We start from the raw sequence: 72089 nt of genomic DNA, 5'->3' as shown, positions 1-72089 counted from the left end.
AGTAAGAACATCTAGCTGCTGCATTTTTTGACTAGCCGGAGTTTGTTTATTAAGCGTGCAGAACAACCACCCAATAAAGAAATACAATAATCTAACCTTGAGGTCATAAAGGCATGGATTAACATCTCTGCATTTGACATTGAGAGCATAGGCTGTTATTTAGATATATTTTTGAGATGGAGATGAGTTTTACAAATGCTAGAAACGTGGCTTTCTAAGGAAAGATTGCTATCAAATAGCACACCTAGGTTCCTTACCGATGAAGAAGAATTGACAGAGCAGCCGTCATGTCTTAGACAGCATTCTAGGTTAATACATGCAGAGGTTTTAGGTCCTATAATTAACACTTCTGTTAATTTCAGAATTTAGCAGTAAGTAATTACTCGTCATCCAGTTTTTTATATCAACTATGCATTCCGATGTTTCACCAGGCCACAAATAAATATTGAGCTGAGTATCATCAGCATAACTAGTCTGTTTCTCTCTTAATCTGAGGTCACCGTAGCCACCAGATCCAGTCTGTATCCATATCAGATGGTTGATCAGCTAACCTCTACAGCCCTGAATGTCAGCGGAGACCAGGATAACTAGATGAGCCCCAGAAACAGATCCAAAGTCAAGACCTTGTCTCCTAGATGGCCACCAGGACAAGACCACAGGAAACAGATGATTCTTCTGCACAATCGGACTTTGCTGCATCCTGGAATTGAACTGCTGGTTTTGTCTGGTCAAAGGAGAACTGGCCCCGCGACTGAACCTGGTTTCTCCCAAGGTTTTTTCTCCATTCTGTCTCCGATAGAGTTTTGGTTCCTTGCCGCTGTCGCCTCTGGCTTGCGTAGTTGGGTACACTTAATTTCCAGTGATTTCATTGACTTAATTGCACAGATTAAATGATGATGACATCACTGAATTCAATGATAAACTGCCTTTTTGCATTATTAATAGACTATTTTACTATTTAATGCTGTTCAGTTGCTTTGTTACAATCTGTATAGTTACTTGACTTGACTATAGAATAACCATTTTTGTCTAAATGGTTCCACAAAGAACTTTTAACATCTGAAGAACTTCTCTGTTTCACAAATGTCCTTTGTGGTGAAATAAGGTTATTCAGATAATAAAAAGGTAAGTAAGAGATGGTTCTTTAAAGAATAACCTTTTAAGCACCTTTATTTTTTAAGAGTGAATGTGGCTACTTTGAAGGGGACTGAGGCGTCATTGTCCTATGTACAATGTTTCTTGTATCTTCTTCAATAAATGTTCAATTCAGTGATGTAAGTTAGCTTTTGAAAAGTCATAGTACACCTTTCCTCAACAAGCCACACAGTTTGATGTGTCATGCATTTTTGTAGCACACAGCTTACACATCAAAGTTTTTGTTACTCAGAGGTTTTTGTTTAGATCATTTACCCACTGTATTTAGAACAGTAATAGTGATGTTTGCCTTAGCAAACACCACTAATTGTGTATAATTTCTGCATGTATCCAGATGGTCACAGATACCAGGTAAACACAAAGCAGAAATAATATTGCTGAATAACAGAAAATAGGGACTTTAAACAACTGATGGAATAGCAACGGTGACTTGAAGTAAACTATTAACTGCCAAACATAAAAGAACAGTAAAATGGTGCATTCAATTATTTATTAAAGTTACAAAAAATAAAGCATACCCTAGTGAAAAATTTATATACTTAAATGTATTTTAAATACATTTATTTCATGCTATACTACAAATACATGTTCATATGTATGTACTTAATAAAATACACTGCAGTTGTACTTTTAGTATACTAAACTGGTATACTTAAAGTTTGCTAAATTGGAACAGCTAATTTTGTACTTGATGCATTTTAATTGTGCAAAAGTAGTGCTGAAGTCCAATTGAAGATATACTGGAGTATATCTAAATGTGCTAAAGTGCAACTATTGCAAGTATACTTCAAGTACTCTTTAAATATTTTGCATTTAAATACCGATATTATTCAAAGATTGGGAAAATCCTCATCAAAAGTGACATTAAAACACATTTAAGATTTAATAAGATTAAATGTGCATTGTGCACAAGTAAATGCCAAATAAAGTTTAATTCTAATTTTTTAAACTGTAGGTGCTGGGACTGAACCAGCTAATATTAATTTCCACTTTCAAGGGGAAGGATTGCTTTTTAATTACTGATAGATTTCTGCTGGTGTCTTAGCTTTCCATGCCTTTTTGCACCTCCCTTTCTTCATGTTTCCAATACTTTCCCCCCTGTGTCATTCCATTTTATTACACATAACTTATTTTTTGTTGTGGATTGTTTTTGGATGTATGGATTACTTGGGTTGTTACCGAAATCTGGTGAACATTTCAAGTAAGTAGTACCTTTAGAAATATATTTAGCAAGAAAAATGGTAATGTGTTTAATACTTATTTTAACCGATGTGTGTTGACCAGAGAAGGACAAGAGAAATGGACAAATGCAACATCTTCCAAAATGACAAGATTCCCTGGAACGGCTGTGACCTCACGGCCTACACATAAATCCTGTTGGCCAATCCAAGATCCATCGAGCTTTCTGAGAGCGACATGCTCCTTGATTAACAGTACGCTTTAGTGGGCACGTTTCAACAAATAATAACAAGCACTGAGCAATGCGGGGCTGATTAATTACATGTTTTTCAACATCATCAGTAAACAGCTCCAGAGCGTCATTGCTCTCTCTGACAATGTAAACACTGACGTTTTACAGCTCATCTGATGTTTGGTCTACACTTGTGTTTGTGGTCACATGTTTGTTCTTTTGGAGGGAAAGTTGCCACCCAGGGTCCGGAATGAGTGCTCACTGATGAGTAATCCATGTTTCCGGGACTGAGGAAACATGTCAGCGCAAGATTAATAAATTTGAGGAATATCAAATAATTGGTCCATTCCGATTTCATTCTGTGGGGATGCAGATGCTTGTTTTGGGAATAACAAACATGATACCTGACATATACTCATGATATACAAACATGTTTTTGAACAAAGCAGACAATCGAAAAAATTAAAGTGAAGAATTGTAAAAAAAAAAAAAAAAAAAAAATGTATATATATATATATATATATATATATATATATATATATATATATATATATATATATATATATATATATATATATATATATATATATATATATATATTAATGAGTTCATTATGAATAAGCCACTGGAAGGACGAGTCCACCGAAAACACTAAACAATGACTCTACTGGACTTTTTAAAAATATTGCTGTGTTTATTGGTGCACCCCAAGCTACAATGAATGACTCAGCTAATGTCATAAGTTTGGCGGGCGGGATTGTTCGACCAACCAATGGCAAACCTGTTTAAAACAATTACTCTTTTTTTTTTAATTCCACAGAATTTACTCACTCCACCTTTAAAGATACATATTCAGGACAGCGGTATCGACTTCACAGACAAGTTCTGTTATAAATGAATCACTTTTTTTTTATTTTGTTTTAACAAATTCTAATTATCAGTGAAAATAAAAAGCACTAGATACTGTCAAAAGAGTTATGATCTGTTCACACCAAGAATGATAACATTCTGTTAATTATAAGCACAAATCAAATTCCCACAATGTTCCCTGTTGTGCTTTCTACCTCTTTAAATGCTTAAATTAGGCTTTTACCTCAAGTTTATAAATTGTTGCATGGTGTCCCAAATATGACATGCAAAAAAAAAAAAAAAAAAACTAATTTTAATTAATTTAATTAACTTGGTTTGTGTAAGATTGAAGACTATTTAAAACCCTTTAAAGACCCTCAGAAACTCTGTAATGCATTATTAAAATCACAAGTTCTATATGTTAATATTAGTTCATGCAGCTGAACATATACTAATGTTAACAAAGAAGAATACATTTTGTAAGAAATGCATTGGTTATTGTTAGCTAATGCATTAACTAATGTGTCTTTTTTGTAAAATGGGTCACACTTTAGTCTGTTAATTCTCGCTATCAACTCAGTATTAACTATGACCTTAGCTTAAATTTCTTTCTAATTTGCTGCTAGTTAATAGCTAGAAAGATAGAAGTGAAGTTTAAATATAGGGTGGATTAAGGTATCTAAATTATGGTCATGCAGAATATGGCATTAATATGTGATTTATAAGTACTTATAAACAGCCAATATGCTAGTAATATGCATGCTAATAAAAAAACAATAATTAAAAGTGAGAACTGCTCCCTAAACTAAAGTTTTACCATAAAATGTTACCGTTCCATTGTTGCAATGTGTCACTATTGTCCATTCTTCCCAGTGCAAAAGGCTTCCTTCCACTATTTTTTTGCCTTCGAAAAACAAAAGTATTTGATGACAGGCTCTAAGCAACCTTGAGACTTTAAAACAACCAAATGAGCCAGAGCCACACATGTGAACAAAGGAAATAAACCTACAGAAAATCACACCAGCAAAATGACGAAGATTTGTCAGTCTACCAATGACACCAAAAACAAGAATCTAAAACGATTATTTCCACATGTACATCATGCCAGTTTACTCTGTATTCTTTCTTTCTGTCTCTCTCTGTCTCATAGTGACTAATAAACAGCCCTATAAATAACATCAGAGCTTTGTAAAAACAGTGGAAAATGTTTGTTGTGGTTTTTTGTTTTGTCGTCGGAAGATCCTGCAGACATACAAACATGTAGGGCAGTAATTAGTGTCTGTTCAGTGGGAGAGCAGTTGGGTGCAAAGGGACAGTCAACAGTGACGGCCCATCCATCGGAGAGGAAAAGTCAGCAAACCCAGAGAGAAAGGGTGAAAAATACATTATTTCAGCTGTGTGGCACATAAAGTGGGTTTAGTGGGTCATGCTTTCATTTGTTGGGGCTTGCCACAAATGTTCTTGAATAAAGAATGTGTCCCCTTAAACGATGCAGAAAATGGTTTGACACAAACATCTGTCCAGACTGTCTGCAATCATGAAACTCAGCACTTCATCCTACACGTTATATAATAGAAAGTCTTCAACTTGACTGTTACATCCAGACTTAAGTGTTCAGGTCAAGGTGCACCAATTTTGGATCCTTTTTTCCCCTTCATTTTAACATATGTGACAAACACAGAGACATTTCATTTTACTGTACATTGATGAAGGATCATTTGTGGTAAAAGGAGTTTGTTAACTGTTTATTAAAATGCATGTTCATATAAAAGCAAATTAACCACAAGCTTTACATAGTAGCAATAGTCGCCATGCAAATACTGTGGATATAGCAAGAGATTGTACGGATACACATATCAAATTTCTGCAAAGTTGCGAAGACTAAAGTCTCAAACCCAAAGAGATATTCTTTATAAAAGTTAAGACTCGTCCATGCCCTCCTAAAACGGCTCGTTTAAACATGCCCCACGTCTACGTCATGATGTGGGAAGATTTGCATAACACCGCCCAAATGTTCTCGCAAAGAGAGAAGACGTGACTTTGATTCTCGCTTTTGCCGCTGCCACAATCTTGTGGAGACGCTGTGTGTTTTATTGCGAAAACGAAAATACTTTGTTTGGCCTTTCAAAAGGACACAACTAGAAATCAGGGGTTAAGTTGTATTTAGAACACTGTTCCAGAACCGTTCAACCCAAATATTCAGAGGTGTGCTATGCATTTTGCGGAGAATGAAGACTGTTTCCCGTGAGAGTAGCCTACAATGCCGGTGTCTGTTTCTATAAAGTGGGGCAGTTATAACTTTGCAAGGACAGTCTGGCGCTTCAGTCTCATAGCCTGTAAGTATGTTTTCATATTTAAAGGATTTGTCAATGATGATTCAAACCTGAGTTTTAAGAAGTTTAGAGTAGCGCTTGTTGTTTGTTGTTTCTCCAATCACAAATGCAGACATGGTTTTATGTTTACGCGACACGATACGCAAGGCAACATGGAAAAAGACAGTATAAGTTATTATATCAGTATGCAACAAATGCCTTGTTTATAATGGGTTTTATTGGTTTTGTCTCGTCGTGCCGGGACAGGGCATCACAGTATGGTGAGGGGCGTAACATTTCTATCACACGCTCGAGGTATTCAGCCAATCACAACACACTGGATAGATGGCCTATCAGAGCACACCTCGCTTTTCAGAATGAAAGATCAATGTGTTTCAGAAAGGTGGGGCGTAGAGGAGAAACAATAATGTATAGTATGTGGAAAATAATGTGTTTTTTTAACCTTGAAATGCATAAACACATTGCATTACACCAAATACACAACATAATGTTCTTTTTAACAACGTCATATGACCCCATTAAATCAGTATAAGAAATATTATTTTGCTTTTGGAAAATGCAATAAGAATTTGCAGATGCAATATTAGTATACATATTCACAAATAAAAAGCATTTGTGATTAAATAGTAATTGTTATTGTTAATGAATATTCAAATTTAATATTAACAGATACACCTTTTGATTTTAACAATGTATTAGTAATATGTTGAAATAAGTATCACTTAACAAATGCTTTAACATTATTGCTTTGACGCAATGTATTTTGTTTAAAGCGCTATATAAATAAAGGTGACATTGACATTGACATTATTCTTCATTTCTAGTTCATGTAATGTAATTAATTTTAAGAAATAATACAGTATTGTTACTAAAGACTTTTTTTAAGATTCCAGTTCTTTCTTAAGTTCTCATCCAGACGTTTAATGTTTCCATTAGATTGAGTAGTGATACGGTGTAAAAACTGCAGATGACTAATGAACTACATGTTAGTTCAGACCGACTCTGATAAACAGGAAAGGAGATCGTATGGATCAAGAGTGAGAATCACAGGAAGACATCATTGTGTCACGTTATGGGAGAGTCCTCAGTGAAAAGACAGACAGACCAAAAAATTAATAAATAAATAAAAATGTTGCTTAGTTTATGGATCTTTCTCTCTCTTAAAAAACAACTTAAGAATAACGTACAGTTAGCCGGCTAAATAATACACTCCACTTATTACATCGCTTCTTACTAAATACATGACTACTATTAGAGTTGTTTCTATATATTTTATTTATCATTTCATTTCTGTTCCTCACTATTATTATTTTCTTTTCTTTTCTTTTTTTCATTACATCTAGCTAAACTTATACAAATGTCATAAAGATACGCTGTCATACTGAAACTTCTAGAATGAGAACCATTTTAAATAGTGAGTTGGCTGACCACCTACAACTTGTTTTCAAATCAATTCCCCAATTATTTGTTTCCATTTTAGCTTGACACAGTCATTCAAAATCTCTCTTCAGATGGCTCAATTCATTTTTTTATATCACTGCCTTTATAATCTCTGAGTCAGTATTCTTTCAAACACATGTGGATGTGTGTCTTGGCAGGACAACAACAGGCCTCAAAATAGCCCCAGTGAAAGAGGAAGTCTAAATACAACCAGAACAGGAAGAAAAGTGTGTGAGAAGTATAAACACATCCTCCTTCCCTCTCTCTCTCCCCTCTTCTCCCAGTAACAGCATCTGCTAATATCAGGATATAAAAGCTTATATCGTCTGCTCCTTTATTCTGCTGCGTCTGCACTGCATTGCATTGCATCATGGGAATGTATTTTGCCAATGAGAGCTAAATTATAATCAGAATGGAAGTGAATTACTAAACACATGGAAAGTTTCTTTCCCCGTTTTCCCAAAGGACTGAGAAACTGCTCCGTGAGTGTTTGTTCTCTACAGGTGTGTAACAGAGAAGGGGAAACAGATGACCTCTTCCTCTCCCTCTCTTTGTTTCTCTCTCCTTTTCCGTCTCATTCACTTGTTCCTTCCAGCTGGAGTTGTTGATACACGTCCAGCCTCCACATTCTCACACGTTTGGAGAGCGCTTATTGTTTCTCAAACAGCGGAACCGGAGAGTAACACTGTTTTATTCCCAGCTGTGGAGTGTGTGTTAATGCACACGTGTGCATAGTGACACTGAGAAAGCATCAGTCATGCCTGTGACTGCAAGACATCATGAGCTGCACAAGAACAAAAAGTCCTGATCTAAACGGCTGATGAACCTCTTCTTATGGCTGGCAGATTTGACAGATTTTCCTGTCGGTGCCAATAGTTGTCTCCACCTAATGGAGAGTTAAGAGAATCTCTCTGAATAACTCTGAATTCTCTCTTCTTTTAGTGTTTCTCAACTCTTTTGACCCCCATTGTCTAAAACAACCATACAATGATTTACTCACAATTAATACCCAGCCAAATAATTTAGTGCACGACCAAACGAGATATATATATATATATATATATATATATATATATATATATATATATATATATATATATATATATATATATATATATATATATATATATATATTCATTATAAAAAAATGGCCCATTTAAAAAAAAAAGAGAGAGATTTTCACTTTTCATGACTTTTGATAAGGTTTTATGACTTTTTCTTTAGATTACTTTTGATAAGGATCCCGGTTGTGAACCACTGTCTTTTTAAAAGTTTTTGTAAAACGTTGGACTGCATGTGCTTCAGCTGTGACGTCAATTCACCATGGGTTTTCTTAAGATTTTCTAAAGAGTTTTCATTCTGAGGGTTTTCAATTCATGAGTAAAATAACGTCAGGGGTGGTGTTGGTGGAGTGGATAAGACACATGCCTTTGGTGTGAGAGACCTGGGTTCGAATCCACTGTGAGACACCAATGTGTCCCTGAGCAAGACACTTAACCCCTAGCTGCTCCAGAGGCGTGCGACCTCTGATATATATAGCAATTGTAAGTCGCTTTGGATAAAAGCGTCAGCTAAATGTAAATGGTGAAAATCTTGAGAGCACCCATCTTGTCCATTAGTCTTCCAGGTTTTGACACTCAGGTGACCTGCATGGAATGGAAAAAAGCAAAAAACATTATATATTTTTCAGTTGAGTTCCACACACACACACACACACACACACACACAAAGACAGTCATGCAAGTAATGCAGATTTCTAATTTAAATTTATTTTAAATTTAATTAGCTAAACTTTAGAGTTTTTTTATCTTAATATATCTTTATACATTTTAATGTAAAAATGTTCTGCTGAATGCACTGACAAGCATTTATCAACTAAATATAGGCTACTTGTTTTTCTTTTCTATTAAAAACTGTAGCATGTATTCAAACTTATTTTAATTACACATTTGTTAAGGTGAAGTTGCAATGTAGGGCATTTAAAATATTCAAACATTTGTAATGATGAAGTTGCAATGTAGTGCATTTAAAATGTATTAACTTTAGTACTTTACATGTGCTTTAGTATGTTAGAGAACATACAAAATAAGTGTACTTCGTTAAGGCATGACACAAAATATTTTTAAATCATTAAATATAGTTATGAAAAAGCACCCTTTTTAAAATTATACATATGTCTTAAGAAACATATCATGAAAGGATCCTTTAGGGACGCTTAAGTGGCCTTTTTTAATAATATATATATATTGCAAGTGCTCATTTAAAATTTAAATATAATTCACATTTGTTTAAGATTCCAGGTGCAATACAACTGCACATTTAAAACAATTAAGCACGACTAAACGCAAACATATAAACATTTTTGTTCTGCCGAGTTTTATTGAAAATAAAAAAAGATAGTTATCAATATTATTAGGGCTTCTAGATACATGACACTTACAATACAATAATGAACATATCCTGTCATCACGATCTGATACCATCACAGCACCTTGTGTCACCACAGCACCTTTGGACATGTGTTTATGTGCTTCATCAGCCACTATCACTGATTAGAAGCAGAAGTACACAATGTTGTCATCTCTTTAAATCTGTACCTATCACTTCTGACAGGATTTAGTGCTGAAATCGTGACATAGTGGCTGTGCTGGTAAACACCACATATATCAAACTTTAATAGGAGGAAGTCATTACAATTGGCATGACCCTTCCTTGACCCTTGATCAGATTAAAGAAGAGCCAAAGGTCAGGGCGGGTAAGACTTCTTCTCTCTATCCTCCACTCATCCAGCCAATCAAATGTGGCCTTTGTCCTAAACACACAGATTTTGGTATTGACCCAGGAGTTATGTTACATATGCATTAGTATTTGTATTAAGATAAAAACATGAAATAGAAAAAAAATTCAAATAAATAAATACAAATTCATCAGCATTCTTGTGTTACATGTATGCCTTGTTTTCTGTTCTCTCCGTTGTGCCCTAGTTTTCCTGAGTTGCCTGATTATGTCATTCTGTTCACCTGTTGTCTGTTAATCATCTCATTAGTTCCCTTTGTTTGGTCCTCAGTTCTTTAAAAGTCTTTTCATTGATCTCCTTTGTTCTCGTGCAGTTTGTATCACCAACGCGTGACACCTTGTTACTGAGGTCAAACACTGTCCTGTTGAATAATATTTTGGCCCAGTCTTACCTCAGCATAATTTCCTTTCATTGAATAGTAAGTTCATTCAGTAACTCATTAATGGCAACTGTTTGATGTTATGTTTTTAGAAAGGAGATATTTCAGAATATGTATGTATTTGCTTTTCATAAAAACATGTTCATAGTGGCTGAACACTGTAAAAAAGAATAGATTAATTATTTAAAATAAAATTTAATTTAACATTTTTTAATTGCTATGGTAAAACTTTAATGTTAACTTTTTTTTTTACTTTAAAAAAATGGACACACAAAACTGTTCATGTCATTTTATTGTAAAAACTAAATAATATTAAATGGTCAGTATTTGGAAGTAAAAAATAAATGAGTAATCTTTAATTTGCAGTTAAAACCGTGAACTTAGATTGCTCTGAATGATTTAAGTATTTGTATTTGAGTTTTTCTTTTTATTAATATAAATAGAGATTTTACATAATTTTATATCATTAAATTAATGTTCAGTGCATTATTTTAGTGTTGTGTGTTATCATGATGGTGTCAATATACTGGTGTTTTTTTATATTTAATCTGGAAATAGTTGTTTTGCAAAGTTGTTTATATTTTTACTGTATGTTTTAAATGATGCAATTATTCTGGTTAAAACTACGGCCAGGTATCCCCACCATACCACCCCCAACCCTCCATTAAAACCACTATCTTTTATTAAAGAGGGGGAAAGACATCATTAAATCAAAATAAAACTATAATAAAATACTTCTTAATCTATTGATCCATTTATTGGTAACATTATAGATTAGAGAACACTTGAAGAGTTTGGTTCCAAATGCTATGAATCCATTTTGATTCGAGTAAAAATGTGTCTTCTTCACCAAGAAAGTGGCAAGATGGAAACCACTATTTTCTGTTTTAAACTTTCACAAGGCATCTTAATTGAATCGATATGAAGGTTATGACTCATGGAGCCTAAACCATAGTTATTTTTCATATTGAAACTGCTGAAAATGCACAATATAGTAAGTTGATCCACATATGACAGCCTCTGAACTTGGTCAATACTAATCATATATGAGTCCTTCCACGAAACCGGTACGATATGAGTCCCTCTGACCTTTTTAAGTGTATTTTATCTATTGGGTCACCAAAATCTATTTTTAAACCACTCTTTTTTGTTTCAAAATTTCACATAGCATCTTTAGGTTATAATAACATTAAAAATGTAAATACAGGTTTTGATTTTCAAAGATTTATTATAACATTTTGTTATTTTAATAAATACAGTACAGACCAAAAGTTTGGAAACATTACTATTTTTAATGTTTTTGAAAGAAGTTTCTTCTGCTCATCAAGCCTGCATTTATTTGATAAAAAATACAGAAAAAACTGTAATATTGTGAAATATTATTACAACTTAAAATAATAGTTTAGTATTTGAATATACTTAAAAAAAATGTATTCCTGTGATGCAAAGCTGAATTTTCAGCATTATTACTCCAGCCTTCAGTGTCACATGTAACATCCAGTCTATCACATGATCATTTAGAAATGATTCTAATATTCTGATTTATTATGACTGTTGGAAACAGTTCTGCTGTCTAATATATTTGATGAATAAAAGGTTAAAAAGAACTGCATTTATTAAAAAAAAAAAATTCTAATAATATATATTCTAATAATATCACTTATAATAATTATCACTTTTTATCAATTTAACACATCCTTGCTAAATAAAAGTATTGATTTTATTTAAAAAGAAGAAAAAAAATTACTGACCCCAAATTACTGACCAGTAGTGTATATTGTTATTACAAAATATTTATATTTTAAAAACATAGCTTCTTTTTTTTTTTTTTACTTTTTATTCATCAAAGTATCCTAAAAAAGCATCACATGTTCTGAAAAAGCAGCAGAGCTGTTTCCAACTTGAATCATCATATTAGAATTATGTGATAATGATCCTAAAAATTCAGCTTTGCATCACAGAAATAAACGATAATTTAAAGTATAATAAATTTAAAAACAATTATTTTAAATTGTAATAATATATCTCAATATTACATTTTTTTTTCAGTATTTTTGATCAAATAAATGCAGGCTTGATGAGCAGAAGAAACTTCTTTCAAAAACATAAAAAATAGTAATGTTTCCAAACTTTTGGTCTGTACTGTACATTAATCTGTCATCACTCCAAAAAATAATTTAGCGGGTCATCTTGTTAATGCTATAAATTAATTACTGCAATAAAATAAAACTTCATCATGAACAAGAACATGAATATCACATTAGTCCACAGAAATTCCAAAATGATATTTCCCTTACATTCAACAAAAGTGCATTCATCTTTGCCATGTTACATTCATTTAGTTGACTAGTGCTATGTGCCGTATTAACAAAAACATAAATGGCATTAATAAAAACACTAACACTGACAAACTACGTGATATCGCGTTCATAATCGAATGTGATTCTTCTAATGAATGCAATATAGCTTGTCAGTGATCTATGGCTCTGTGTATTAAATGCATCTGAATAATTTCCATCTGAAAGCACATGATGGAGATTTACCGGTACTATTAATTACAGAATCAGCTTTACTGACGAGATGCGTGTGACAATAACATGCGATTTATTGTGCAGCACTTGTTGGTTGATCACAAAGTGCAAAGTAGATGAGGAAAACTAGGATGCCGTGGAATGATGTGCTGTGATTGTTTGAGCAGATATATCACATTCTGCAGAAAAAAAAGACTGATGCTTGTTACGGTTTGGAAAAAAAGGGACAAAACATAACCTACTGTAATAACTCGGTGGGTATCACATTTTGCATAAAATTAAAAATTTACTTTCCAACACCGACCAGATATACTGATTTTGGAAGAAACTCATTTTATTAATTTTTTTAATCCAAAAAACAAACCCTTTAAATTCACTATTAACTAAGAAAAAGAATTTCCGCTTACTGATAGCAAGGTAATTGTTGTAGTAGTTATATTAAGGTATGGGATAGGGTGTACAGAATAAGGTATTACTGCATGGTTTTTAAGTATTAATAAACAGCTAATATGCTAGTAACATACATACTAATAAGCTACTGGTTAATAGAGTTAGCTGATCTAAAGTCTTATTGCTTTACATGCAAGCAGGCTGAAATTTTTAATTCTGATCCCTATTCAATAATAAAGTTCCTCTCCGCTAAAACTCATTTTATATACAGGTGCTGGTCATATTATTAGAATATCATCTAAAAGTTGATTTCACTATTTCACTAATTCCATTCAAAAAGTGAAACTTGTATATTATATTCATTCATTACACACAGACTGATATATTTCAAATGTTTATTTATTTTAATTTTGATGATTATAACTGACAACTAAGGAAAATCCCAAATTCAGTATCTCAAAAAAATTGAATATTACTTAAGACCAATACAAAGAAAGGATTTTTAGAAATCTTGGCCAACTGAAAAGTATAAACATGAAAAGTATGAGCATGTACAGCACTTAAAACTTAGTTGGGGCTCCTTTTGCCTGAATCACTGCAGCAATGCGGCGTGGCATGTAGTCTTCTGCATTCTTGGGTCTGGCATATCGCATCTTCCTCTTCACAATACCCCATAGATTTTCTATGGGGTTAAGGTCAGGCGAGTTTGCTGGCCAATTAAGAACAGGGATACCATGGTCCTTAAACCAGGTACTGGTAGCTTTGGCACTGTGTGCAGGTGCCAAGTCCTGTTGGAAAATAAAATACCATAAAGTTGGTCAGCAGCAGGAAGCATGAAGTGTTCTAAAACTTCCTGGTATACGGCTGCGTTGACCTTGGACCTCAGAAAACACAGTGGACCAACACCAACAGATGATATGGCACTGCAAACCATCACTGACTGTGGAAACTTAAAACTAGACCTCAAGCAACGTGGATTGTGTGCCTCTCCTCTCTCCCTCCAGACTCTGGGACTGTTTTCCAAAGGAAATGCAAAATTTACTTTCATCAGAGAATATAACTTTGGACTACTCCTTTTTGTCTTTAGACACTTCTGACACTGTCTGTTGTTCAAGAGTGGCTTGACGCAAGGAATGCAACAGCTGAAACCCATGTCTTGCATACGTCTGTGCGTAGTGATTCTTGAAGCACTGACTCCAGCTGCAGTCCACTCTTTGTGAATCTCCCCCACATTTTTTAATGGGTTTTTTTCACAGTCCTTTCCAGGGTGCGGTTATCCCTATTGCTTGCACACTTTTTTTCTACCACATCTTTTCCTTCCCTTCGCCTCTCTATTAATGTGCTTGGACACAGAGCTCTGTGAACAGACATCCTCTTTTGCAATGACCTTTTGTGTCAATGGTCGTCTTTTATATATATGGGTAATAATAATAATAATAATAATAATAATGCATTTTATTTCATGGCGCCTTTCAGAACACCCAAGGTCACCTTACAAGCAATATACAGGTCACTGCATAAGACAAAACAAACAACAAACAAACAGCATATACATATAAAGTGGATTTAAGTCTCAATAAAAAATATTATAAAAAAGCCTGTATAAAAAGGTATGTCTTAAAAGTCAACAAGCAATTGCTATTGCAAACATCGAGGGGAAGAGAGTTCCATAGGCGGGGGGCAACATAACTAAAAGATCTGGCACCCATAGTAGTAAGTCGAATCCGAGGTACCGCAAGAGAAATTAAAGATGAAGATCTAAGTGCACGTGAAGGGGTATAAACCTGGAGAAGTTGAGTAAGGTATTGTGGTGCGAGATTATGAAGTGCCTTATAAGTGGGTAGCGAGATTATGAATTCAACTCTATATTTTACTGGAAGCCAGTGCAATTGCTGGAGAACCGGAGAAATGTGATCAGTATAAGGTTTTCTAGAGAGAACACGAGCTGCAGAATTCTGAACCATTTGAAGCGTATGCAGCAAGAACCTGTAAGAAGAGCATTGCAGTAGTCTATACGTGAGGTGACTAGTGCATGAATGAGAACTGCAGTATTATTATTTGAAAGAAATGGACGTAGACGATTAATATTGCGCAAATGGAAGTATGCAATCCGTGTAATATTATTAATCTGAGCTTTAAAAGATAGTGTGCTATCCATGATGACACCCAAACTTTTAACCTGAGAGGAAGGACAGATTGCAGTATTATGAATGTGTTAAGAGAAACAATTAGATTTAGACACAGCAGATCTAGTGCCAACAAGCAGAGCCTCAGTTTTATTGCCATTTAATTTCAAGAAGTTCGCTGAAAGCCAGTCTTTAATTTCAGCTAAACAGCTTGACAAAGATGGCGGAGGAAAAGAACCGGTAGGTTTGGCGGACAGGTAAAGTTGGGTGTCATCCGCATAACAGTGAAAATTAATACCATATTTCCTTAAAATATCACCAAGAGGGAGCATATATATAATGAAGAGTAGCGGACCCAAAACAGAACCCTGGGGAACACCAGCGGTGACTGTAGATAGTCTTGAACTAAAATCTTTTAATTGAATACGCTGACTGCTTCCAGATAGATATGAACTAAACCAAGACAGAGCAGTGCCAGTAATACCAATGGAAACTAATCTGTCAAGAAGTATGTTATGTGAGACAGTATCAAAGGCAGCGCTCAAGTCAAGAAGGACAAGTATAGTTAAAAGCCCAGAGTCAGCTGCCAACAGTAGATCATTGGTTATTCTCAGTGCTATGGTGGGGACGAAAACCAGATTGGAATTGTTCATACAAGTTATTATTGGACAGATGTTCATGAATTTGAATTGCAATACACTTTTCAACTACCTTAGAGATGAATGGTAAATTTGAAATTGGACGAAAATTTTCAAAATCAAATGGATCACCCCCTGGTTTCTTAAGTATGGGTGTAATAATAGCAGATTTAAGAGATGGAGATACAAAACCAGAACCAAGTGAAGCATGAACAATTTTAGTAATCAACGGCAAAAGGGCTGGTAAACAAGCTTTTACTAAAGGAGTTGGTAAAGGGTCTAATTGACAAGTCGAAGATTTAGATTTACCTTTCAGTCCCACTATCTCTGAAATAGTTGGTAGTGTAAAGTTAGAGAAGACAGAGTGGGGGGGTATGTGAGTGATAGACTGACAGGAGTCATTGTGAAGAGTACCAGTAAGTAATTGCCGATGTACATTTTCAACCTTAGATGTAAAAAAAGTCAAAAAGCGATCACATAAGTCAGTGGAATACATATCAGATGGCAAAGAATCAGGTGGCTTCAGAATATTGTTTACCACCAAGAAAAGAGACCTAGAGTTCCCATTGCTAACTCCAATTACATTGGAGTAGTAATCGGATTTAGCTGTAGTCAGTGCATTTTTATAGTTTTGAATATGTTCAGCATACATGTCTTTATGAACAGTAAGGCCAGACCTGACGTACAGCCGCTCTAACCTACGGCCTTTGGTTTTAAGTACACGCAGTTCAGGTGTAAACCAAGGAGCTGAATGCACAAATGAAACCCTTCGAGTTTCCACGAGTGCGAATTCATCTAAAAGCATGTTCAGTCCATCATTGTAATATTTTACCAGTTCATCAACAGTAGTGAAATCAGATTTACTGGAAAAGATGGCAAGTTCATCAGCAAGAGTAGGCAAATCAATGTTCTTAATATTCCGAAATGTAATCGGGCGACACAGGTTTACCTTAAAAATGGCCAGTTTGGCACAAAATGAGACCAGAAAGTGATCTGATATGGATAGATCAGAAACAGTACAATTAAAAGGTGTTATACCAGAGCAACAAACAAGATCAAGAGTATGCCCCTTAGTATGAGTGGGCAGTGTGTTAAATTGTTGTATACCAAAGCAATCCAAACATGATAGAAATTCGCTTGTAAATGCATTACTGACATTATCTGTATGAATGTTAAAATCACCCAGAAGGATAACATTTGAAGATATGGAACATATATAAGTTAAGAGTTCAGATAATTCAGTTAAAAAGGCATTATTGCTCTTGTATAATAACATAATATGGATTTAACAGTTGCAGTGGAGGGACTTTTTTCCCGAATAACAGCTTGACTGCGACTTAAATTTCACTCTGTTCCTCACACTATGAATCACACAGCATCAGAAGACTCGGAACATATAGTCATATGTTTAGTCATTATGACATTTCTGTCCTTCCTGTATCCTCACAGACATGGTCCCTATGAACTGTCAATGTATGAACATTAGTTGTGTGAAGATTATTTTTATTCCATGGAAGAAAAAAAAAACATGAGAGTGAGAAATTATTAAAGGAACAGTTCACATAAAACTAATCTAATCTGTATCAGGAGAGACATATGCACAGATTTATATGCTTAGGTTTACAAGTTAAAACAGTCCGAAACAGTTATAAACAAGTTTTCCTGGTGAGTTTTCATATGAGGTCAAGTGGATGGATTTTTTAAAGTTCAAACCACCTTAATGATGGATAATGAGGATTACTTCTTGTACTGTTTTTATCAGCTGTTTGGACTCTCATTCTGACGGCACCCATTCACTGCAGTGGATCCTTTGGTAAGCAAGTGACGTAATGCTCGATTTCTCCAAATCTGTTCTGATGAACTTTTAAATAGAGCATTTGTGATAGATCTGTAAGATTACTGGTATCTTTAGAGATCAGAAGTGAAGGGCAACATCTGACATCAACTCACCATATAAAAAAATAAATAAATAATAAAAAAACTGTTTATGCTCCACCAAAAAAAAAAAAAAAAAATCCTTCCACACAGACCCAAAATATGATTAACTGTTGTATGTGTTTAAGCAACATGCATTAGTGGTGTTTTGTTCCTGAATGACTCCGTATTTGAACAAATCAGTTGTCTGAATGATACAATGACTCACTCATAAAGACTTGCTGCCACCTACTGGCGAAACAATGTAACCTGCACAAAGAGTCACTGAAAAATCCCCTCCATACTGACAGTCTGTTTGGAATGTGCAAACAAGTGACACTAACAGTGAAAAGTCCCAGTGCTGACTAAATTTCCGAAGTCTTTGAATGCCGGAATCTGGACCGGATTTAACTGTTGTATACTTTGTTTTAGTTAGGCTGACCAATGAGTATTCAGCACTTGAACTGCTTAATAATGTACAAACAACAACACTGACGTCCGGCAGTCTTTCTACGATTACAGAACAATTCTAAAAACCGTTCAGGTCAGGATCTAATAAACAGCATCACATTGTATCTTCACACAAATAATTAGCAGAAGATAAAAAAAAACACACAAAGAAATGTATATAGGATAGATGGGCAAAAAATACCCCTAGGGGCCCAATGTGCCATAAGAAAGAGTGATGGTGGCTCCAGCCCTCCTATAGTCTGTGCTGTCACCCACCACAGCACCGCTTTCAGGATTGAATGTGGGTGTGATAATTGCTGCCATCTGACCCCCTGTCCTCTGAAAGACGATCCCACTGCAGGAAGGTAAGCACTGACTCTGTTTGTCCAAAGGCGTGGTTTCGTAAACATCCGAATCCTGACTAAAACTACTCTCTGCCTAGTGTTTGCTTGTGAAGTGTTTCGTAAGTTGGCCTTCCAATAATTTTCCATCCAAAAAGAATGAAGACTTTTTTCCCCTCATTGCATAATAAAGTAATGCATCATCTAATAGTGTTTGTTAACTTAATTTGCCTCAAGGCACAGATTTTACATCAGGCAAGTGGTTGCCCAAAATACCACCAAAACTGCTAATCATATAAAAGTAACAAGATTATTCTTTAGATTAGTGAAACTGAAAATTGAGGGAAAATCTGAAAATATCATATGTTTATGGGTAACAAGTTTGTATAAATGAACATTAGTTAATGTATTATGAACAAAAACAAATGAACAATGAACAATAACGTAATAACTAATGTTAAACAATTCAGTCTTATTTGAAAGGTTTAGCATATTTTAGTTGACAGTACATGAAAAATATATGCTTATTTTGTTGTGTTGACTAACATACTAAATCACATTTAAAGTACTTGATTATAAATGTAATGCTACAGGACATTTTAACCCCATTTCAAAGACAATAGAAGTTATTGTAAAAATAAAAAATAAAATACAAAAATAAAATCATATACAGATGAACTGAAGTTCTACACAAGAGTAAGTGGGACAAAAACCACACATAAGTTCAGCTAATTGTATTTAATATATGCAATAATAATAATATATCGGAAACATTACATTTATTTCTCACTTAAGTATTTTCTTTTAAAATATATTATTTTCATAATAAGTAACGCACAGTATACGTTACTTTTTTCACAAGTGTGTGTAACTAAAAACTGACTTTTGGCTACAATATAAGCACAATACACAACAGAAATGCATTTACAGTATTATAAAGCATATACTACATACAAGCTTTTCAAACAATGTTTCAACAACCACAAACGTTTGGTTAACTGTTTTCAGACATGTTTTTCTAATTGACTGTTTGTTTGAGTCATTTAATAGACATTAACACTGCATAATTGGAAAATACTTTTTTTTACCCAAGTGACTTTTATTATAGAGCAAGATCATAAGTAGGCTACTAAATGCTAAACCTCAGGTTTCAAGAGGACTGCCCTTCATTCCATCTCTTAAAGCAATCTTGCTCACACTCATCCTCTAAGCAGTGTGATTTACATCATCTTTGGGGTACTTTCCAAATACACACAACGAAATTGGCCAATGTCCCGTACAGCATCCCAGATAGCAATCAAGAGTGACACGCGCATGCATGTAAACGTGTAACTTTTATGGGATGAGTTGTGCTGTGACTGGTTTGCCAGAGGCATGTTTAGGTAATAAGGAAAGATTTGATTGGTGCGCAGCTGCTCTAAGATGAATGGCTTTGGCGACAAAGTGTCCAAAATTCTGATAGCCCCTGAGAAAGGACAGGGTGAGGGAAGGGGGAAGTCTTTAGGGAGGTCAAAAGGGAGATGCTAAGGTCATATTGATGACAGAGGAAGGAACTTTGAAAGAGAAAGAGAGGTGATGAACGACTTAGAATGATAAGGAAAGAAATGGCCAGTGAGAGAGAAAGAGAGAGAGAGATGCTAACTGAGGAGAGATGTTTTATCTATGAATGACATAATGAGAAAAAGTGGGAATGCACTATGACCTTTGACTCCAGTGGCTCAGGAGAGAAACAAACAGAGAGGCAAGCGCTCAGCACACTGTTTAACTCAATCAATAATCTGAACTAAATAACAACGCTGAGAGTAACATATATCATACATGTGAAATAATGTCTATACGATGGATCTTATGATCCTCTGAAAAAGGAACCTCAACCTTGTATAAAATCCACAACTACCTTAGGTGTAAATTTCATTCTAGTAAGTAAAAATAAAAAATAAAGTAATTTTTCTACGTTTTTCAACATATTATCTGACAATTACTGTAGGTGTTGTTAATATTACGAATATTACATTAGTATATAATATAACTATGCAATCTCAAGATATAATAATACTTTTAACTTTTAAGAGTCACTTTTTTCCCTCAATAATCAATACTTTTATTCAGCAAGGATGCATTAAATTAACCAAAAGTGACAAGACTTTTACAAAGTTACCATTTCAAATAAATGCTTTTTTCTTTTTTTTCTCTCAAAAAAAGTATTATGAAAAAAAATATATATATAAAGCAGCACAACTGTTCTCAACATTGATAATAATAATAATAATAATCAGAAGTGTCTCTTGAGCAGCAAATCAGCATATTAGAGCATATTTCATGTCACACTGAAGACAGGGGTAAAATTACAGTTTAAAATATTTAAAAATAGAAAACATTTACTATAACCAGATTTCACAATATTACTGTTTTTGTTGTATTTTTTTTTAATCAACTTAATGCATGATTTGCTTAGTTTCAAACGTTGGTGTATGTAATAAGACATATCTATGACTTGACCTTACAGTCATGAGAGATCAAGTGTTTTTTTTTACATATAAAGATTAGCACATAATTTTAGTAAGGAATTATGGCAACACATGGCACACAAACTCAAGTCTTTTAAATAATACACCATGCCAACTAAAATATACAGTACTTATGTGCAATTAAATTGCTAAAAGTAATACTAAACTAAATTTCATAGTTCCATGATGACTCCAGTGCTACTCTATAACTAATCTACAAAAAACAATATCTGGTACAAGAAATACATGACTCGATTAATTATCGCTGAATTTACACATGCACACATAAAATCAGAACATAACTGAATTAAAAATGATTGTAAAAAAAATAGTCTGAACTATAACAACGTCTATGAAATATTGCATTTTTATGTAATAGACAGGAGACTCTTAAGAAAATGGCACATTGGGTCTGTGCAGCACAATGTTATCATAGTGTTCACTCTTAACACACATAAAACCATTTACTGAAGTTTACTGTCAGATTCGGGAGCTTAGTTTAGGATTATAGATAGAGGTAAAGATTTGGCTCTCAATATATTGACACTCATTTGTATATTGATTCTGATTATCTTGCTTTTACCTGGACATATCTTGTGAACAGGTCAGACCTGTAATGGGATTCAGCAACTGCTTGGCTTTAGGGTCACTGAAAAACCAACACATTTAAATAGACACTTTCAGATAAATTCATATATACATATATACAATAGTCCTTAAAGACAATACACATTACAATCCATAGCGATGTGCATTGCTAAGCTCCATTTTAATTGAGGAATAATTTCACATTTCAGAGTTATTATAAGTTTTTAACAGTGATTATGCTCATTAAAACAGGCTAACATTAAAAGAGTTCCCCCAAAATTAACATTCTGTCATCTTTTACTCATTCTCATGTCGTTTCAGTCCAAAACTGAAATCCACACAAATCAAATTTTCAAGATTTAATTCAAGCCCCCAATGTGATTAAAAGATTAAATGTAGGCCTATGCTTGTGCACATATAAACAATGATCGATGCACAATACAATTACTTATGATAAAAGAAAGCTTAAACATGCATAACATCGAGACTCATGATGACATGAGGATGACTTTTGATTACATGATGATTCAGGGGTTTAACAAGCTTTAGGAGGTTATTGAGTTAAATGAAGAAACGAGTGAGTTGAAGTGACAGCGCCCTCTTCTGGTTATATTATTAAGCGACGCGTCCATAATAAGAGCCGTTCAAACAGGATCAGGGTCCGGGACAGACCTAGACCAACCCCATATTTTGTGATTTATAAAAATGCATTCACTTGTACTTGAATAACAAAAAATAAAAACATAAAACAATATGTTGTTGCAACAGGGTATTAAGCTAATTAACACAGATATAATCCATATTTATAAACTCAGTTTAACTGCAGCTGGCATAATACAAGTACATAACACTGAATAAATATAACACATGAAATCACATTGAAAATCTTTATGGTAAGAATTTGCCAGAGGCGACAATCCAATTTACACAGTATAGGAACTAAGAAAAGGAAATAAGAACAATCCTTTTCTTGAGAACTGCAAATGAATGTAAAATTCAGACAACAACACCAATATCCTAATAAAATTAATACAGTCCTATAGCTGTGAACCTGCCTTTATAGCATGTCTTTTGGGTTTCTTGAAAACACTAAAAAACAATTAATTTTTTTTTTTTAATTATTGTTCTCTTTTTTCACATAGCAAGCACTCAGTAAGAGGCCTCAGTGTAACTGAAGTCATGTGATGAGGCTTGTGTGTGAGCTCTATTAGCCTATGAAAGTCATGAGACAGGGATCTGACTGCCAAGAGCTTATTTTCTCCAAAAGAAAACTCTTCCATTTTTTAGCAAAGCTAATCTTTCAATAAAAAGATGAAGCACTGGGACCAATTTTTTTTTTTTAATTATTAATAATAATAATAATAATAATAATTATTATTATATATATATATATATATATATATATATATATATATATATATATATATATATATATATATATATATATATATATATATATATATATATTGATTAATGATGTGAACCCAGCCATCATTCTAAAATACACATTAGTTAGAAAATACTGATGTCTAATTAATAGCGGACGAAACCATGTTCTTCTTCCAGAGGGCGTATGGTGGCTCAAAAAGCAGAACGCTTCTTTAAACCATTTTGACATTTAGAAAGGTTTTTATCCTTATGGAGAAATTTGCAAGCGTGTACTGTTTTACATTTATTTTTTCCAGTGACTGGTCCCTGATAGGCCTATATAAACAAAAATCTGACACAAAAACTCTATACAAAATTTATAATACACTGTCCTATCCTGAAATCGCGGCTGTGATTTGACAGCCTCAAAAAGCGCTGAGAAATGTAACAAGTATCATTTGACAGAGACGCGCTTGTATTTTTTTTAGCGAGGTTCTAGACAATAATTTACAAAATCATATAGACACTAAGATCGTTAATAAATATTAAACCGCATAAATAAAGAGAAAATAAAAAAAGTATTCGAAATTTAATTTTTAGACCCCTCGATTTGGCTTAATAATCAATAAGCCCCGCCCACTCAGTGTATACTCTAAATGTGTTTTCTGCCCTTCTGTCGGTTTCCTCTATTTCTGTGAGAGAAGAGCAGCGCGGTGCCGCATCTGAGCATCACCGGTATGCGATATTTTTTTAAACAGTTTGTGTTTCGATGACATTTCTGCAAGTATTGTTGAATAATTTCAGATGATTTTCAACTTGAAATTAAGTATAATCATTATTTTATCAGGCGAAGGGCCTGCTCAATGTCTTATTGCGTTGCGTAAGTTGCGCAGTAACGTACATTTTTAGATTTAACCTTTGAAATGTTTTATCTTTTAATATTAACCTGTAGTATTATTTGTTTTAATTTATGAAAAAATGACTGTAACACACTTAATATGATATAATGAATGACATCTGATGTAAACAGCTGTTGTTTTTCAGTCCTCATGTCTCACAGAATGATGGACAGCTGTCACTCACAGTCACAGCCGAGAGATTTCTACAACCTCACTCAGACATGCAGCTCAAACATCCAGAAAATCATACAAAACAGTGAGTAGATATGTTTCACATAAAAACTCACACTTGAAGAGACATTCTTTATTGTTGTATTCTTAATAAACACACTTTGAATGATTATGGCTTTGCTTTACTTTTATTTAAAGTTATGTCTCATATTATTCTGTGCATAGCTGGTCAAATCAAGAGCATGCTTTTCCAGCTTGCTACCAGACCAGACACACCAGAACTTGAAGACAGACTGTGAGTCCAGTTATATTTCCGTCCATTCTGTCTCACATACTGATGAATACATTCTGATCTGATGCTGCATTTTATTTTCCTGTACAGAGAGGCAAAGCAGCATCAGAGCCAACATTTGATACTAGGGGCACATTTTTTTGTACTCATTTTTATGTGCTAATGTGTTTACACACAGACTTTAGGAGTTAGACAGGAAGTGACTATCTGACCCATATATGAAATGACTGAGCAAACTCAAATAGTTATAGGGGACAGGTACACCTTGAATGTGTTTTCTACTACTCCCAACATGCAAAAATAAATCTAAATCAGAAAGGGATAGTTCACCCAAAAATGAAAGTTCTGTCAGCATTTACTACTCTTCTATGAGTTTCTTCTTGTGTTGATAAAAAAAGAAGATATTTTGAAGAATGTTGGGAACCAAGCAGTTGATGGTATCCATTGACTTCTAACTGTTTGTTTACCTACGTACTGTACATTCTTTAATCTTCTTCGTTCGCGACAAAAGAAAAAAACTCATATGGTTTTGGAACAACCTGGGGATGAGTGAATTGAGACAGAATTTTAATTTCTTTCTAGCGTAATTATAAAATGAAGTATTGAGTACTACCACTTAAAAATACTGCGTGTACTTACTATAGGGTTGTCTTTAGGAATAGTCTTAAAATATACAACGTGATTACTTTACTTTGCAAGGAAGTTCATTAATAGAAACTAAAAACTATTAATGAACTAAAAACTATCTGTAGCATTTGATGATAGTAACTTGCAGAAACACTGTATAACAATTATCTCTCACAAAGTGGATAAACAGAGTGTGAGAATTTCCTAGCCAAACTATTTCAGCTAGCATCTTCTCATTTTTGTATGCAGTTATGAATAGTAACATCTCTGTATGTTGCAAACAGCCAGCAAATGCAGCACTACACAAACCAGTTAGCAAAAGAGACCAACAGACATCTGAAAGACCTGGGCTCTTTCCCACAGCCACAGTCCCCGTCAGAACAGGTGAGTTCACACTGCCTCAAACCAACCTGCATCTGACATCATACTGGCCAGCTGCGGTCATGCTACTGCTTCTCTTCACACAGCGGCAGCAGAGGATTCAGAAAGACCATCTGATGAATGACTTCTCAGCTGCTCTCAACAACTTCCAAGTGGTTCAGCGGCGAGCTGCAGAGAGGGAGGGTGAATCAGTGGCACGGGCTCGAGCTGGCTCCAGACTAAACATAACTATATTTGCTAATTATCTAATGCTTATATTTGTTTGCCATTTCCTTAACAAAAAGCCTTTCATTTTGTAGGTTGATGAGCTCAATCAAGATGAACAGCTTGTGACATTTGAAAAGTAGGAGACATATCTGTTTTGTGTGAAAAAATTGGCATGAAAAATGGAAATTGGGTCATGATTTACTCACCTCAGATTGTTCCAAACCCATAAATCTCAGTTTCATCTTTCAAACACCAGTGAACATATTTTTACATCCTCATCATCTTTGTTCAGACATTGAAAGTTCATAAAGACATTGTAAAATAATCCATAATAATTAAGCAGTTAAGTTTAATTTTCATGATCTAATTTTTATTTTAAAGGAGCATTGCGTAGGTTCTGAAATTTCTAACCGTTACTGACACCAGTGGCCGTTAGAGGAACTGCAGCCAGTCTCATGCTCGTTCTCAGTGCGCATGCTCTGAGGAGTGTCCATGGGTGTCTGAATTGTGCTGGAGGCTGGTCGCTTCTTTCCATCCGCAGAGTCCATTTGAAAACACTACTGCCGCTGCTTACTATAATGGCTGGCGTGCCGTACGGTTGTAAGCCCAAGTAGACGAGAACGCACATGACGTCACATTTTGTGAATTTTCGCGCCAATTCGGGCCGACTCCTCCACACACAATTGAGCCTACAGGCTGATAGAGGCAACCGTGGTGGACAGTCGAGGTGTCATTCTTTTTTTTACATCATGGTTGGCTCATACATGTACGAATGAAAACTCTTATCTTAAAGATTTTTTTAAGTAAAAACCTTCACATAGCTCCTTTAAATTAGTTCTTTTTAGGGAACTTGATTAACCCAAACGAGCTGATGTCTTGAGTCAACATTTATCCACAAGCTACTCAATCAAAATGTGCCCGAAAATCACTCTAGCTGGAAATATCCCAGAATATATGATATAAATTTGGATTTTGCTCTTCTTGCAGAACAGAAGAAATTTGATCAAATAAAATGTACTGTTAATATAAATTGTAAATCAGCTACATGTGCATAGCTTTATTTAATTTGGTTTTTGAGCATGAATTTACTTAATTTCCTTAGAGTGTACTAATGACGCAAATAGTTCATTACGTAAAAACTGGTGAAACATTTTTGAGCTGGTTCATTGAAATGAACTGTCCAAAAGAACCGTTTTGTGGAAAAAAATAAAATTAACCATCAATAAATTGTTCTTTATTTACATGCAAACATTGCACAACTTTCGATTACATCCACTTCCAGCTATTTTTAACCATACGAAAGTCATTTTGTTGCTTGAACTGGTGTGTCTTACCATTTTATTTTAATGAATTGGCTTAATTATGAACACACTGGTTTGTAGTGCAAACAGTTTTACCGTTTACTGCATATTGTTATTCGTCTTATTATTTCCCTATAGCTGCTAATGAACCAGAAATTTCACGCATTCACAGAAAACATCTTCCGCTTTGAAAATTAAGGTGGATATAGAGCACATCAAATATGGTCAACAGAAGTTGTTTTTCCCTCACACTCGAGAACCAATAAGGTTCCCACATGTCACACAAGCACATCTGAGGTTTGTTCTTGCTCTTTGGAATGACATGAGAGTGAGTAAATGATAATAGAATTGTTTAGAATTAAAATCGAAAAATGAATCCTTTATTAAGTAGTGTTCATAATTCATTTGACCCTAATTCAAACCCAAGGATCAAATATTGCCCTCATGTACCCTGATTTTGATTCAAATGCACAACACAGACATGTAATACATATTCCAAAATTAATCAGATATCAACTCTGTTGGGTCCGTTGAGAGATGTGATAGCAGAGATGTTCATAGCTTTTATAATTTGAAAAGAAATGAAGGGTGGAGGATGCAGACAGAAGAGGAGCCTTTCACTGAATAGGACCTTGAGCTTATTAAAGAGAGAGAGACCAATATCCATCAGCTGGAGGTGAGCACTTCCGGTATCACATCAGCATACAAAAGAGCATTTCTCATAAGAACTCAAGCTAGCCTTTCATACAATATCAGCTTTTTTGATCATTCATTTTTTATACCTTTAAAAGATGTCTTCAAATTCATTGCCAACCGTATTTACACGACAGTTCTCAGACATGGATTGTAGTAAAATGTCCCAACTGCTTTCTGTTCTTGATTCTTGATTCAGTCGGACATTATGGATGTGAACCAGATCTTCAAGGACCTTGCAGTCATGATCCATGACCAGGGTGACATGATAGGTTAGTCTGGCTCTCTTCGTTTAAACCCGTTTTTTGCACTGATTTTAAGGGCTGCTTTCCTCCTGTCATCATTCACAGATAGCATTGAAGCCAACGTGGAGAGTGCAGAGGTGCGTGTGGAGCGAGGAGCTGAACAACTCCAGCAGGCGGCCTACCATCGGGTATATTCAAATAGAAAACAGATCTTTAATAAAAATAATTCACAATATTATTGTTTTACTGTGTTTTTGATCAAATCAATGAGGTTTGTTCAGCACACTATATTTCTATTAAAAACAAAATAGGTCTCTATTTCAAAATGATTTCAGACTTTTGACTGGTAGTTTAGGTAGAAGATGCATATGCTAACATCAGCAGTGCTTCCTGGTTGACTGTATATAACTGTGTTTTTTCCTTTTAAGAGAAAATCCCGCAAGAGGATGTGTGTTCTGGCTCTGATCCTGTCGCTAGTGGTGACCATCTTTGCTATAATCATCTGGCAAGCAGTTAGATAAAATGAGAGCAGAATCGGACAGTGTTGAGTGAATGACGTGTGCATGTTTATTACATATTTGTGAGGAAAAAAAAGACTTCAATTTGTGTAGGAACGGCTGGTAATATTGTGATGTGAACCTAGGGTCTCTGAAAGGTTTCAACCCTTATACTTCCTTCTTATCTAAAACAGTTATCAAATATCACATCACCTCAGATCTCAGCTCAAGCATGGCTTACAGAAACATGGTGTGTTTTCATTTATTAATACCCTAGTGAAGAATAAATATACTAAAATGTATTTAAAATACATGTATTTCATGCTAGGTATAAATACAATTACAATTACAGATGATTCTTCTGCACAATCTGACTTTTCTGCAGTCTGGAATTGAACTACTGGTTTCGTCTGGTCAGAGGAGAACTGGCCCCCCAACTGAGCCTGGTTTCTCCCAAGGTTTTTTTCTTCATTCTGTCACCGATGGAGTTTCGGTTCCTTGCCGCTGTCGCCTCTGGCTTGCTTAGTAGGGGTCACTTCATCTACAGCGATATCATTGACTTGATTGCAAATAAATGCACAGACACTATTTAACTGAACAGAGATCACTGAATTCAATGATGAACTGCCTTTAACTCTCATTTTTGCATTATTGACACTGTTTTCCTAATGAATGTTGTTCAGTTGCTTTGACGCAATGTATTTTGTTTAAAGCGCTATATAAATAAAGGTGACTTTGACTTTGACTTAAAAATAAAAATACCCTGCAGTTGTACGTCTAATAGTTGATTGTGCTAAAGTGGAACTAATGCAACATCTACACTTTAAATATCTTGCATTATTTAAATACTCAAAGATTATTCAATCCTCATCAGTAAAAAAAAAAACACTTTAAGGTTAATATTAAGAAATGCACCTTGTGCACAAGTAGTACTCCAAATAAAGTTCAATTATCATTTTTATGTCAGTAAGTCTCGAGCGATTTGTAATTAAATAATATAGTAATTGGAACTAAGTATGAAATAGATATATTTTAAATGTATTATAGATCAGATCCCAATATTAAGAGCCATTCATGCAGAAATACAGATGTGTGTATTCACTAAATCAGCACTTACGTGTTTCCTCTATAAAAATGTCTGTCCATGAAATATCTGGAGCATATACAATACAGCATTTATCATGATCAGGTTTACGTTTGCAACCACTTGCATGAATGTAATTCCTTTTAAAAATTGTGTTTTGTTGCTACAGGTCTTGATTCATTATGCAAAATAATGGTTTATTCTCTAAAAAAATATATATTGGTATATATTTCTCAAAATTATTTAAAAGATTTTAATGCTGTATATGTTTGTATGCCCAGTGCTCTGATTCTCACAAGTACATGAATTTCTTAGTAGTACATAAATATGAAATACATTACAATAAATTGTTCTCCAATGCTCCTCTTCTATCTATCTATAAGTTTTTTTTTTAGATGATCTATATCTATTTCAGATAATTTGTTGGTAATGTTTCTTTTTGTATGCTCTAAAATTAAGAATAGAAACAATGCATATACTCTTTATTATACACAAAACCATTCAAACTACAATTAAGAAATGTTAATTTTATTCAGCTGGATGTGTTCAGTATAGTATATATATATATATATATATATATATATATATATATATATATATATATATATACAGGTATATGTGTGTGTGTGTGTGTGTGTGTGTGTGTGTGTGTGTGTGTGTGTTGAAAACAAATATTGTATAAATGCTTACAAATTGGTAAGTTTATTGGACCTATGAAGATGCTGATTTAAATAGTACTGCAAAGTAATGTTCAGTTTCTGTTTTACCCACAAGGTGTCACACAGTAAACATCACTGATTGGCAGCCTGTCTTGGTCTTCAAAGGTCACCATGATATAGAGTTGATCCTCGTCTTTGTATCAACAGAATATTCAGTGTTGTGTTATGTTGCTCAGGACAGACTCTTATCAAGGGTGAGCATCACAAATGATAACTTCGTCATGTTAATGCTGAGTTTGAAGTGCTCTTTGAAGTAATTTTCGAGTGGCCCTTCGTCGTTCTCGTACGTCACTTATTGCCATAATCAGCGGGCAGAACACCCCCACTGTCCTCCACTGATTAGCATGACTAACAGTTCAACATGCAGAACTTATATTCTACCCCACATTTTGGGAAAGTCTTGATTATGATTGCAGTGGCTGAAGTGTTCAATACATGGAGAAGTGTTTAGAGCTGAGAGGGACTGTGTAGGAGTTGGAGGTTGTGCATTGTTTCTTAGTGCAAACCGTATCAGAATTGCAAATATTTCCTTAATTTACTGTAAAACTATTTTCAGTTGGGCATCATTGTCTGCACTCAAGTGTACAAAGATATTAACCATTATTTTGCTAAGAAATTATGGTCCTGGAAGAACATTTACACTGTATCAGCCATTGGAAAAAGGGTTTAGGTATGTTTTAGGCCAGAGGCTGAGCGCTTAAACAATACTGTTGGTTTACAGTCAGGAATCTGAATGCAGCCATAAATATGAATCTTTAACATAACTTATTTCACACAGAGCAATCCAGTTATGCATTACTAATATTAGTGTGCACTCTTTGTCTTATTTTGCACAGTTAACTAACAAAATAGCATCTGTGTCATCTTTAGGAGAACAAAGAGACCCCTAAGAGAAAATGTAACATTACCTCTCCCCCTTGGCTGCTAGTTTGATTGTGGTGTGAAAGGAGGGACGTTGTTTGTCATATTGCTTTTCATCTGAGGCTACTTTTCCCCCTCGATCTTTTTCATTTCCTGCTTCAGAGCTGATTCTTTGTAGAAACATGAGAACAAAGGAAATGGGATTTGATGGTCTTGCAATTTATGTGTGTGTGTGTGTGTCCATTCTCTTAATGACAAACTGTTGGTCATATCAACAGATTCTTTATGCTGTGCTTCATTATCAATTGTTTATTAAATTATTATTCATTATTATTATAAAAATTTACTGAAGATTTATTCAGCTAAGGTCATGCATGATGTAGATGAGTTTTTTTTCATTATTGAAACAGATTTGTAGAATTTTAGAATTACATAACCTGCTCATTAATGGATCATCTGCAGTGAATGGGTGCCGTCAGAATGAGAGTCCAAACAGCTGATAAAACATCACAGTGATCCACACCACTCCGGAGGAGACGAATTGTTGAAGAAAAGTTGTTATTTCTGTTTTCTATGTATACAAAAGTATTCTTGTAGCTTCGTAAAAATTACAGTTGAACCACTGATGCCACTTGCACAATCTCCTTTCTACATGTCTGGACCTTGATTGTGGTAATTACATTGCTGTCTATAAGAGGGTCAAAGAGCTCTCGAAATTCATAAAAAATATTTTTATTTGTGTTCCAAAGATGAATGAAGGTCTTAAGGGTTTGGAACGACATGAGGGTGAGTAATTAATGACTGAATTTTCAGTGTTGGGTGAACTATCCTTTTAATTGATGGACTGCTGTCATGTGGATTACTTACATACAATGACATACAATTACATACAATGACAAATGGCATGATAATAATATGTTATCTGAGCTTGCCATTTAATCAGTCTTTGTATATATATTAGCAGCATCCCTCCTCATATTTCAGCTAATTATATGTAAGCGTGAAGCTGTGAACTAATGAAACAAGCAAAGGCATAATTTGATGAAGCAATGACTGAGTGTGGAATCATGGGAGTTGTTATCTTCATTCCCATAGCCAATTTAATCCAACGGGACTCAGGCAGAAATCATGTTCATGGATGAGCTAATGATTTATTAACATAGTAAAATGAAGCAGGATGAGGCTGAAAGCCATCAAAGCAAAACGAGAATGCTTAACAAGCGTGACCCACGGCTCGAAAGCAGCGGAGCTTTTATTATGCCACAGTTGACCACTTTCACTCCTTCCACTCGTATGTATGTGGGGAAAAAAGAAACAGTGCTGTTTTATCATACTAGATATATTTGAAAGTTCTGTTATAACGCTACTATGTGCAGTCATCACCTGTCTATTAAAACATTCAATATATTAAAGCGCCTTTTGTGTTTCCATGTTTTTCTACAAAACAAAACAAGAAAGACACAATGACACAATGGACACGATCCGTGTCACTAGTTAAATTGCTTATTTCTCTGGATTTAAACATTCTTTGAAACATTTGGTATAATGTAAGTGTCGCAGGTCAGAGCGGACCACCAATTTAACGGGTCTCGCTCCTCCCTCTAACTTCCACCTCGAGGAGGTCCCACAACACCCCAATGAACGGAGAGACAACCAAGATTAAAATTTAACAATTTTATTTAGTTAAAAGTTTGGGGAAAAAGGGGAGGGGAAACTTTAAAACTACTAATGACTCGAACTATTTTTGATTTCAAGACCCAAGGCTGTGCTGTTGGCTTACTGGGGTCCTTGCCCTCAAATAAGTACAGAGTTCCATAAACAGGTGGACGAGCACAAGCTGGGCTATTAGCTCACCGGGGCTCTAGCGTTCAGGTAAGTACAGAGTTCAAGACACAGGTAAGTATTCACAGGGCTGAGCTGTTAGCGTGCAGGGGTTCTAGCTCCCAGGTAAGTACAGAGTTCAATACACAGGTGGATATTCACAGGGCTAAGCTGTTAGCGTGCAGGGGTTCTAGCTCACAGGTAAGTACAGAATTCAATACACAGGTGAACATTCACAGGGCTGGGCTGTTAGCGTGCAGGGGTTTCTAGCTCTCAGGTAAGTACAGAGTTCAATATACAGGTGAGTATTCACAGGGCTGGGCTGTTAGCATGCAGGGGTTCTAGCTCCCAGGTAAGTACAGAGTTCAATACACAGGTGAGTATTCACAGGGCTGGGCTGTTAACTGGCTACTCAGCACTGAAGATATTCAGAGGTAGGTATTCCAAGCAGATACGGGTTTGGTCGATGACTGACGGCTGGTGGGCCTTACAGGTGAGACTGCAAACAATACTGGGCTTCCCGCCCAGCTTGGCAGGAGGGCACACAGGGGAGGATCGGCTGTTGTCCTTCGCTTCCCTCGTCGAAGAGACAGCAAAGACGTCACGCACAAGGCCGGTGGTTGCTGACAAGGCAAATTACACAACGTCACGTGGATGCAAGGGTAAGGCTTTGATTTAAAAGCTTACAGAGATCGCTGCGTGGGCGACGTCATCCAACCTCCTCCAGAGGTGCCTCCAACACGTCCAAGCTCCAGCTTACTTAAGGTAAAGACTGTGGTCGCCACCAATACACTGCTCCTCTCCATCAGATCTCTTCCTACGACCGGGGACACAGCCACGGACAAACACCACACACCACAAAGGCACTACAATTCTTCTCGTGTGTACACTTCAATATAGCAGCACTCACCGCACTCCAAACACTCAGTGAAGGAAGATCCGTGGTGTATTCCCGTTTCGGGCTCAGAGTCCTGGCGGGGCGTGTCAGATGGACGAAGGCAGGGGGCAGACCACGGCAGGCGTATATATCGTACACCGGAGTCTCTCCATTTTTCCCAGCGATCTCCAACACAAGGCACTACTATCAACACTGAGTAAACACACGAGCACTGAGGATTATTAGATCAACACAAGAGAGGGGGGGGGGGGGGGTTACCCACTGCTACGGGGAAATATGCAGTCGGAACTCTTTCTTAAAGGCAGTTAGTCTCCCTCCACATCCGTCATCCACTCTCCACAATATACAAGGAATGTTCATAAAGTCTTCACCCGCCAGTACACAGTGTTGTCCTCTCCCAATACGAATTCAATGATCTCCTTCACCCAGGGGCCTTCCAAACATAGGATCGCTCCTTCAACCCAATCCACAATAAGATGTAAACACAACATACAAAAAGGTTGATCACTTAACTTCCTCCGCACTTCCAATATCCACTTTCCTTGGATTTTCCGTTGCAGCCCGTAAATCACAACATCCACGCCACACCAGCCACTTCTGTATCGTGTGGAACAACAGCAGAACTAAAACTAACCATTCCTGTTCATAAACCAGCCCCTTTTATATCTCTGCTTCCTTCCCTATCCTCCAATCGGTATCCGACACGTCCTCTTGCCACACCCAACGTGTATCTGGGATAATTTCCCCACCTTGGGCCAACCGGAACAGAACTCGTGTTTCACTTAAATTAGTCCGGGCGGAAATATTTCCCACACTCCAGTTCCGCCCGGAAAAAAAAAGTTCCGCTCGGATTAGTCATATAGTTAAAGGAACTTACATATTGTTCCTTTAACTGCTTGAGTCTTATTACAGAACTACAGATTTCAAAGGTTTATTGTGCCATTTGCATGTTGATAAAAACATGAATTTATGTTACTACTGTATATTGTTAGCATTTTTATAATGGTTGTTGTTGATCAAGTGACTGATTTCTAGTAGTTGATGTAGTTTAGACTTTTTAAGTTTTCTTTTTGAAATTATAGATTGATTGATTGATTGATTGATTGATTGATTGATTGATTGATTGATTGATTGATTGATTTATTGATTGATTGAAAATACATGAAGCTTGTTTCATTTAGCATTTTCAGGAAGTAGATATGCTCACTTAGCTGGGAAAATGTAGGATTAAATGGATACAATTTGAAAATATAATATCAATAAAATATTTATTATACTCTGCCTTATTTAGTAAGGGCTTCTCAAGGTTTTTTTCAAAGAAAATTCCCACTGGCCAAAACATCTTCATATCTTGTCTCAAGCTGTACCAACAGCTTGGAATCACTGGCATTCACACACTATTCCATCACCATCAAACAGATGGGTTTGTGGTGTATTTTAAGTCCACGCTCAACACATTTGTCTCAGACGCAGAGAAAATTTCACTGAGCAAGGGAATGAGTGTTTAGCTTGGAAGAGGGTTGAAAGGTGAAGGCCATCAAAGATTTCATTTTGTTATTCAGTTTGCAAGCGAATAAAGTAGATGAGCCTTTGTCACTCAGTTCCTCACTTCAGTCATGAGGTTTTAAATGGGAACTGACCTCAAGTAGAAGTGTTGTCCAGTTAATTGTCATATGTAGCTTGTAATTTCTCCGTTACCCATATAAGGTTATATTTCATTATGGATTTTATCAAATCACATAAGTTTGTAAGAAACTCTTTAATTTTCCAAAAAATAATTATAGTAATATAATGTACCACATGCTGATGAAAGTGATGTGGGTGGGATGTAATGCCAGAGTAAAGTAAAGCCACAACTTACACAACAATGTTCAGATCATCTCTTTTTCCTGAAAAGAAATCTATATAATGCAATATTTATATTCACTGAATGTAAGCGAGTCCTGAAAACGATGAAAATAAATCTAGGAATTATCTGATTGTTGGATTTTAATCAGCGGAGTTGAGGCATCAAACATTAACTAAGACTAACAATTTTGACCCATAAAGTGTTTTTTTGGCTATTGCTTTTGTGGTCCAGGGCCATATATGATGATCAGTTTTACAGCAAGGTATGCACATTGCAAATTTTGTAATGGCTGAAAAGACGCATGTCAGCAAACATTAAATCATTTAATTTGAATGCATAATGTTGCTATTATGACATATCTTTAATATATCAAATATGACCAATTAAGTACACACACACACACACACACACACACACACACACACACACACACACACACATATAGAATACCTTTCTAATAAATCTATTTGACTTTTTTACTTATAATAAGCAATTCTGCTTCATCTGTCATTCACTATTTAATTAATCTGAATTAAAGAATCTAAATGATCAAAATGCAGTTTTAAAAAGAAAAGTCAATTTAGTATTTTGCATTAATGATACTTGAAATACAAACATTTTGTAACAAATGTTCCTATTTATTACCCTTAATAACACACTGGCTGATCATCACCATTTTGCACATACTAAATTTGTATTAATATGTTTCTATATAGTAGAAGTAAAGGGGCATCTTCCCTCATCTTACCCTTCAAGATAATGTTGTTTTTTTATTGACATTTCCAGGCCTGTATTAGTTATAGTATTAGTAGTCAGCTAAAAGACTCTGCACTGTCAGAGATATTTTAAGACATAATAAGATGCAATTTAAGAAACCTGCCACCAGCATTGAGAATTGCACACCTTTCACGCTGGTGTTCTATTTTTCCGTAACACCTCTAAGGTGTCCTTGGTCCCAAAACTCAATGCTGTTCTTTTAGATTAATGACCGAGCATGTACTTCATCTGTCAGTGAACATGCACACACCTGACACACAGTCTAATACAAATGATACTGTTAGCTTTTTCTTTATCGAGGACGTTATGCATACATTTCACAGATCTCACCCCCCAACAGCTATGCTCTAATTCCCTGTTTCTCTATCTCTCTCTTTTGCAGACACACACATATCCACTGACAGATATTCTGGGGTCTGGGGTTTGGATCTATATATAGACATGCCGGGTGTCTGATAGCCAGTTTAAAGGCAGCGCTGTTCATGGCTGACCCTCTAACACATCAGCTCTCTTAACAACATACTCTGATATGCTCTCCATGTTTATACAAAGGGAAATCACAGAGATGATATGGATATACAGACGACATTATGTTTATTAGGACTTTATATAATCCCTAAGTCTGTAGAGAAGGTTTGTCCTCGATTTGTATCTCGGGTGAAGTTTGTTTTCATACCCCAGAGTGTGTATGTAAGGCACCTTCAGCTGGCAGGCTGCAGGCTGGGGGTGGGGTTGGGGTGTTAACGATGAGTTATTTTCATCCAGAACAAAACTGCCTCTGCGAAACACCCTGATTTGTACTGTCCCAGTGTCATACACAGTATCTCATGCCTCATTATAGTGTGATGTTTTCACACATACAGACTGTCTGTCCTTTACCTGATGCGAAGTCTTGGAAATTGTATTGTGAACGCAACCTTTATTAACATAACAAATATGCTGTCAAAGAAATTCCATTGTTCATTTTGCAGATGTAAGGTATTTTAATAACTTCATTACTGTTCTCAGGTGACCTATTTTGAGAATAAGTAGCCTATTTCTGATTTAAATTCGATTCCATTCCAACACTTCTACTCAATTAAAAAAATTTTAGCCATGGGAGAAAAGGTTCGACATAGACAACATTTTTTCGGTTCCAAACAGAGGATCATAAATTATTTTGTTGTTCCAGACAACAGGAAATTTTCTCAGACTTTTGATGTTCTAGCAAGTTATGAAGAATCGTTCTTCTAGTAATGTTAATTGAATATTCATTCAAAGTTAACTGATCTTTATTAAAGTCCTTAAATCAGTGAAAATACTTGTTTTAGAACATTCAGAAATAATATTTTCATAACCTAATGAGAATATTAGCTAAATATTCCTGTAACATGTTTTTGTTAACTGGGTGTATTGTCAGAATAGCCATGTACTGTACACACTGTAATGTTTCAGGAGTAACAACTGAATTTAGCTGCAGTGTGCACATAATATGTCATGGATATGTAAATATAGATTCACATATCAGAGGAATATTCAGTGCATTAACATGGCATAGACTTCGACTCTTCATATTAGCCATAAATTAGAACATTGACTAGATGAATGATTAATATTGTTCGAAACTGATCATTTCCCAAGATCACATGTCCATCTATTCCCTGAAAGCAGTAATGAGATTTGACTTGCCGTCTGTAAAGGAAGGGCTCAAGCATGGGACATACGTGAACTAGAACATCCACTGTACTACTTAAAGTCCATTCCAAGTTCATTTATAGCAGACATTAAAAATAAAAATGCAGTTGGTGTGGTGAGAGGTGCTAGAAGAACTGTGTTGTAATGGAAAAATGGGGCAAGTCCACAATTGGAGATGGCCCTTTTATACCCTTTATGCCCTTTTGGCAATTTCACCTAATAGCACAGTTGTGTTGTGATCTCTAAGTCCTGGCATTCCTCCAAACCATGATATACTCGCACAGTCCCATTACCTTTTCTCATTTGAACACCTGGATGAAGACAGTGCGCACACCCATACTCTCCATTAAACTGTTTGAAATTTTGCAGTAAAGGCCGTGCTACAACAATAATGATGGTATTCCAATTTGTCTACAAATCTTTAGAAGCCTTCTCTAGCATGTACTTGCTTCGTGGGATGCTTGCACCATCGCCACTTCATAACCTTAACCAGCTTCAGTAGGTCCTCCATTAAAGCCCCTATTACATTATGCTTGAAGGAAAATGCAAGGATGTTCAGCCAACTGATATCTGTGACATGGACATTTAAAGAACCTGAAGAGGCATGGTTGGTATTCTGAAACAATAGTACACAATATAAGAAACTAAGTGATTGCTTTTGAATGCATCCTGCTGAACAGGAAATAAAACATCTCCATGTTCTCAGTCACATCCATGTTGACACTCTTTGCACTAATGGGGCTTGACAACCCAATCTTTCAGAATCCTTAAATGATTCAAGCAATCTTTTTGGGGAACAACGGTCTGGTAAGTGTGCATTTTGGTCACATTTTTACAAAGTACTTTCAAACTCTAATTGTAGAGTACTAATGCTCCAGTATCAGTGCAAAAAGAATTACAACTCTTTTTTTTATAAGAAGAAACTATGGCAAAAACGTGTGCAGGTGGTAATATTTCAGCCTCTTTAATTCATGGCATCATATTAACATTAGTCAATTCAATTCAAGTTAATTTGTATAGCGCTTTTTATGATACAAATCATTGCAAAGGAACTTTACAGAAAATTAAGTTTCTACAATATTTGGTAGTAGCTTATATGTGGTGATCAGTTTATGTGCAAATGACAGGAATTAAAAAAATTTAATAAATGTATACAAGACATAGTCAACCAGACGATCAACACTATTAACAGCAATTATAATGTGATTGCATAGTAAGTAGCAATATTTGTTAGTTCTGTAGCCTATATTGTTTTAGTCCTCTGTAAAGTGAAATCTCAAGAAAGATAAATCAGAACTCCATGACATCTCCAAAGCAGCAGACTTTAAGTAATAGTTTCCTTTTGGGAGGCTTAAGGATTGTGTTTCTGTGTGCGCATTAAAGAGCTGTCGGTTCACAGGAGCTTGAAGTCATATCTCTTCAGAGGAGTGCACAGCTGATATATACGACTCTCGTCTGGCCAATTATTCATTTTCCATTATGGATCATTTGACAGAGAATAACTTGACAGCAGAGACTCTGGAATACCCAGTGTGCTCAGAATGGAAGGAAACCCCTGAAGGATCAATGTTTCATCTCGCACATATACTGCTGGTTTTGGGATTTATGGGAGGCAGCGGCTTTTATGGATTACTATATATGTTCAGCTTTTTATCGCTCGGGTTCTTCTGTTATTCGATGTGGTCATGGTCCGATCCCTGCACGACTGACTCGTTTTCGTGGACCTTCGCGCTTTTCGCCTTCTGTCTGGCACAAGTCGTTCATGTGTCGTACCGACTGCGCAAAGTCACTTTTGGTAAGGAGTTCCAGGATCTCTACGATTATAAGTTCAAAAAGCTTGGAGTATCCTTAACGCATTTTGGAAAAATAATGGAGTGTTGTGAGGGCGATGTCTATACTCTAGATAAAGACCACTGCTTCGCCGTGGAGGGTAAAACCTCCATCGACAAACTGTCAGTTCTCATCTCAGGCAGGTGAGTAAATAGACTTTAATCACTAGAAATAATCCGCGTAATATGTTTTACTATTTGTGCTTCAAGGCAAACAAGACACTCGCTTTTTCTAAAACAGGATACGAGTGACGGTGAACGGGGAGTTTTTGCACTACATCTATCCATTTCAGTTCCTGGACTCTCCAGAGTGGGATTCCCTCAGACCTTCAGAAGAAGGGGTTTTTCAGGTGAATAAATTGTGTGTTTGTGTTCGTACTGTAAACTTTTTAATGGAACAAATTCTGGTATTCTCCCCAGGTCACGTTACGTGCAGATAACCGGTGCAGGTACGTGGTGTGGAGACGGAAGAAGCTCTATCTGCTGTTCGCGCAGCACCGGTACATCGCCAAGATCTTCGCGCTGCTGGTGCGCAATGACATCGCGGAGAAACTCTTCTCTCTCAACGACAAGGCTTTCGACCCCCGCGGGTTCCGCTACGATCTCCGGTTACCAAACTTCTGTCACGGACCAGAGCCAGAAATAGAAAACACAAGTGAATCCCGGCCAGTGCTGGAACAGAGTGAAACCAAACCGGCAGAAAGAGACTCATGAGAAACGCGCGCTCCAATTTTAGGAGCTTTACAATTTACTGATGGCAATTAATTTTCCATTTTTTATTTTTATTATTTTTTAATATTGGATAAGCTTTAAGTGACCTCCTGAAATCGGTGTTTTCTTTTTTCTTTTTTAGCCACGCTATTTTTCAACACGAGAATCTCATAATTATTCAGAAGATGAAGTTGTTTTCAGTATGATACTTATTAAACTGTCGTTTCTCATAGCCTGTATTTGTGGAAACGTTTGAATTAATAAATGAGAGGTTAACTCTAGCTACTGAAACAAGCTCTCACATGAAACATGAAGGTAGTTTCATCTATCTGAATCATCAATACATCCTACTGTACATCACCTAGCCTATGAAATAGAATATAAATCTGTCAATCTGAAACATATTGCCTATGTCTGCAGTTTAGAACAAATTGTTCACACATACTTTTGAAAAATCAATCAACCAAATCTTATAGAGTCACAGAATCAAATGAAGGGGCATAGTATTTGAGAAGTAAGAAGGACATTATAAGACCAGTTTTTCTGACAGGCTTAGTGAAGTAAAATGTCCTCTCCTTTTTTGTCAAGATTGTACAGTATTGTTGAATATTTGTATTGTCCTATGCTTATCTGTGTTTTGAGTAAACAGAAACCTGTGTTTTCAACCATGCAGTTCTCATTTGGCTAAGCTGTGAGTGTGATAACACGAGAAGGTCTACTGTATCTACAACCTTATATACAATTAAAACTTAAACCATGTGCACAATAAAGGCCATCTAAGAGCTTCGACACTGACTTTTAGTGTCAGCATTTACACAATTGGCTGATAAAATAGAAAACATTTTTTGCCAGATGGAAATTGATCTTAGGGCGCTAGCTCTTGCTTAATTTATTTTTATTACAATTAAGGGTGTGTGGTGGACCATGTTTTAGTGTACCTCCGTGTCAACAAAACAGACTCGTGATCATACATGTCTCCCTCTAGTGGAGGAGTCGTTTTAGGAGACAGAGGAGTGGCCGCTTGGTTTGTGCCCTTTTTAAGTCAATGTCTGTCATGTGGCTGGAATGCGCTCCTCACACACTGCAGCTCTCAGCTCGGCTACAGCAGGCTTATCTTCTGCCTTCACATTCCTCCAGACCGCGCACATTACAGCTCGCATCGACAGCATCGGTGAGTAGACAGTGCTTTAATTAATAGGGCTTAATAAAGCATTTTAAAATAACCTTTTTAATTAAGCCATGTGCAATATTAACACGAAGCACGAGATAGTAGCTATATTGGAGGCCCGTGGCTGCATTTCTGGCTTGTAAATGCCTTCGAAAGTTGTTTGCGCATTTTCTGACTTCTGACAGTACGTTTACGTTGCGCTGACTGACATTTAGCCTACAACATTTATATCCAGATAGACTACTGATGTAAGAAAAATGTAAGATTTATTAGAAATTAATCAATCATTTGAGATGAAACGTACACCATTGAAATGCTAATGGTTCACTCTTCAGAACCATTCTGGCGTCTGCTTTGCTTTTGTTTATGAATGCAGCGCTTCTAACAGTTTACTTTCTGGCCATCTCCCCATCAGCTTGAAAACTTCAGAATGTTAGACTCCTTAAACTACACAACGTCCCCACTGCCCTCCAGCGCTCCATCAGTCGCTGGAGATTCAAACGCCACATTATGCCACGACTGGGAGCAGTCTCATCACCTGCTGTTCCACCTGGCCAACCTGAGCCTTGGTCTAGGTTTCCTCATCCCCACCACAGTAGCGCTTCATATGATCTTCCTCAGACTGCTGCTGATGACAGGTACAGAGCGCCCTCTCATGGTGCTCAACAGAATAGCGATGCGCAATCATTTGTTTGGCTAGATATCTTAACGTAGTTCAATTATCATGAAGATTAAAATGGTCGTACACATGTACTGAAACAATTGGAATAATTGTCCTATAAGAAGGTTTGAAAGTTTGATTGAACTTCATACATTGTATAGATTTAATTCCATAAAGTTTGTTGCAGTCAGTTCCTTTTGTAAAGTGACCATGATGTGACATTCAGCCAAGTATGGTGACCCATACTCTTCATTTAACCCATCCAAAGTGCACACACACAGCAGTGAACACACACCCGGAGCAGTGGGCAGCCATTTATGCTGCGGCGCCCGGGGAGCAGTTGGGGGTTCGATGCCTTGCTCAAGGGCACCTCAGTCGTGGTAGTGCCGGCCCGAGACTCAAACCCACAACCCTAGGTTAGGGGTCAAACTCTCTAATCACTAGGCCACGACTTCCCCAAAAAGTTGTTGTTTCAGTTGTTGAGCTGGGATATTAACAGATTAATGAATAGACTACTTAAAAAAAAAAGATAATTATAAGATGAGGTATTAAAACTAACACATTTTTGGTAATTGAAATAAAATTGAAATAAAAATAAAATATTAATATTGTATTATAAAACTAATGAAAATCAGAAATGTCTTGTCAATTAAATGAAATAAAAAAAAGTTCATATTGGTGTGCTATTAATTAAAACTACCGTACAACTGAAATAAAAATAAAGGTATAAAAAATAAAATAAAAGAATGAAGCAAAATTACTAAAACTTAAACTAAAAATAAAACCTGAAAATATCAAAATGAAAGCTACTACATATCAAATATATACAAATATTAATAAATACTACAATAATTTATAAATAATACTAAAATAACACGAATGAATCTGTGGTTTGAATAAATGTAACAATTTTAATGTTTCAAAATATTTTGGACCTCAAGTAACAAATTATCGAAACCATCGAAATACCAGAATGACAAAAGTGTCTGAAATTACCTACCACTGAGCTGCTAGATTAGATTAATTATTATTATTAATTTAATCCCATAAAAAAAAGATGATAATAAAAGTAGTTCCAAGTATGGTCTATATCTGTTTTAAGGAAAAGGGGTGTCACAATACAAAATACAATTGTTTTAATGCACAATTCAAAGTTTTAATCTGGATTAATATTAGTGCAGTCGAATGATTAATCACAATTAATCGCATCCAAAATAAAAGTTTTTGTTTGCATAATATATGTGTGTTCTGTGTATATTTATTATGTATATATAAATACAAACACAACCAGTATATATTTTGAACATATTTCCATGTATTTACATGTTTATAATTATATGAACATCATTTATATTATAAATAAATATTATATATATAAATATATTATATATAAAACTGAAATATAAACATGCTTGTGTAGGGTAAACATACCTATTAAGCTCACCAAAATTCACAATGACACATTTTTACTGCACAAGATAAATATTAAATATTAAAAAATATGAATCTCTCACACAAAAATATTGAATTTTATTTTAAATGACAAAAGCATTTCAATTAAGATATGCATAATTAAATTAAAAAAGTCTGGCTGTGCTTAATGGGTACATTTATGTACCCTTTAAGCACACCCCTGTTCCCATTAAGCACACATCATGTTTTATTAAAAATTCTTGTTTATATTAATATACATTTTTAAAGAATAATTGTAAATATATATATTTGCGAAAGTACAAAGTAAAAAAAAAATACAAATAAAAAAATAAATAAAAAGAACACAAATCAAGCAACAAGGCATTGAAGTCGATCAGTTATATATTCATATAGTGAAGTGTCATTTAAGCATATTTCAAAATCTATACTAGTCCACATTCAGCTAAGTAACACAAATTTAAAAAATCAAATGAAACAAACCAATAGAAAATTTCATTCTTGGGGATGAACAGAATTTAGCTTCATTATGAAACCTCTTTTTAAATGGATGTCACCTTGTCTAGGCAGCCTGAGGCAGCAACTTTTTTTTTTTTAGAAATTTCATGTAATATTTATTAAAATGACAGGATTTTGCTAAATAGGGAAGTCGTGGCCTAATGGTTAGAGAGTCGGACTCCCAATCGAAAGGTTGTGAGTTTGAGTCCCGGGCTGGCAGGAATTGTGGGTGGGGGGAGTGCATGTACAGTTCTCTCTCCACCTTCAATACCACGACTTAGGTGCCCTTGAGCAAGGCATCGAACCCCCAACTGCTCCCTGGGCACCGCAGCATAAATGGCTGCCCACTGCTCTGGATGTGTGCTCACAGTGTGTGTGTGTGTTCACTGCTCTGTGTGTGTGCATTTCGGATGGGTTAAATGCAGAGCACAAATTCTGAGTATGGGTCACCATACTTGGCTGAATGTCACGTCACTTTTCACTTTCATAGTCTAGGTCATGTATTAAGTTCATACATATTTTGATATGAACAACTGTTATTAACAATATTTATGAAATTATACTTTTTCTTACTGATGCCACACTGAAGCTGTGTGATTTTCATAGTAGTGTACCCTTTAAGCTCACCTTAAAATAATATGAAATCTTTAAAAATGACAGAAGTGTAAAATGACAGACCAGCATTAAACTGTCAGCTGATAATATATGGATGTTAAACCAAAAGCCAGTAAAGCCTGTGAAGTAATATGTTAGCGTAGCACACAATCTTATACAGCTATTCAGCTAACTCTGTTCTGTAGCATCTGCGCTGTGTTGCTTAAACTAGCCTTTGGATCTTATGTAATTATTTCCCACATTAAAGTTATTGTTTATAATATGCAAAAGTCTGAACATTAATCTCTTAATTTTACAATAACTAGTGAAACTTACCCAAAATAAAGGCTTAAATATCTAAAAAAAAAAAATAGCACATTTAAAGGGCTCCTCTTTTGGTGAAACTTTTTAAACAGCTTCCAAAATTGCCGTCAGACAGTGTGAACACATGGAGACTCATATCTCAGTGTGTAATGATCTTATTGATTTGAAATTATGAGGTCTAAAGCAACAAACATATCAATTGGTTAAAACATCAAGTAGGATAATAATTTTTTTTTCTTTTTATAATCTGAGCTCAAATATGGAAGTGTGCTTAATGGGTACGTGAGCTTAATAGGTGCATTAGTATAGGTTATAGGTTACCCTGGACCACAAAACCAGTCTTAAGTCTCTGGGATATATTTGTAGCAATAGCCAAAAAAAAAAAACATTGTATGGGTCAAAATTTGCGATTTTTCTTTTATGCCAAAAATCATTTGGATATTAAGTAAAGATCATGTTGCTTGAAAATATTTTGTAAATTTCCTACTGTAAATACAGGTGCATCTCAATAAATTAGAATGTCATGGAAAAGTTATTTTATTTCAGTAATTACTAACGTAACCTCGGTTCTCTCTAGAAGAGGGAACGAGTACTGCGTCTTAGCTAAGACGCTACCGGAAAAGTCTCTTTTCACGAAATACTGAAGCAAAAAATTATCCTTAATTTTGAATTTTTGTAAAGCGCATTTGCAGCAGTACACAGCCATAGGCGAGACGGCTCGCTCGCTCATTGGCTGCTCTGCAGCAAATGCACAGCCTATCGAGCGCAGGCTGATGCAATATCAGACCAATTAGGACGCTTCACGCCCATCACGCCACTTCCCGCCGAAACGGGTGTGGCTCAACCCTATAAAAGGAGCTCGAAAAGGCTGACTCACCTGATTTATTTCATCACCGAAGCGAACCAGAGTGAATCGTACGCACGGCAGAGAACGCAGTACTCGTTCCCTCTTCTAGAGAGAACCGAGGTTACGTTAGTAACCGAGTACGTTCTCTTACGAGAGTTCCCTCGTACTGCGTCTTAGCTAAGACGCTACGGGAACCCCATGTAAAACGCCGTGCGCGCAGGGATCACACACCAATAAACCTGAAGCAACGCCCAGGATTTACAGTGCACAGTCACCCGAGGGACTCACAGAGAGTCCAGGACAGGAAAGGGGGGAGCCCTCCGTCCCATATCTAGCAGCACACGTAGATGCGGCAATATAACATCACACAGTCGAGGCAAGGCCTGACCAATGTGGCAATGCGGGTCTTACGCAATACCGCCCATATAACAGTCGGCAGCGCATAATGCTCACGAACTCAGAATTCCCATCAGGGCCCTGATTCGGCTATACCGACAGCAGCCTTGCTTGCAAGGCGGGAACCTCCAGGTTATAGATCTGATAAATGCAGACGGCGAGGCCCAACCTGCCGCCATACATATATCCTGCAAGGAGATCCCAGTAGACCACACCCACGACGAGGCGACGCCCCTTGTGGAGTGTGCTCTGATGCCCAGTGGGCACTGAAGGCCCCTGGAAGCGTAAGCTAACACTATGGCGTCAACTATCCATCTGGATAGAGTCTGTCTCGCCATTCCCTTGGAACGTCCACTGAATGAGACAAACAGCTGCTCAGTCTGTCGAAAGACAGCGGGGGGAGACACATAAGCTCTTAAAACCCTAACAGGGCAAAGAAGACTCGAGTCTCCATCCTCTCCTGACACCGACAGGGCAATAACCTGAACCTGAAACAGCGTGTTGAGGGCCTTGGTTTGAGTATGACCCTTGAGTCATTAGGCCCAAACTCCAAGCGCGACAGGCTCACCGAGAGCGCGTGCAGGTCACCCACGCGCTTCACTGAAGCGAGAGCCAACAAGAATACCGTCTTGAACGACAGATGCTGGAGGCTAATCGATTGGATAGGCTCAGAAGGGGGACCCTTCATGGCTTCCAAAACCACCGCGAGGTCCCATATAGGGACTGACGGAGGTCTGGGAGGATTCAGCCTCCTAGCTCCTTTAAGGAAGCAGATGACCAAATCCTTCCTTCCTATTGACTGACCGAGCGCTGTTCAGAAAACGCTGCGATGGCCGCCACATAAACTTTGAGCGTGAATGGGGCTCTGCCCTTATCCAACAGCTCCTGTAGGAAGGAGAGAACCTCTGTCACCTCACAACTAAGGGGTGACCATCCCCGAGCCGTGCACCAGCTGGAGAACACCGACCACTTCGAGGCATACAGCCGCCGTGTCGACGGAGCTCTAGCCTGAGTGATGGTATTTAACACTCCCACTGAGAGATCAGCGGGTAACCGTTGAGCGCCCACACATGGAGGGACCACAACTCCGGTTGAGGCTGCCAAATCAAGCCCCTGGCCTGCGAGAGGAGGTCCCTCCTCAACGGCACTGGCCACAGGGCGATGTCTGCTAACTGCATCAAATCTGGGGACCATGGTTGGTTCTTCCAAAAAGGTGCTACAAGCAGTATTGAACATCTCGTTTCTCTCACCCGTTCTATCACCTGCGGAAGGAGGGAGACGGGAGGGAAAGTATAAAGCGGGCAGCACGGCCATCTCCGTGACAGCGCGCTTTCGTCCTTGGAAAAGAACGCGGGGCAGTGAGCGTTTTCGTGGGACGCGAAGAGGTCCACCTCCGCCCTGCCAAATCTCTCCCACAACAGCCGGACTGTTTGCGGGTGTAGAGACCATTTACCCGTGGGAATGTTGCTTCTGGACAGCCTGTCTGGACCCAGATTCTGTAGCCCAGGCACATGAACTGCCCTCAGCGAGCGCAAGTTGCGCTGAGCCCGAACCAGGAGGCGTTCTGCCAACCTGTACAGGTTTCGGGACCCGAGACCGCCCTGGCGATTTCTGTAGGACACCACAGACATGTCATCCGAACGGACTAAGACGTGGTGTCCCTTGAATCGGGGACAAAAGCGCGTTCTCCACTGCCAGCATTTCCAGACAGTTGATATGTTGGAGCCTTTCCCGTTCTGACCACAGGCCAAAGGACAGTCTGTCCACAAGCAGCGCTCCCCATCCCGAAGTGGAGGCGTCCGTCGACACCATCTTCACTTTCGAGGAAGTCCCCAGGCTTACACCTGATTAGTGCCAGTCGTTTGCTATCCAGGGTTTCAGGGCTGTAATACAGCCCTGATTGACCCTGAGACGCAGTCGACGCGGTACCCGCGCCTTCAGCCAGAACTGCAGGGGGCGCATGCGGAGCAGGCCCAACTGCAGAACCGGAGATGCTGAGGCCATGAGACCCAGCATCCTCTGACATTCTCTGAGCGAAACGGTCGCGCCGCAGCGGAGAGAACTCGCCGCACGCTGAATGCCAAACGCCGTCATGGAACGCGAGTCCAGAACTAAACCCAAAACAGTATTGTCTGACTGGGGTTCAGCGACTCTTCGTCCAGTTGACACTGAGACCGAGTTTCTCGAGGTGATCGAGTAAAACGGCCCTGTGCTCCACGAGCTCCGCTCGTGATTGAGCCAGAATCAGCCAGTCGTCCAAATAGTTCAGCACTCGCATGCCTCTGAGTCTGAGAGGAGCGAGCGCTGCGTCCATGCACCTCATAAACGTACGAGGAGCTACGGACAAGCCGAACGGCAGGACTGCAAACTGGTATGCCTGGCCCTCGAAGGCGAATCTCAAATATCGCCTGTGACTTGACGCCATCTGTATTTGAAAATATCAACCAGTCTCCTCTGCGAATATGCGCGAGGAGCTTCCTGGTCGTAAGCATTCTGAAACTGCGTTTCACCAATGCCTTGTTCAGCTGTCTTAGATCCAGTATGGGCCTGAGACCCCAGTCTCTCTTGGGCACTGGAAGGTATCTGCTGTACAGCCCCCCCCTCGCTTTGAGCTTGAGACACAGGCTCTACAGCCCCTCTGCTCAACAGTTTTGATATTTCGGCCCGAAGTATGCATGCTACTTCTGTTTTGACCGTGGTTTCGACGCGCGCTAAAAAGCGCGGAGGGCGTCGAAAAAACTATAGCGAGCAGCCTCTCCTTATAATGCCCAGCACCCAATCCGAAACCCCTGGAAGCGCTGAACATGCATCTGCATGAATGGCTAAGGGCTGGATGCGAAGCGCGCTCTGTTGACTGAGCAACGGCGGCGCTTCGGTGTGCTGTAACATGGGCGTTACGCCAGTGGCATCTGAGGCGGGGAGCGCGCTGATCACAGCGGGCAGATCGCTCCTCCTCGACCCCCTCCCGGCGCTTAACTGATTGAGGGAGGGCTGAGCGGGTCCCGTGGGACTCGTGATGTCTGCGAGTAACTGTGGGCTGCAAGTGTGCACATTTACTGCTTTCGACTCGCTGTCTGCCTGGGCAGAGCGTATGTGCACGGGTTTCGTTTTTACAGAAACCACGCGCCGTGTGTAACATAGTGTTTGTGGGCACTGAGGAGTGGGCATGTTTACTATGTGGAGCGCGTGACCGAACTGAGTCGATCTTATAGGCGCGAGCACTGTGTGCAGGGCTGTGCTTACATGCGGAGATGGGCACTGAGGAGTGGGCATCGTCACTACATTTATAGCACCATCGGCCGTGGCCGGACGAACGTGCACGGGTTTCGTTTTTACAGAAACCACATGACGCGTGTGACATAGTGATTGTGGGCACTGAGGAGTGGGCACGTTTACTATGCAGTGCGCGCGATCGACCTGAGTCGCTTTTATGGGCGCGAGCCCTGTGAAGGGCTGTGCTTATATGTGGAGATGGGCACTGAGCAGTGGGCATCGTCACTACATTTATAGCACCATCGGCCGTGGCCGGACGAACGTGCACGGGTTTCGTTTTTACAGAAACCACATGACGCGTGTGACATAGTGATTGTGGGCACTGAGGAGTGGGCATGTTTACTATGCAGTGCGCGCGATCGACTTGAGTCGCTTTCATGGGCGCGAGCCCTGTGTGAAGGGCTGTGCTTATATGTGGAGATGGGCACTGAGCAGTGGGCATCGTCACTACATTTATAGCACCATCGGCCGTGGCCGGGACACCAGAAATTACACCTTTTTCGGGAAATATCTGGTTATCTGGAAATATCTGGCCACCGTACAGGCTTGCGCATTGCAAAAAGACGCTGAAACAGTCACAATCCCTGGAACTGAAACAGCGGCGCTCAGGTGAGAGTTCGGCTGCGGCGACTCGTACACCGCCACTTTCCTAGGATGGCTTCGGGGCTCCCGGCCTCACCGTAATCCTCTGCCGCGGTCCCCGCGGCGTGGGGCGACGGCCGGTAGAGCGAGAACGGGGGTCTCGAGCTGCGTTGCTGAAGCTGTTGTGATAACGGCTTTTGTGTGCAGGCAAGCGGGCAACTGTGCAGGCTTGCGCGTTGCAGAAAATGCTGAGACAGTCACAATTCCTGGAACTGAAACAGCGGCGCACTTGGGTGAGAGCTCGGCCACAGCGGAACTCGTACACCGGCGCTTCGATGAAGCAGCCATCGTGTGCAGTGCAGACGCAGCCTGCTCAGCAGCAGAAGATTCGCGCGATTCGCTCATTGCCCGAAGCTAGCAGAGTGCGGCGCCTCAGCGCAGCGGAGAATGCAGGCTCAGAGAAAAGGCCAAGCGAGTCCTCAGAGTCACCATGGCAACAGCTCGCAGTGAGGGCATCCGCCGTCAGCGAGCGCGAGCACTGCATGATCTTCACCCAGACAGGAGACACAGATGACGTACCGGTCTCCCTCGCTGAGTGGGGCTCTGACGAGCTGCAGGAAGGCATCTTAAAAAAGACGAAAGCTCTTTTACGAGTGTGTATCGCAGGGCGAACACACACACACGCATAAAGAACAGCTGGATATAACAGAATTGAAAGGATATAGGCGCCGGATAGCGCAGCAGGAACGGCAGTGGAAGGCGGCGAAGGCCAGCAGCTTCAGAATGGCTCGTCCCGCTGATATGCCTCTCAGACGGCGCTTGCTTCCTCCGTGATCCAGCGATGCGTGAGCTTCGCTGAAGAGATGAAAAATCAGGTGAGTCAGCCTTTTCGAGCTCCTTTTATAGGGTTGAGCCACACCCGTTTCGGCGGGAAGTGGCGTGATGGGCGCGAAGCATCCTAATTGGTGCAATGCAATTGATATTGCATCAGCCTGCGCTCGATAGGCTGTGCATTTGCTGCAGAGCAGCCAATGAGCGAGCGAGCCGTCTCGCCTATGGCTGTGTACTGCTGCAAATGCGCTTTACAAAAATTCAAAATTAAGGATAATTTTTTGCTTCAGTATTTCGTGAAAAGAGACTTTTCCCGTAGCGTCTTAGCTAAGACGCAGTACGAGAGAACTCTCGTAAGAGAACTGTAGTATTAAATAAATTCAATGCACACAGACTGAAGTAGTTTAATTCTTTGGTTCTTTTAATTGTGATGATTTTGGCCCCCATTTAACAAAAACCCACCAATTCACTATCTCAACAAATTAGAATATGGTGACATGCCAATCAGCAGATCAACTCAAAACACCTGCAAAGGTTTCATGAGCCTTCAAAATGGTCTCTCAGTTTGGTTCACTAGGCTACACAATCATGGGGAAGATTGCTGATCTGACAGTTGTCCAGAAGACAATCATTGACACCCTTTACAAGGAGGGCAAGCCACAAACATTCATTGCCAAAGAAGCTGGCTGTTCACAGAGTGCTGTATCCAAGCATGTTAACAGAGAGTTGAGTCTAAGGAAAAAGTATGAAAGAAAAAGATGCACAACCAACCGAGAGAACCGCAGCCTTATGAGGATTGTCAAGAAAAATCGATTCAAGAATTTTAGTGAACTTCACAAGGAATGGACTGATGCTGGGGTCAAGGCATACAGATGTGTCAAGGAATTTGGCTACAGCTGTCGTAAGCCACTCCTGAACCACAGACAATGTCTGAGGTGTCTTACCTGGACTAACGAGAAGAAGAACTGGACTGTTGCCCAGTGGTCCAAAGTCCTCTTTTCAGATGAGAGCAAGTTTTGTATTTCCTTTGGAAACCAAGGTCCTTGAGTCTGGAGGAAGGGTGGAGAAGCTCATAGCCCAAGTTGCTTGAAGTCCAGTGTTAAGTTTCCACAGTCTGTGATGATTTGGGGTGCAATGTCATCTGCTGGTGTCGGTCCATTGTGTTTTTTGAAAACCAAAGTCACTGCACCACCCGTTTATCAAGAAATTTTGGAGCATGCTTTCTTCTGCTGACCAGCTTTTTGAAGATGCTGATTTCATTTTCCAGCAAGATTTGACACCTGCCCACTCTGCCAAAAGCACCAAAAGTTGATTAAATGACCATGGTGAAAACTCACCAGACCTGAACCCCATAGAGAATCTATGGGGTATTGCCAAGAGGAAAATGAAAAACAAGAGACCAAAAAAATGCAGATGATCTGAAGACCAATGTCAAAGAAACCTGGGCTTCCATACCACCTCAGCAGTGCCGCAAACTGATCACCTCCATTCCACGCTGAATTGAGGCAGTAATTAAAGCAAAAGGAGCCCCTACCAAGTAGTGAGAACATGTACAGTAATTGAACATACTTTCCAGAAGGCCAACAATTCACTAAAAATGTTTTTATTTATTTTTTTATTATTGGTCTTATGAAGTATTCTAATTGGTTGAGATAGTGAATTGGTTGGTTTTTGTTAAATGTTAGACAAAATCATCACAATTAAAAGAACCAAAGACAAAAACTACTTCAGTCTGTGTGCAGTGAATTTATTTAATACACAATTTTCACAATTTCAGCTGAATTACTGAAATAAATGAACTTTTCCATGACATTCTAATTTACTGAGATGCACCTGTATATCAAAACTTAATTTTTGATTAGTGATATGTATTGCTAAGAACTTCTTTTGTATACGATTAATCGTGATTAATCATTTGACAGCACTAATTAAAATTCATATGTAGTTTTAATAAACAAACAAAACAACTACTTTAATCAGTTTTTATGTAGGGGGACTAATAACCTTGTGGTTAATGTGCATTTATATAGTGCAACTATGCTAGCGGCGACCTGAGTTCGAATTCCCTCTTGAGGTCCTTTGCCAAACCTGCCTTCTCTTCACCGATTGCTTTCCTGTTTGCCTTCTTCTGCTCTATTCAATAAAGGCATGACATGCTTTCATGTTTTCATGTTGTATTGATTCATAACACTGCTTAGCTTTGTTGGATTTGAAATGCTTATCTTTATTGGATTTCAGGGTGCTCATTGTTTATAGCATGGGCCACATTATACAGATGTACATTGGATGTGATGGTGTGGAATGTGGTTTTCCTTCTGGTGAACTTCATGCATTTCTTCTTCCTGCTTTATAAACGCAGACCGGTGAGTACAGACACCAATGAGAAAGCTACATATTATTGATAGAGTCTGTTTGTATGTCCATGGCTGAGAGATACTTTAACTGCACAGGTAAACACAGGTCAAATATCATGAATTGTAGTGAGGAAAAAGCTTTTGCTTTTATCATCTTTCTCGCTTTATGACTTCATGAGTGGAAATTGTAGTTTCTGTACAATTTCTAGTTGTGATTGTCACATTGCCTATGAATGAATTCTGATTCAGAATTAACTTTCCCATTGTGCTAAATTCAATATACCTGTTTTGCTATGTTGCTTAATTCCAGATTAAGATTGACAGGGAGCTAAAATCTTTGTACAAGCGCATGTTCGAGCCCCTGCATGTACGTGAAGCTCTGTTTCAGAGGCTCACTGGTCAGTTCTGCACCATCCAAACTTTAAAGAAGGGCCAGGTCTATGCAGCAGAAGATAAGACCTCTGTTGATGAGCGCCTCAGCATTCTTCTCAAAGGAAAGTAGGTGTTTCACTTCACTAAGAGTCCATATTTACTTTCTAGCTCTCCTATTATATGTGCATTGTTTTTGAATTTTCTGACTAAATGTATGCATTTGACAGGATGAAGGTATCATACCGTGGCCATTTCTTGCATAATATTTACACCAATGCTTTCATCGACTCTCCAGAATTCAGATCGACTCAGATGAACAGGGGTGAGAGGTTTCAGGTAATGTTTAAAGTATACTATTTAAACATATCCATTGAATAGTTTAAATGGTGAAAAATCAGGAGTGCCCAACCCTGTTCCTGGAGATCTACTTTCCTGCAGAGTTCAGTTCCAACCCTGATATAAAACGTCTCGGTTGCGTATGTTACCCCCGTTCCCTGAAGTAGGGAACAGAGATGTCACATCGGATGACTGACGAATTTGGATCTCGCTTAGAGAGACCAGTCTACTTTAAGTGTAAACTAAAAGAGGCAGTGCACATTGGCATGCGATTATTGCATCCAGCTGTATCTGATTACGGCATGACTATAATTAGGCAGCCGGTGGAGTGCATATTCATGTTTTCACTGAGAAACCTGGCCGCTCAACGGTGGTACAGAATCTGTGGCAACAGGATGTGAGATATCCGTTCCCTCCTTCAGGGAAAAAGGGTTACATGCGTCACTGAGACGTTCGCCAAAAGGTCACAGATACTGCCCCTTCAAGACTAGCTACTGCTGCTATGGCACTACCCACTCAGTAAGACTGAAAGACACTGGGAAAACGTACTCATACCACTTGGGACAGGAAGGTTGAGGAAGCCCCAACCTTCCCAAAGGAGGTTTCGGAAGCACATACACATATGAACAACCATTTATGTGCATATGGAAGATTAGAGGTGATTGTAACCCTCTTGGAAAATAGCAGGAAGTCTACGGGGGAAACACGGGCTATGAGACTATTACATGGATTTTACACATACGGGATACAATTAGGTCTCTACATTTGAAACCCAGCCCTTTACCGGTTGGCAAGCCGACACTAACCGGGGCCTCTCAGTGCCACTACCAGTTTGAGGTGAGAACACGAAGGCTATAGAATCTAGCGAATGTGTTGGGGATCACCCAACCCACAGCACTACAAATATCTGTCAGCGAGATGCCACGAGCACTCTAGTAGAGTGAGCTCGCAACCTGAGTGGGCAGGGCACACCCTATGCCAGATAAGCCAGGGTGATCATGCATCCACTATCTAGTGGGCCATCCTCTGCTTAGAGACGGCATTCCCCTTCTGCCGGTCACCGTGACAGACAAAGAGCTGGTCTGAGGTCCTGAAGCTATGTGTCCTGTCTACGTAGTCTCTCAATGCCTGGATGGGACAAAGCAAAGCTGGGGCTAGGTCTGCTTCCTCCAGGGGCAGCACTTGCAGGCTCACCACCTGATCGCTGAACAAAGTAGTGGAACCTTGGGCACATAGCTGGGCCTACCTTAGAGTCAGCCAGCCCAAACTCTAGGCTGGAATTGTCGACCGAAAAAGCTGGACCCGCAGGACCACTGATGTACCTGCGGTGGGGTAGCGAGGTGGAATGCAGGGACCTGAAGAGGGGTTTGAGTTTGCAGTGCAACACTAACCTGGTTCCACGTCTTGGCAGAGGGTGTGTGAGTAGGACCTTTGACGATCCTCTGAACCACCCGCTGCTGCCTACTGGCTAGAGAGGAGGATGGGTGTTGGTCTGTCCGTGACTCTCCATGCCCTCTTGGGACCCAGAGACAGAGAAACCCACTCTCCTTGTCAAGATTTTTGGAAACCAGAGGCGGTATTATGACACAACTGCATTGCAACTGACCGCACCACCGGGGGGACCCCCACATACACCCTAGCTGCACTACCGTCGAGAGTGGTGAGGGAGGAGGAGTTAACAGTCGGTTTCCGGCAGAAAAAGTTGCCATCCACAATCTGGTAAGCCCCTTATGCACCTCAAGGAAGAATGGCACCGAGGTGGGGCACTGAGAACCAGCGTGTGCCACCCTGATGAACCAATCATCCAACTTTGAGGGCTTAGGACACGGTGGAGGTCTCCACACGAACCCTACCCTCACGGCCGCCCAGGAAAGCATAGTCAATATTTTCGAATCCGATTTAGGCATTGCTACCATCCCGGAGGACAGCAGAACAGCTAAATCTTCCTCTCCAGAAAGCTCTGACTCACCCTCCGATGCAGAGATCGACATTCAGTCCTCTGGAGGAGCACCAAAAGGATACGGCTGGTACTCTCCTTGTAGAAGGCCCAGCACATTACATTGGCAGCTCAAGTGGTTGCGGAGTGCAAGATGAGCAATGGGTTGGTTATCCTCAGACCACCCATGCTACTGCCTGAAGTAGCCCCGCCTGACTACCACCATGACGAGAACTAGATCGTGGCAGAGGCAAAGGAGCTCCGCCCCTTTGAGGAAACAGAGCTTGGCCAGCAATTCAGAGGTGATCATCTTCCCGCATTGAGAACATGACTCATCCACAAATGCCAGATCAGCATGCTAAATGCCAAGGCATGTGAGGCAGCGATCGTGACCATCACCCAGCAGCCTGATGTGTGCATCTCACTCGACACGGGAAACCACCACAGCTGAAGTGCTGTACCGAAGACATGAAGAGCTCTCAGAGAGCGTGCTCGTTAAGTCTTCTTCTTTCAGTAGAGTAGTCAGGAGTAGTCAGCGAAAAGCTAAATATGCGCTGCACCGGGGTGCCTACTTATACTCACGCTGTTATCAGTGGCAGCTGGATGCAATAATCGCATGCCTCATTTAGTTTACACTCAAATTTGTCGGTAATCTGATGTGATGTCGAGAGTGACCAACTGAAAGGGAACATATTAACAATATTTTTTACTATACTCTTTACATATTTATAATAATGTCACACTTTATTTTAAGGTCCAATTCTCGCTATCAACAAACCAATCACTGCAACTTTTGCCTCAATAAACTCCTCATTTTAATATTGGATAAGGTAGTTGTTAAATTTAGGTATTGGGTAGGATTAGGCAGTGATGGAAAGAGTACTGAAAATTTGTACTTAAGTACAAGTACTGTTACATTGATGAAAAAATACTCAATTACAAGTAAAAGTAATGCTGTCAAAACTGCTTAAGTAAAAGTAAAATGAATTTGTTTTGGGGGTGTAATAGAACATGCTCTCATGCTTGGTGGTTCGAAAAACACATTATTTTTCACATAATTTACATTATTACAATACCTTTCTCCCCAGCTTGGCACAAATGTCTCGAATAGTTCCGGGTTTGATGAAGACCTGCCTTCCAAAAAACTAAATCTGTTGTGATTGGTTAGCTGTCCCAGTGTGTTGTTATTGGTGAACAGCTCAGACGGTGTTTCAGTACTGCCCCGCCCCTTGCCAAAGCAGCAAAGTTCCCTCTGCGATGGTATAGATAAGGATGGCATAAATATTGCCATATCAATTTGATAATGTTTTGAAAAACAACGCTGTAGTCCAAAAAAAGTGAAAAAGCATAATCGGACCCCATTAAGAATATCTGCTTGTTACGTCTGACATCATCCTTACGTACAAGTAAAAGTACAGCTTTAAAAATATACTTAAAAAAGTACAAGTACCCGAAAAAATTACTTAATTACAGTAACGTGAGTAGTTGTAATTCATTACCTCCCACCACTGGGTTTAGGGATGTAGAATATGGCCATGCAGAATATGATATATCATATATATCTATATCAGCGTTTGGTCATTTTGTGGAAATGTAGACTAATATACAGCATTTACAATTATCTGTCTTATGCACATGAATATACAGGTGACAATCACTGCTGAGGAAAACTGCAAGCTCCTTTGCTGGTCTAGAGAGCGTCTGACTTACTTCCTGGAGTCTGACACTTTTCTGAGCGAGGTGTTCAGGTACCTCATTGGTAAAGACATCACCAACAAGCTTTACTCTCTCAATGATCCAACTCTGAGTGACAAGGTAAGAAGATAGCATATAAATGAATATGACAGTTTTGATGTTATTTAGTTTTGGCAGAGTAGATCTGCTACACGCCATGGCTGCAACTGAAATAAACACAAGTACACTCTGCTGTGAGCATGTAAGACATCCTGCGGCTTGAATAGGCATACATAAATCCCTTAGCAAATATAACCAATCAGAGGTGGAGGGTCTCAACAGACAATTTAAATGTTGAGCAAGCAGTCTAATTGGATGCAGAATCTGGCCAGTCAGGACAGGACATATTTCAGCGGGGATTTAAAAAAACTAAATTGTCTGGGTTTTGGCTATGTTTTCTTATTGCATTCATTCTTGCTGAAAATAAAGACTGTAAAGATATTTGAGCAATATCATGCAGGTATTGTACATAGTCGCTCAATCATGTCAAAAGGAAAACAAAGCCAAAAACGTGTACATTTTAGGCAATTTACAAATTTCAGCCAGGACTAGATATGTTTGTAGAAAAATATATAATTTATGACTCTATATATATATCTTTACAAAGCTAAATTCAGAATTGTTTATAACTAAAATTATGGTGATTGAACCATAGGCTGTAAAGAAAATGGACCGTCAGCCAAGTCTATGTTCTCAGCTTTCTATGATGCAGATGAGGAACAGCATGGCTAGCACCAGTGACACAGATGATGTGCTCAACCAAATCCTGAGAGGCGGGTCAACTGGGTCATCACTCCGTAAGTCTATAGTCTTTTCTTGAGCTACATTTTCTTTCACTGATCAGTCAGTGCTAAGCTGTATTTCAAGCACTAACCACAATTTACACAATAGGCCATGCATGATCCGATATTAGACTCCACAAATGCTGAAATAAACCAAAACACACATCTCACTCTTTTCTGTCACTCCTAACTTTATTTAAAATGTCAAGACATGTCTAATTTGCATTCTTCATCTCCACTCTGAACTCTATCTGTCCAGTTTGAGTTGCTAATAGGGTACTACATTTGTGGTATTGCACAATACATTGGTGTGATTTCAAACTATTAATATTGGGCGTGTCCCTGATGTTCTCTCCTCCTGTTCCTTCTCTAGCTGTGACCTCAGATCGGGCCTGATGGGGTGTAAGATGGTTTCTTTTTTTCTCACTATCTTTCTCTTCCTCAACCCCAACAAAAATTGTCATTTTGAATATAACCACAAAGTAGATTAACTCCCTTCTAGTGGTAAAAAGTGACTTCTGGTAACCAGACATGTCATGAAGTTAACCTTTAACATCCAAGAAACTGCATTTGATGAGTTTGTCTATAACTTTCATTCCATAAAACATGTTGTCATACAATGTTCAACTAAATTTATCAGATCAATATAAAGTATGAGCACTATACTGCACTGTATATGTTATGTACACCGATCAGCCAAAACATTTTAAACTGCCTGCCTAATATCAGCAACAGCTCAGGTGCATAGAGGCATGGACTCCACAAGACCTCTAAATCTGTCCTGTGGTACTTAATCATGGATAGCAAACTCTCTTTTGAAACTCAAATTAATAATATCATCCGGAATGCATATTTCCACTTGCATAATATTAATCGTCTCCGTCCCTTTCTCTCAACCAATAATACAGCAGTTCTTGTTCACGCTCTAATCACCTCACGTCTAGACTATTGTAATGCCCCTTTCACAGGTGTTCCCTCTAAAATACTACGTAAGCTCCAGAATTCTGCAGCTTGTGTTCTTTCTAGAACACCCTCTACTGAGCACATTTCTCCAGTTCTTCAGCAGTTGCACTGGCTTCCAGTAAAGTATTGAGTTGAATTCAAGATCTTGCTACTTACTTACAAGGCACTTCATAATCTTGCACCCCAATACCTTGCTCAACTTCTTAATTTTTACACCCCTTCATGTGGTCTCAGATCCTCATCTTCAATTTCTCTTTTGGGACCTTGGATTCGATTAACTACCAAGGGTGCCAGATTTTTTTAGCTATGCTGCCCCCCGCCTATGGAACTCCCTTCCCCTGATATTTGCAACAGGCTTTTTTTCTTAAAACATATCTTTTTATACAGGCTCTCTTATAATGTTTTATTGAGTCTTTACTGCACTTTATCTGTATATGTGAGGTGTTTTTTTTTTGTTTTTTTTGTGAAGTGATTTGTATTTATTTTTTAAAGTTTGCTTGTTTGTGATGTGACCTTGTGTGTTTTGAAAGGTGGCGTTAAATAAAATGCATTGTTATTATTATTATTATTATTATTATTATTATTATTATTATATTAATGGATCTGGCACATTAGCCAGATCCTTTAAGTCCTGCTAGTTGCAAGGTTAGGCCACCTTGCTGAATCATTACAATGGCACCTGGGTGGGATATATTAGGCAGAACTGTCAGTTCTTTGGGGCTGTCTCGTGATGAACGAGACAGGGGTGGCGCACGTTGGTTCTCAGCGCCCCACCCCAGTGCCTTTTTTCCGGAAGTGCATGATGAGCTTACCAAGTCATGGATGGCAACTTTTACTGCCAAAAACCGGCTGGTGGGCTCCTCCTCCCTCACCACCCTCGATAGCGGTGCAGCGAAGGGGTATTCGGGTTTTTAAGCACCTGGCTCCCTGGCTTCTGCGGACCATCAGCCTCGGCTATGCGATTCAGTTCGCCCGTTGTCCCCCCAAGTTCCGTGGTATCCGCTGCAATACAGTGAAAGTGTTCGATGCCCCTGTTTTGCGGGAAGAGATCGCAGTCCAACTGGTGAAGGACGCGATAAAGCCGGTCCCTCCAGCTGATATGAGGACAGGATTTTACAGCCTTTACTTCATTGTACCCAAGAAAGGCGGTGGGTTACGACCGATCTTGGATCTGCGAGTTTTGAATCGGGCCCTTCACTGGCTACCGTTCAAGATGCATTTTCAGGTGTGTCCGTCCCCAATATTGGTTTGCAGTGATCGACCTGAAGGACGCATACTTTCATGTATCCATCCTTCCGGGCCACAGATCTTTTCTGCGGTTTGCGTTTCGAAGGACGGGCATATCAGTACAAGGTCTCTTCGGGCTGTCCCTGTCTCCCCGTGTCTTGACGAAAGTCACAGAGGCAGCTCTTGTTCACATTCTCAACTATCTAGATGCTTGGCTGATACTAGCACAATCTCGGGATCAGTTGTGCGAGCACAGGGATTTGGTCCTCTGGCACCTGAGCCTGTTGGGCCTTCGGGTCAACTAGGAAAAGAACAAACTCTTGCAAGGCAGAGGATCTCTTTTCTCGGTATGAAGTTGGATTCAGTCGAACAGACAGCATGCCTCACAGAGGAACGTGCGCGGTCGGTGCTATCCTGCTTGAATACGTTCAAGGGCAGGGCAGCTGTCCCACTGAAACTTTTTCAGAGGCTCCTGGGGCATATGGCAGCTGCGACGGCACTTACACTGCTCAGCCTGTTACATATGAGACTGCTCCAGCACTGGCTTTATGGCCAAGTCCCAAGGTGGGCATGAAAGCGCTGCACTCACCGGATCCAAGTTACACCGGCCTGTCGCCAAACCCTCACCCTGTGGTCAGATCTTGCATTTTTCCAGGCAGGGGTGCCCCTAGAGCAGATCTCCAGGCATGCTGTGGTTTACACGGATGCCTCCACCACTGGCTGGGGGGCCACGTACAACGGGCATGCAGTCTCAGGGGTTTGGACAGGCCCTCAGCTGCAGTGGCACATCAATTACCTAGCGTTGTTAGCAGTGCACCTTGCCTTGAACCGTCTCAAAGTTCTTTTACGAGGCAAGCATGTGCTGGTCCGAACGGACAACACAGCGACCTTTGCATACATCAACCGACAAGGTGGTCTGCGCTCCCGTCGCATGTCACAACTCGCCTGCCACCTCTTCCTTTGGACTCTGAAGGTTCTGATGTCACTTCGTGGCGTTCACATTCCGGGCCTGCTCAACCGTACAGCCGACGAGCTGTCTCGAGCAATGCTCCCGGGAGAATGGCGACTCCATCCCCTGACGGTCCAGCTGATTTGGAGACTATTCGAAGCCACTCAGGTAGACCTGTTTGCTTCTCCAGAGACCTCTCACTGCCAGTTGTTCTACTCCCTGACTGAAGGAACTCTCGACACGGACGCACTGGCACACAGCTGGCCGCGGGGCCTACGCAAGTATGCGTTTCCCCCAGTGAGCCTTCTTGCACAGACAATGCGCATAGCCTGGGAGGACAAGGAGCAAATCTTGCTAGTGGCGCCGTATTGGCCAACTCGGACCTGGTTCCCCGAACTAGTGTTTCTCTTGACAGCCCCTCCTTGGCCGATTCCTCTGAGGAGGGATCTACTGACTCAGAGACGGGTCACCATTTGGCACCGCGTCCAGACCTTTGGAAACTCCATGTCTGGTCCCTGGACGGGACGCAGAGGTTTTAGGTGACTGACCCCAAGAGGTAGTGAACACCATCACTTCGGCAAGAGCACCGTCTACGAGACACGCTTATGCCTTGAAGTGGATTCTGTTCGTCGAGTAGTGTTCGTTGAGTGGTGTTCTTCTCGCCGAGAAGACCCCTGAAGATGCCCGATTGCGGTCGTGCTTTCCTTTTCGCAGCAAGGGCTGGAGCGAAGGCTGTCTCCCTCCACCCTCAAAGTCCAGGTTGCCACTATTGCTGCATACCACGACCCCATGAATGGGAAGTCTTTGGGTAAGCATGACCTCATCATCAGGTTTCTTAAAGGGGCCAGGAGGTTAAATTCTTCCCGGCCCCTCTCTATACCCTCTTGGGACCTGACTCTAGTGCTTAAATCACTACAGCAGGGCCCATTCGAGCCTTTGCATTCAGTTGAGCTAAAGTTTCTTTCATTGAAAACTTTGCTCCTGCTTGCACTGGCCTCCATCAAGAGGGTAGGGGACCTGCATGCATTTTTGGTCGACGATTCGTGCCTAGAGTTTGGGCCGGCTGACTCCCAGGTAATCCTGAGGCCCCGGCCTGGCTACGTGCCCAAGGTTCCCACTACACCCTTCAAAGTCCAAGTGGTGAACCTGCAAGCGCTGCCACTGGAGGAGGCAGACCCAGCCCTGGCTTTACTCTGTCGCGTCCGAGCATTGAGATGCTACGTGGACCGGACACAAAGCTTCAGGACCTCAGACCAGCTCTTTGTCTGTTATGGAGGCCGGCAGAAGGGGAGTGCCCACTGGATTGTGGATGCCATAGCCCTGGTTTATCAGGCTCAGGGTGTGCCCTGACCGTTGAGGTTGCGAGCTCACTCAACTAGAAGTGTTGTATCCTCCTGGGCGCTGGCTTGTGGCACCCAGGATGTGTATAGTGTATAGTCCACGGTATAGTCCACTTCTGCCTTCCCAAGATGGTCTGTAATTACCTCAAATTTCCCCATATACACCTAAACGGATGCTATATGTGTATTTGCTCCCGAGACCTCCTTCGGGAAGGATGGGGCTTGAGCAGCGTCCTTGTTCCAAGCGGAACGGGTACGTTTTCCCAGTGTTATCCAATCTCACCAAGTCAGGTAGTTCTTTAACAATGGTGAGTGGAACTACTTGTTCCAAGCCCCGGCCTACACCTAATAGGGGCGCAGGCGGCTCGCACAGGGCACTGGAAGGGGCAGCACCCATGGCGCTTTGGTAGGGATCCCATTTTGCATCTGTCACACGTCCCGTTGCCATGGTTGCTATACCGCCACTGAGCTTCCAGGTCTCTGGCTCGGCTCCTCAGCGAAAACCTGGTATGCATTGCACCTGCTGTCCTCTTATACTCACACTGTGATCAGCGGCAGCTGGATGCAATAATTGCATGCCAATGTGCATTGGCTTGTTTAGTTTATAATCAAGTAGATTGGTCCATCAGGCGATATCTCATTTTGCGTCGGTCGCCGATGTGGCGTCTCCGTTCCCTCCTTCATGGAACGAGGGTTACAATACGTAACCGAGATGTTTCCATCTGTAAGTGTGTTTGAGGGTGTGGAGCTGGGTTTGTTTTGATGCATCTGAGTTAGGTTTTGATCTGTTTAGATAGAGGGTGATTTTACTGTGGAATAACTGCGTGTATAACCTTACTAGTTGGCTAACTATGAAAGTTTTGAAAGAGTTTGGATTTAGGTCGGTGATGAAATAATCTGAATGTTTCTACGATATGAATCTCCTCGCATTCTGCCATTGACTATGTACAGACCCAGGGTACAACACAGCTGCAGAAGGTGTGTTCCATTTTTGTTCGTTGATTTATCATGGATGAGTCTTGGGGTTTGTGTGGGTGGAGATGTTATGTGTTTGTCTCCCTGGGAATGAAGTGTGTCCAGTTCTTCACCTGTTCTGGCATTTAAGTCTGCACGGATTGGTGTGTTGCCCTGTGACCGGAAGATCTCTCCTTCTAAGTTGGGTAAACTGTCTTTGTTGAAGTAGGGAGAGTCTTTTGGAGGAATGTAAGTTGCACACAGGAAGATGTTCTTCTCCGTTGAGGTGATGGCCCTGTTAATTTCTATCCCTGTATACAAGTGGCCTGTTTTAACAATATTAATAGAGAGGGCTAAACTGGACTTATACTAAATAAGCATTCCTCCTGAGTCTCTTCCCTGAGCCATTTCAGGCAGTTTGGTGGATGGGATGATGAGTTCTCTGTAGCCTGTAGGGCAACCAGTTGGTCCATCTCTTCTGCTCCATGTCTTCTGCAGGATGATTGTCTGATTTTTTTTAATTCTGTGGTGAAGTATGTGTTTTTGTTCAAAATGATATGATACATGCTTTATTATCCATGGGAGGTTACTTTTGTTGGCAGGTTTTGTCCTAGGACAGTATGTGTGAGCAGATTAGGTTGAGCATCTGGTGAATGTCTTTCAGCTCAGTTGCTGGGACTTGTGTGAGTGCTGGTGTGGGGTTTCTGCACACTGTCTGGGCATAGCTGAGGTTGCCAGGGCTTTGATCAAGTGCTGGATGAGGATGCTTTGTTTTTGAGGGGGGTCTTTGGCCTGCTTCTGGTGCAGTGTAGTTCTTTCCCGCTCTGGTTGGCTTCTGCCTAGCTTTGCTGCTTCTGGGAGTGGTGTAGATGCTATGGTTAATTGCAACATTTTTTAGTGTCTTTGCAAAGGCAGGAACAGTTGCTCTGTACAGGTGGACGTGGTTGTAGAGGCATGTGAGGTCCAGGGAGGGGTGATGTGCCAGGTGTACGTGAGGTTGAGGTGCACAGGGTCTAGACAGGTTTGCATTCACCCTCTGGGTGGGAATCCTTTCATGGTAGCAGTGTGGAGATGGTGATTTTTGCACTTGGAAAGATGGTTGTGGCTTTTTCAATCACCCTCTGTAGTGTTGTTGCAACTCTTTCCTGTTGTGTTCTCAGGTAATTTGTTGCTTGGGACAATTAGCATCAGGTGGTGGCCAATGAAGATTGGTGTGTACTAGGGATGGGACGATAACCGGTTTTATCGATAACCGTGATAAAATGTGCTGAAGGTTAGTAATATCGTTTAAAAATGAATTATCATTAAAACCGTGTTTGATTATCGCGGTTTTAATAACTCGCTATTAAATCATGTCCAGCCAGCAACAGTCTGACGCAAGCGCAGCGCACAATGTTTTTTTTTCGAGAAGGAATGCCGAGTCAGTGACTTTTCTATGCTTTTCTATGCTTCTACACTTTTCATTGTAAGGAAGGAAATGCCACAGAATTTAATCTTTCTTTAAATTAAGTGCATAGAGTTGCTTGTTTTATTAGTTGTTTGTTGATTATTAAATATAAAACTTGCTGAAATGTTTTCAGTGTGAGCATCAACTATTTTTGAACACTTTCATCTCGTTTCAACAAAACCGTGATAATACTGATAATCGTGATAATTTTAGTCACTATAATCGTGATATTAAATTTTCATACCATCCCATCCCTAGTGTGTACTACACGTGCTTTAGACTATTTAAATTACCATGACACAGTGTCTTGTTCCCCTTCTCAGGGAACCAAGGTTACATTTGTATCCAGAACGTTTTTCAGCAAAGTATTGATCATGTATATCAGCGGTTCTCAATTCCAGTCCTCGCGCCCCACTGCTCTGCACATTTTGTACGTTTCTCTTATTGCTTCAGATGTTTGTTCTATTAGAACATAAATGCCCTGCGAAGTGGACATCACAGGATATTCCGCCATGATTCCAGTTCGAAGCGAGCATATATGTTCCATTCAAAGTGCATTGTGCAAGTGTGTGAGACGTGAATGTAAATTGTATTGATTTAAAGAGGTATATGATGTCACACTTGTCCATGCGTGCAGATGGATGTTGTGCAACGCAAATCCGTGAATGAATGTTCTGAAGTGAAGCAAACTTCAACAGATTTCCCCTGCTCAGGGAGTAGGGAGCAGTAAACACTGTGTAGAGACTATGTCAATCGGAACACAGTTCATGCATGGAGCTCACTTCTAACGAGCTGATTATCTGAATCAGGTGTGTTAACAAAGAGACATACAATATGTGCAGAGCAGTGGGGCGCTAGGACTGGAATTGAGAAATGCTGATGTAGATAATTCAGAGGCCTTAGAAATTGTGTATCAATTATGATACAACAGGATTTAAACATCTTGCAGATCTTTAAAGGGGTATGCACACTAAAGTACTGCAGATTAATGCATGTCAGATATTAATCAATGTCACAATAAAAACACTTATTTCAACTTCTTATATACTGCGGTCACATTAGACTTTGGACATGCAAAATTTCGTTGCGTACAGCCATAATATGGCAATGTAAGTCTCTATTGTATAAAAAAAAAAAAAGAAAAATCAGCATATAAGAAATAATTACCTGCAGCTTTGAAGTGAAATTTTAACTTTGTAATGCAGTGAAATTTGCATGATCTTGAGTTTCCAGCATGCATATTAATGGAAATTAATGGAAACAAAAGTGTAGTGTGACCGATCCTTCAGACACAAGACTCAAACGTTGATTTCCACCCCACACATTTTGGATACTGCTAATTTTATATAACATGCACAGAGTGTATATAACAAAGTTGTATTTTTTATTGTTTGTGTGATTTTATTTACATTATCAACAGTACTGCTGAGCTGTGGAAACCGTTAATAATGTTAAGAGAATGAAAGAAAATTTTGTCTCCATATCACATACATAAAACAATATACCTAAATCTTAATGTGTAACTACATACTGTTATTGTGAAAGACATTATATATATATATATATATATATATGTATATAAAAATACAACAACATTATTTCAGATTTTGACGATTTGTTTTTTTGTTTGTTTGTTTCCTCCAGAGAAAAATCCTCTGACAAAAGCATCCACGACTATGAAGCCAATTGAAGAAGGAATGGAAGATGACGTGTTTGAACTTGAATCCCCCACTACTTCCCAGAACATTTCCAGGACCCCCAGGGAAGACATGTAAAATGTTTTTATCACCTCATGGTCTTCAGACTTCTGTGTTTCACTTTGTGTTTTATAACAAAATAATGTAAAATTAATTGAACAGGAAAATAAATCAGACTCCCCCTCAGAGATATGAGAGTTGATTTAGTGTAACAGATTTAACGTTTAAATTAATTTGGAAACCATCTCATATAATAGTTTATTTCTTGTTCAGTATAATCTGTATAAAGAAAGGATTTTAATTGTATGCATTTGAAGACATTTCCTTTTTTATTATTCTTTTATTTTTATTTTGAATTTGGTTAACTGTGCTAATCCTGTGTAAAACAAAACTGATTGCTTCTTATCCTTCAGTAAAACTGGTATATCATACATATACCATGTCCATTTCCTTGCATGTTCCTGTTTTTTAAGTCATGTTTTCTTGTGTGATACGTTAACAGCTAGTGATATATTAAAATTAATTGTATTATTATTACACAGGTTATTACAGGGTTAAGCAATGATGAAGTGAACACTGGATTTATTGAATGTCCTGTTGAAGCATTTCCATTTCTTCCAAATGATTTTTTCTTTTCTTTTCTTTTCTTTTCTTTTCTTTTCTTTTCTTTTCTTTTCTTTTCTTTTCTTTTCTAGTGTGTTTAAAGTCATACTGATACTTGAAATCACTTTTTTAGATTAAAGTTTGGCACTACAGATATGTGTTTCTTCACTACTGTGTTTCATTAGTTTCTTTCTAACCTAACAATGACTGTGCTTAATATTTAATGATTCACTTCAATGATTAACAAATCATTCAAGGAGTAGAAAACAAAAGAAGAAGAAAAAAAACATTGCTGAAAGATTACATAATAATTCAGGGGAACACTGCCTATGATATAATATTCAATCTCAGGAGATGACTTCTTAATTGTTCTTATTTTAAGAAAATATAAATGTTACAGTACATTTTTCTGAGGCCTATTGATGAAGATCAATCTCACATCATTCAGGTATCATAACTTCAGTGTACACTTTGCTGTCAAAATGTATATCTCGAAGGCCTGGCTTTGGAGTGCCTGACAAATGTATATATGTAAATGTTTTCGAAATGAAAACTTACTAGCTAACCTTCTCCAAAGCCAAAGAGCTTTAACTTCAAGGTCTCTGTTTTAAGTTTTAATCAGAACTTTGTTAGCATGTATATCACCATGGTATGGTGTGCACTTTTGTTTCAGGTGACTTTGTGCCTATGGAGATCCAATAAGGTCTCACGGGAGTATGTAAATTCCCAAATCATTGGAAAGTTTCATTTGGTTTATTTAGCCATATGTTATAATTATATAACATATGGGCTTCTGGGAGGTACTTTTTATCATTATATTGAGTTATACTAGCGGTTCTTAATCCTGTTCCTAGAAGTTTACTTTACTTAAAGGGGACTTATTATGCCCCTTTTTACAGGATGTAAAATAATGCTCTGATGTCCCCAGAGTGTGTACAGTATGTGTAGTTTTAGCTCAAAATACCCACCACAGATCTTGTTTTATAGCTTGCTAGAATTGCCAGTTTTAGGGTATGAGCCAAAACGTGCCATTTTTGAGTGTCCCTTTAAAGGGACCGTATGATGTTGCTAAAACATTGCATTATTTTTTTGTGTATTTGGTGTAATGCAATGTGTTTATGGGGTTCAGGGTAAAAAAACAAACAAACATTATTTTCCATATAATGTGCATTATTGTTGCTCCTCTATGCCCCGCCTTTCTGAGATGAAAACATTTTTACAAAGCTCAGTTTTCTAAAAAAGTGAGGTATACGATGATTGGCCAGCTATCCAGTGCATTGTGATTGGCTGAATTGGCTGCACACATCTGAATATTTGGGTTGAACTGTTCTGGAACAGTGTTGTAAATAGAACTTAACCACTGATTTCTAGTCGTGTGCTCTTTTGGAAGGCCAAACAAAGTAGCTTCGCTTTCACAAGGAAACACACAGCGTCTCCAACAACATGGTTGCAGTGGCAACAGCGAGAATAAAAGTTACACCTTCTTTCTTTGAGTGAAGATTTGGGCAGCGTTATGCAAATTTTCCCACACTGTGATGTAGACATGAGCCATTTTTGGTAGGAGTGGTTGACTGTTAACTTTGATAAAGAATATCTTTTTAGATTTGAGACTTTAGTCTTTGCAACTTTACACATCTTTATACACCAAGAGCTTGTAATACTCCAAAGAGTAAGGAAAAGTTGAAATCCCATCATATGACCCCTTTAAATGAAAATGAGCTGCCAGATTTTTATTAAATAATCGTTTATGAATTACACAGAGTACAGCACAATAAAAAAACAACAGCTGGTCTCATTGCATCTTGACGTGCGATCACAAACTTTAAGTCCCACTTGTGATTATGAGCTCGATAAATTCAAGCAGTTGACTTCACATTGCTTTCATATAACCAACTAAGGCCGTTGTTCATTCCTCTGTTGACCAGTGTAATAAGTTTCTGCATTATTTGAGGGTATATATAGCACTTTAAATACCATCAAAGCTAGTTAATATAAAGCATTCAAACTTCCCAACTACTACCTTTTCAAACTTTGAAATGGTCGGAGATGATTTTATTTAAGTACAGTGAAGTCCATGAACTCTACAACCAGTATTTTAGATCTGGTTCCCTGCTCGGTCATTATGAACTGCCTTGCATCAATCTGCCCTTTCATGACTTCAATTGTGAACTTGTCATTGACTTCTGGAATTGTTCCTCCAGAACTAAAAATAGCTGCCATTACACCAGTCCCTAAGAAGACTGGTTGTGATGTTTCTCATTTATCCAATTACAGACTGATTTCTAAACCTCCCATTCTTGGCTAACGTTCTTGAGCGTGTTGTGGCTGTTCAGTTAAATAATCACCTAGCTCTGAACAGTCTCTTTGAACCTTTTCAATCTGGGTTCAGAAGAGGGCATAGTACTGAAACTGCTTTAATTAGGGTCATAAATGAGCTTATCGCGGCGGATTGCGGTGCATGCAGTATTTTGGTCTTGTTAGACCTCAGCGGTGCTTTTGACACTATATGCCACTCTCTTCTAATTGACAGGCTGGAAAATTGTTTGGGTCTTTCTGGAGCTGTCCTCAATTGGTTTCGGTCTTATTTAACGAATCGTGCCCAGTTCGTTGGCTTGGGTAACTACAATTCAGATACTGTGTCTGTTTGACAGGGAGTTCCTCAGGGTTCAGTATTGGGTCCAATATTATTTAACATTTATATGCTTCCACTTGGGCAGATCATTAGGAAACATGGTCTTGGGTATCACTGCTATGCGGATGATACGCAGATTTACATCACCACTAGTCCTGACGTTTGGGTTTAAGAAAAGCGCATTACAAATAAAATGTAAAACAGGCATTGCTTTAGTTACATTAGCTTGACACAGTGCCACAAAGCTCTTTCAGAAAGGCGATATGAAAAACAAATGCTTTATACTTACTATATCTGGAGCTGACTTTCGTGCACAATGCAGTGGTATTGATACCGTAACTAAATAACAAACACGATGCTTTTAAAGCCTCTTTATCGGTGACATTGTATATCTCCAACAGCTAATGTTACAGCAAGAAAACAGAAATGACAGACTGCTGCTTCTCACCCAGGGCTGTGTCTATGGTAATTGATAGTTTTCAGTCACGTGACCTGTGCGGTACCCTGGCGGGCAAAACAGTTGGCCAACATTGTGGCTTACACTGCGATCTCCATAGAAATGCAGCACAAGCCAGTCAGATTTCCTTCTGTTTCAAGGTACAAATGTTTGGATTACCTGTTGAAAGAAGGAATAAAAAGATAAGAAGACAAACTGCAAGTTTTGGGCACATGCGATCCATATACAGCATGTATTTCAGTCATTAAGAACCACCAGGTCTCTGCCAGATTTCCACTTCGTCTATATTTACATCTAACGTCATCTTGTGGAGAATCCCTCACCTTACACTCTCACCAGGATGAAAGCATACAAAAAGTACAGACAGCTGTACTTTAGATCGGCATGGGTCAATATTGCTCCTGCTTGGGAGGTGAAGAACAAGAAATTCTTCATTATCAAAGCAATGGCTTGTACTAATTAAAAAACACTAGCTAACACTAATTCATGGTTTGTTAGTTTCAAGGTCGTTGTAGTCGTAGGTGAGTAGTTTTGTAGGTTATAATAACACATTATGACATAAATCTAATCAAAATTAGTTTTCCAATGTCAGGTAAATCATTCCTACAGTTTAACCGTGAGAGAGATCTGTTGATGGGTGTGATGACCTTCCTCCTGCCAAGCTTCCACTCCCAAACCCAGAAAAGGAACCTGTCTAGAGTTCAGTTTTGTCTGTTGTCCCTGACCATGCAAAGAGATACAAACCTTGGACTGTGCAACTGAATTTCCCTGCACCCCTAAGCAAGATGTACAAGCCGGAGTACAGGTCACTGTCGAAGCAAGAACTGTGAAGAGTGATGACGTCTTTACAGGGTTATGCATAACAGAAGAACAGGTCAGTCAGTAAATATAGATTTAGAAATTGATGACATATGAATATCAGAAATATAACAGACACAAGTATTTAGG

General features: G+C 38.9%; 2 protein-coding genes and 1 pseudogene across 3 annotated transcripts; all 3 read left to right on the top strand.

Annotated features, from left to right (window-relative positions):
• Positions 1 to 23870: 23870 nt before the first annotated feature.
• On the top strand, positions 23871 to 28575 carry LOC132158050 (syntaxin-12-like; annotated as a pseudogene).
• Positions 28576 to 39440: 10865 nt separating this feature from the next.
• LOC132157663 (popeye domain-containing protein 3-like) lies at positions 39441 to 40887 on the top strand. Its single transcript, XM_059566985.1, has 3 exons — positions 39441 to 40186; positions 40284 to 40392; positions 40463 to 40887. Exons 1-3 carry the CDS (start codon positions 39693 to 39695, stop codon positions 40754 to 40756), a joined length of 897 nt encoding a protein of 298 aa, XP_059422968.1. The 5' UTR covers positions 39441 to 39692; the 3' UTR covers positions 40757 to 40887.
• An 896-nt stretch (positions 40888 to 41783) lies between these two features.
• LOC132158048 (blood vessel epicardial substance) lies at positions 41784 to 68208 on the top strand. Of its 2 annotated transcripts, none has more exons than XM_059567300.1 (8): positions 41784 to 41924; positions 42337 to 42559; positions 53597 to 53721; positions 54023 to 54210; positions 54312 to 54420; positions 58004 to 58171; positions 58746 to 58887; positions 67397 to 68208. In XM_059567300.1, the coding sequence occupies exons 1-8, from the start codon at positions 41799 to 41801 to the stop codon at positions 67525 to 67527; spliced, it is 1212 nt and encodes a 403-aa protein (XP_059423283.1). In that variant the 5' UTR covers positions 41784 to 41798; the 3' UTR covers positions 67528 to 68208. The 2 variants fall into 2 exon arrangements, with proteins under 2 accessions (XP_059423283.1, XP_059423284.1); XM_059567301.1 differs by lacking the exon at positions 67397 to 68208 and adding an exon at positions 59246 to 59274.
• Positions 68209 to 72089: the final 3881 nt, after the last annotated feature.

Source organism: Carassius carassius, chromosome 15, assembly GCF_963082965.1.
Source record: "Carassius carassius chromosome 15, fCarCar2.1, whole genome shotgun sequence".
Lineage (NCBI taxonomy): Eukaryota > Metazoa > Chordata > Actinopteri > Cypriniformes > Cyprinidae > Carassius > Carassius carassius.
Note: the sequence above shows the minus strand (reverse complement) of the source record. Positions and strands in the feature narration are given on the sequence as shown.

Coding starts and splice junctions, on each gene's coding strand:
- LOC132157663 (XM_059566985.1), top strand. CDS start 39,693: ATGGATCATTTGACAGAGAATAACTTGACAGCAGAGACTCTGGAATAC. Junction 40,187..40,283: donor TCAGTTCTCATCTCAGGCAG/GTGAGTAAATAG, acceptor TTTCTAAAACAG/GATACGAGTGACGGTGAACG. Junction 40,393..40,462: donor CAGAAGAAGGGGTTTTTCAG/GTGAATAAATTG, acceptor TATTCTCCCCAG/GTCACGTTACGTGCAGATAA.
- LOC132158048 (XM_059567300.1), top strand. CDS start 41,799: ATGTCTGTCATGTGGCTGGAATGCGCTCCTCACACACTGCAGCTCTCA. Junction 42,560..53,596: donor CAGACTGCTGCTGATGACAG/GTACAGAGCGCC, acceptor ATTGGATTTCAG/GGTGCTCATTGTTTATAGCA. Junction 54,211..54,311: donor AGCATTCTTCTCAAAGGAAA/GTAGGTGTTTCA, acceptor TGCATTTGACAG/GATGAAGGTATCATACCGTG.